This window comes from Hypanus sabinus, chromosome 2, assembly GCF_030144855.1.
Source record: "Hypanus sabinus isolate sHypSab1 chromosome 2, sHypSab1.hap1, whole genome shotgun sequence".
NCBI lineage: Eukaryota > Metazoa > Chordata > Chondrichthyes > Myliobatiformes > Dasyatidae > Hypanus > Hypanus sabinus.
Window position 1 is genome coordinate 92077637 of NC_082707.1, and position 72089 is coordinate 92149725.

The following is a 72089-nucleotide window of genomic DNA, read 5'->3' on the forward strand; positions in this document are numbered from 1 at the left end:
ATGTGAGTCACCGTTTACAGTCTTGTAATTGCTTTCCACTATTAGATACTTTACATATTAGCTGGTATGAAAGTGCATTGTAGAAGCAACAGCTCTGACTCAGTGCATACCCTTTCATTGCAAAGTCGTACTGTTAGCTGTGAGATGCAGTAACTCCCATGCAGTACGGAGTGAGTGCCCATAGCCACATCTGATAGAGTAACAGACCAAGCACACTTCTACAAGCCTCTAATTCTCAGCAGTAGGTTGTTTGCCCATGCATTCTGGTTGAAATTTACCCTCCTCATCCAATATCATGAATGGATTTTCATATTATTGTGCATGAACATTTGCACCAGGCTGCTCTCAAGATTTCTATTATCACATTTGTGATAATACTTCAAAAGTGTTTCATTGTTTGGACATTTGCTTTGGGAAGCTGTGAGATTATAAAAGTTGCCATAAGAATGCACCTTCTTTCTTCCTCCAAGTGGGAACAGTTCTGAAGCATGAAGGGGTAGTACAGAAATGGCTGTGGGTGTACATTGGAACATTTAAAGTATGTGGTTATTTGCCTTTTGAGCCTTAACCAGTGTTTATGACTACTGATACATTGGATTACTCTAGGCTTCAAAACATTTGGAGTCTATATTCTCGTCCTCACTTTGGCAATGGATCATTGTCAGAGCACAACCTCCATCTGCCTATGACCTTTGATCACATATGAAACTGGTATATCTACATATCTCAAGCAGATTCAAGTAGCACAGATGTGTTTGTTTGCACAGAGACAATGAAAATGTTTGTTCCGTTTAGCAAAACTGTGGTTCCAGAAGGCCATTGGTAAACATTTTGAAAATGGATCAGTTTTTAAGAGCAATAATCCAACTCTGTCCATGTAGAAGTTGTGCTATATCTAAACCAGCAAACCAATTTGCCCTCTCTGCAACGACCTTACACCTTCCAGGATGCAGACAGCAGTAAATGTGCAGGGTCTGAGGAAAGACTCATGTGAAGAAACAGAAGAGGCCACAGAGAGTGATGAGCACAACTAGTCCATCATGGCCACAGCTCTCCCCACCATTGACAGCATCTACATGAGTCACTGCTTCAAGAGCAATCCCCACCATCTGTCTCAGGTCCTCGTTTCACTGCTGCTATTGGGCACGAGGTACAGAAGACTGAAGTCCCACACCACCAGGTTCAGGAACAGCTACTTTCCTAGAACCAAAAAATTCTTAATCCAAACTGCATAAGCCTAATCTTATTGAAACAATGGAACATTAGGGATCACCACATACAGTACCATGGACTTGTCTCTGATTGTGTTTATTAAACTAACGTCTTGTCTTGCATTGTCTTCATTTCACGATCTTGCAAAATTTATGGAAAAGAGTTAACTGTCGACATTTCAGGCCAAGACACTGCTTCAGGCCTGGAAAGGAAGGGGAGAAGCTAGAATAAGAAGATGGGGGATGGGAGAAGTAAAGAGCTGAGAAGTTGATTGGTGAAAGAGATAAAGGGCAGGAGAAGGGGGAATTTGATAGGAGAGGAAAGAAGGCCATGGAAGAAAGGGAAGGGGGAGGAGCACCAGAGGGAGGTGATGGGAAGGTAAGCAGATGAACAGAGAGAGGGAAACAGGAGTAGGGAATGGTGAAAGAGAGGGAGGAGCAGAGAGAGATAATAGCAGGTAAGGAGATAAGCTAAGAGAGGAGGCTCTTCCCCCTTCCCTTTCTTCCATGGTCCCCTGTCCTCTTCTATCAGTTTCTCCTTTCTCCAACTCTTCATCTCTTTCATCAATCAACTTCCCAGCTTTTTACCTCAACCCCTCCCCATTTCCTGGTTTCACCTATAACCATATACCAATTACAGCACAGAAACAGGCCATCTCGGCCCTTCTAGTCCGTGCCGACTATCACCAGCCACCTTGCGCATCTTTTCCCCTTTCCCTACGTTTTACTCTGACTTCCTCCCTTCCTTCCCAGTCCTGAAGAAAGTTCTCAGCCCAAACCGCTGACCGTTTACTCTTTTCTATCAATGCTGCCTGGCCTGGTATACTGAGTTCCTCCATCATTTTATGTGTATTGAATTAGATTTCCAGCATCTGTAGATTTTCTTCTGTTTGCAAATTTTATGTTCAGCTTATATTCTGTGTGCTGTTCTTGGAATCTATGTCCTTGTGAAGCTGCTACAAGTAATTAGGCTCAACGACAAACTGCTCTAAAAAGCCATCTCGTAGGCATTCAGCAAACTCACTGTCTTCAGATCCATTACCAACCTGATTTTTACAACTGATCTGCATGTTAAAATCTCCCATGACTACCTTTTTGACTCACCTTTTCTATTTCCTGTTGTAACCTGTGGTCCACCTCCCAGTCACTGTTGGGAGGCCAGATTATAACTGCCATCAACGTCCTTTTACCGCTGCAGTTTCTTAACTCAACCCACAAAGATTCAATATCTACTGATCCTATGTCACATCTTTCTATTGATTTGATGTCACTCTTTACCAGTTGAGCCACAAGACTCCCTCTGCCTACCTTCCTATCCCTCTGATACAACATGTAACCTTGGACGTTCAGTTCCCAACTACAACCATCCTTCAGCCACAATTATTGATGACCACACCATCATATACATGGCCTAATATTAATATCATAATACAATATTCATAGCTCTTTACGGGATACCTCAAACACCCTTTGTCACTGGGCAACAAGGGGACCTTAGGGGAGATCAGCAATTTGCTTAAAGAGGTATGTTTGTATATGTCTTCAAAATAGAGAGATAGTGAGGTTAGTTAATCAGCTTTCAAAACTAAGGGCTTTACTAGCTCAGTTAACAGTAGAGTGACACACAAAAAATAGGAACAGTGGGTCGGGAAGCAGCCACGGAGGGACATGGGCAGCTGATGTTTCGATTCAAGCTTCTTCAATGGGACTGGATTGGTTGTTAGAGAGGCAGGAGTGATGAGGGAAGAGACAATTTGTGATTGATAATGACATATTAAAGGATATTACAGTGAGACTGTGCATGGAGCTGGTGTCTCACAGCTCTAGCAGTCTTGTTTTCAATCCTGACTTCAGGTGCTGTCTGTGTGGTTTTTGCATGTTCTCTCTGTGACCTTATGGATTTCCTCCAGGTATTCCAATTTCCTACCACCTCCTAAAGCTATGTGGGTTGGTCGGTTGTAAATTGCCCCTGGTGTATGCGTGAGGGGTAGAATCTGGGGAGAGTTGATGAGAACGTGGGGAGAGTAGGTTACAGAGAAAAAACGCTAAGAAAAGCTCTAAGCATAAGTCACAAAATTATAAGTATGTGAGTCTGAAGTCAATCATGGGCAAATTATCAAAAAGCATTCTAAAGCATAGTGTGTATAAGTATTTGAAAGGATGGGGCCTGATTATGGATAGCCAACATGAGTTTGTGTGTAACACACACAAAATGCTGGAGGAACTCAGCAGGCCCGGCAGCATCTATGGAAAAGAGTAAATAGTTGATGTTTTAGGCCAAGACCTTTTGGCAGGCCTGGAAAAAAAAGGCTGAGGAATACAGTTAAAAGGTGGGGGGAGGGGAAGGAGAAACACAAGGTGAAAGGTGAAACTGGGAAGGGGAGGGGTGCAGTAACGAGCTAGGAAGTTTATCGGTGAAAGAGATGCAAGGCTGGAGAAGGGGGAGTCTGATAGCAGAGGACAGAAGGCCATGGAAGAAAGAAAAGAGGGGAGGAGCACCAGCCCCTACCAGGGATAGGGTTCCTCTTGTCCTCACCTACCACCTCACCGGCCTCCATGTCCAGCACATAATTCTCCAAAACCTCCGCCATCTCCAATGGGATCCCTCTACCAATCATTCCCTCTCCTCTCCACAGGGATTGCTCCCTATACAACTTCCTTATCTATTCATCCCTCCTCATTGATCTCCCTCCTGGCACTTACCTTTGTAAGCAGAGTAAGTGCTACAGCTGCCCCTACACCTCCTCCTTCACTACCATTCAGGGTCCCAAACAGTCCTTCCAGGTGAGGCGACATTTTACCTGTGAGTCTGTGGGGGTCATATACTCTGTCCGCTGCTCCCGGTGTGGCCTGCTGTACATCGGTGAGACACGATGTAGATTTGGAGACTACTTCGCCAAGCACCTATGCTCTGTCCACCATAAAAAGTGGGATCTTCTAGTGGTCACCCATTTTAATTCAACTTCCCATTCTGATTCCAATTCCAATATGTCTGTCCAAGGCCTCCTCCACTGTCGTGATGAGGCCACACTTAGGCTGGAGGAACAACTCCTTATATTCTGTCTGGGTAGCCTCCAACCTGACAGCATGAACATCAATTTCTCTGGTACTGGCCCACCACCCCCTCTCCTTCAGCATTCCCCATCCCCTTTTCTCTATCTCACCTTATCTCCTTGCCCACCCATCGCCTCCCTCTTGTGCTCCTTGCCCCTTTTTCTTTCGTCCATGACCTTCTGTTCTCTCCTATCTGATTCCCCCCTTCTCCTGCCCTGCATCTCTTTTGCCAATCAACTTCCAGCTCTTTACTTCACCCCTCCCCCTCCTGGTGTTTCTCCCTCCCCTCCCCCCACCTCTTAACTGTACTCCTCATCTTTTTTCTCCAGTCTTGCCCGAAATGTTGAGCATTTTGTGGATGTTGCTTGCATTTCCAGCATCTGCAGATTTTCTCTTGTTTGTGATGAGCTTGTGCGGCACTTACTGAATTTTTCAAGGAGGTTAATGATGGAAAAGCAGTGGATATTGTCTCCCTGTAATTCATCAAGACCTTTGACAATGTCACACATAGTACGCTGGTCCAGAATGTTCAGTCACTTTGAATTAGGATGAAATAATCAATTGGCCTCTACATTGACTTAGTGAGAGAATCCAGAGAGCGACAGTAAATGGTTGTCTCTCTGATTGGAGCCCTGGAGACCAATGAGGTGCCACAGAGACCAGTGCCGTGTCCATCGTTGTTCATCATCTATATTGATGATGTAGATGATTGGCGAACTGAATCAGCAAATGTGCAGATGTCTCTGAGTGGACTGCAAGGATTGCTGTCAAGGCTTACAGCATGACGTGGACCATTTGGGAAAACAGACTGAAAAATGACAGATGGAATTTAATGCAGACACGGATGAGGTGTTGCACTTTGGGTGGACAAACCAGGTAGGACTACACAGTGAATGATAGGTCAGTAGAGTGTGCAGCAGAGCAAAAGGTTCTGGGAAAACCAATCCACAATTCTTTGAAAGTGACATCAAAGGTAGATAGGGTCATAAGAAAACTTTTGGCAAATTGTCCTTCATAAATCAGTGCTCTGAGTGCAGGAGTTGGGATATTATGTTGAAGTTGTATAAGACATTGGTAAGGCTGAATTTGGAGTATTGTACACAATTCTGGTCACCTAGCTACAGGAAAGATATTAACAAGCTTGAAAAAGTGCAGAGAAAATTGACAAAGATTTTGACAGAACTTGAGGTCTTGAGTTATAGGGAAACATTGAATAGATTAGGACGTCATTACCTGGAGTGCAGGAGAATCAGGAGAGATTTGATACAGGAAAACAAAATTATGAGGGGTATAGTTAGGGTTAAGGCTTACAGGCTTTTTCCCCTCGGATTGGGTGGGACAAAGACTCGAGGTCACTCGTTTAGGGTGAAAGATAAAATACTTCTTCACTCAGTGGGTGGTGTGAGTGTGGAACCGTGCCCACAATCAGCATGCTCATTGTAGTCCGTGTTGTATGCTGCAAGCGCTTTTGCCCTGAGCTTAGAGGTTCCAATTCACAGGATAGAGGAGAGATTACCCCTCTGCAGGGGGCTGGTGTTTCACACTAAGACCAACGTGCCTCAAGATTACAGCTTAACGGTAACTTTCCAAACTACACATCTGGAAATTGGCACAGCAGCTGGTGTGATTTGACCTCAATTTGATCCTGATCTCTGGGGTTGTCTGGATGGGTATTTAAACATTCTCTTGTGTCAGCTGAGGTTTTTCTTGGATTTTCCAGTTTCCTCTTACATCTCACGACATGTAGTAGGTTAATTGGTTGTTGTAAATTTCACTTTAATATGAGGCATCTGTCAGTCAGAGTTGACCATGGATGCGTCCTAGCTGTGTAGATATGCAAGCCAGGGCTGTATGATACGGAGAACAAGCTATCTTCCATGTCCATGCATCTGATGAACTCAGAAGAAACGGCAGAGGTCGATACAGTTTGGTACCAGTGCCTTCGCAGGAGTTGCAAGTCAACATTGAACTCAATGTAGGACTGCCTTAGGGACTCCAGCTCTGGATTTTTCCCTCGGGGTTTATTCCCAAAGCCTTCCCTGTGAGTAGGTATAGCCACAAGTCAATGAAGGTTTGTCAAAGTTTTCCTTCTCCTAGGTGGGCTGCCAACCGCGGCAGATGAGCCTAATCTGCCAAAGCGACTGGTTTTAAGGTGCCAGTTTTTCGCCTTTGCTCCTTCTCCTGTCAGTAGAAATGGTTCTGCCGGGCTTAGTAACTAAGCCACACATGAAGGCCAGGAGCTGGCCTTGGTTGTCAGAGGCTATTTGACGTGAATGCCATTGGGAACATTTAATAGATAGTGGGAGCTTGTCCACATTACCATCCCCGGCTAGAACAACCTTAAGGAATATAGGTAAGAGGTAAAAGAACCAAATGGGAATTGATTTGTGTGTGAGAAGGAAAGAGCTGTGGGGATAATAGGATATACTGTATAAGGAGAGAGAACGGGACCAATGAGACAGCTCTGCCAGGGAGGCCTGAAGGTCTCCTCAGTCATACATTATCTAAATAAACCAATGTCCATTAATAATTTTATTAAAATCTATGCTAAATTCCAGTAAGAACAAAACTCAAATTCTTTTGAAGCACATACTGAAATGTAATAATTGGTGACAGTTTTTTGTAAATCTTGTTAACAACTACCTAAAAGCAAGAAGAAAAAAAACAAATGCATACATAACAAAGAACAGCCTATACATTTCTGTGATTTCAACCACATAAACTCCAGAATAAAAGCATAAAAAAATGAATGGTAATCAGAGTGAACAGATTTAGAGTCTTACACACTTGCCTCTCAATCACCAGGACTCCCACAGTGAGTCCTGCACAGAGGTCAAAAGAATCCTAATTCTTTCCAATTTCTCCCCTCCCCCTGCTCTGGCCCATGCCGATTTAATTTTGAATGAGTATCGCTGAGTTTTACAAGGTCATTGACCTGTAACATTAACTAGATCCACTATACTGCCTGATCTGCTGAATACTTTCAGCATCAGCTCTTTGTGTATTGCTGAAGCTCCTTACCCCATTTAATTTCTTAAAATGGACTCTGCCTTTTATTGAGGCCTTGACATTATTCATAACATGTGGTGCTCAAGACAACCTCAACTCCAACAGGGTTCTGGAGACACGTCCCTCTACTGAGCTGTTTTATTTTGATGTTGGCTCTGAGACACTATTTGTAATTGCATTTTGGGCTGGATCACCTAAAGGCACCTCAGGCATTATCTTTTATTTGCCCAATAGCCTGCTATAATATAGTCTTATTTCCCACACAACCAAACCTGGCATCTGAACTCTTCATATTAGGAGATGCTTGCTGGCTTTAGACAAATGGCATAGTGTTTGCCACTCCTTTGCTCCCCTGATGATATAAAGTTTCATTGAAGACAATTGATAGCAGTAGTTTCTTTATAAATTGGAATACATGAAAATTATAACATTGCATTAAAGTCATTAGAGGTACATAAATAACAGAAAACCGAAAATGCAAGTCTTTTGGATGTCCATGGCACTCCACATTATAAAATAAAGTCAGGCCAAATACTCTTAGATCTTCACCTTGACTTTACTCTATAATTTTAGGGGTAATACTCCTGATATTGTCTTCAATATGTTGAAATTGATGCCCTTTTTCTGTCTCTAAGTATTGTTTCTGAGTGTCATTCCTGATTTTGAGGAGCTGAATTGAGTGGTCAGGCATTGCAAAGCCAGAGTTTTTTTTTTGTTTCCCGGTGAACTCCTCACAAATTGTGTGGCTGTGCCACAAATCCACACTGATCCAAGAGTCTGATTCTCAGGATGGAATTCCTAGGCTCTACTTCACTGAGATATGAAATATAGAGTCCAAGAAAAGTACAGTGCAGAAACAGGCCCTTTAGCTCATCTAGTCAGTGTTGAACCATTTAAACTGCCTGCTCCCATTGACCTGCACTGGGACTTATAGCCCTTCATATCCCTACCATCCATATACCTATCCAAACTTCCCTTAAGTGTTGGACCACTTTCACTGGCAGTTTGTTCCACATTTGCACGAGCGTCTGAATGAAGAAGATCCCCCTTATGTTCCCCTTAAACCTTTCACACTTAACACATGACCTCTGGTACTCCCATTCAACCTCGTTTCTTTTACCCTATCTATACCCCTCATAATTTTGTATAACTCTATCAAATCTCCTCTCAATCTTTTATGTTCCAATGAATAAAGTCCTAACCTATTCACACTTTCCTTATAATTCTCAGGTGCTCTAAACCCTTTCTCTGTTCACTTTCAGTCTCATTTCCATCTTTTCAGTAGGTAGGTGAGCAAGACTGCACACAATACTCCGAATTAGGTCTCAGCAATGTCCTGTACAACTTCAACACAACATCCCATGCCCTGTACTCAATCAAAGATGACAAAATGCAGTGGACACTTTTAAAGACTAAAAAGGATTCAATGTATAATTGTTTATCTGATAAATATCTTATTATTGAGTGAAGGGTTTGCCTTAATAATTTTTAATATTTCTTTCACTTTCTATTTCTATGACCTGTTGAACTATATGGATTATCCATTGCAAGAAATAAAGAAGGGTTAAATTTGCCAACTGTGGTGTAATTTCATAAAATTCTATATATGTGGAGCTATAAGACAGCTAGCCCTCTCTCCATGGGTTTATTAGTGGCAGTTATTAGTGTTACAGACAGTGGAAGGCTCGCAAAATTAATTGGTGTCACATTTACCTCTTTGCAAAAGAATAATTAGGAAAATTAGGGTTATAGTCCAGATTGGGTGTTGGTCATAAAGGAATAAGGTGAGAGTGATTTTTTCTTCTCAGAGATTTGTATAACTTAACTGTACTTATTGGTTAAATATTGACTCACTTAATAATCAATGATCGGTGAATTGTAGCCCCTTTCCCATAGGGTTGTGGCTGCTCAGTCTCTATGTATTTTCAACGCTACAATTGATTGATCATTGATTATTAAGTGAGTCAAGATTGGAATGGAAAGTACAGTTAAGTTATACGGTCAGCTGTGAAATTATGGTATAGAAGAACAGGTTCAAGAGGCTGCTCAACTTTTCCTTCTATTCTTTCTGTCCTGCTGAACTGAATCTGCATTGTTGAGTCTCTGTGACTCTTGTTAACAGATGATAGAGGTATGTTATACTGCGGTCATGCAATCAGTCTAAATGTATGAGGAGAACTGTTTAGTTCAGCCAGTCAAAACAAAGGCAGAAGCCACACTTCCTCCAGACTTGAAATAGATTATTGACAGACTTCAGCATATTATGTTCATTAGCTTTTGTGGGAGACAAGTCAAAGCTTTTAATATAATGTACTGCAATTGCTCATAGTGATGGAATCTAAATACTCTGCTTAAATGGAGCCAAGCCAATCTAAGACCTGCAAAGCCTCAGTAAGTTGGACCTTATACAGACTCCACTCATACAGTGGCCTGTGCAGAACTTAATCCTAGTGAGGCCTGTATAGAGCTGAAACTCAAAACACTCATGTTGATCTAAGCATGTCAATTCCAACCACAGAAAAGTCAAAAAAGCTCCTAACAATGGAAAAGCTCAGGTAAACCCTTAAAATAACAGAGTGCAGATGCTAGAATCTGGAGTAACAAACAATCTACTGGGAAAAATATCATCAGTTGAGCAGCATCCGTGGGGGGAACTGAAATGTTGTATTTTCAGGTCAAATCCTTGGGAAATGGCCAATAGAAAGAGAAGATTGGGGGTGGTGGGGCAGGGGCCAGAGGTGATCGGGAGACTGAGGTGGGTGGGTGAAGGATGAGGGGCAGATTAGGCCAGGTGGGGAGGAGGGGAAACTATAAAGCTGGAAAAAGAGGTAGTTGGCTATTAGATGGAAATAAGCAAGACAAGAGGAAGCAGGACTCATTTGGGGGGGGGGCAGTGAAGGTGGACACGGTTGCTGGAGGCTTCTTGCAGCAACTACCATTCCAATAGGCATTAGCTGCCTCTTTAAATCACAGGATAACCAAACATGGCGAGCTATTTGTGTTAAATATCCTTGCAAACTCTTCTCTCCCTTCCCTCACCTCAAGGGTGTTGATTCTTAGTCCACTGACTCCCATTAGACCCCAACCCACTAAAAATCACACTGAGGCAGCAGTATCACTCAGCACCCCCATGCTGGATGTGTTGGATTCATGCTCTCCAGGCAAACTGAAACAGAAAAACTCTGGCATTGTCACAAATAAACACTCAACACGGTCAGCAGTACAATGTAGAAATCTACCTGAAGCAACAAACAAACTGCTGGAGGAGCTCAGTGGGTCAAAATGAATTGTCAGCGTTTCTCACTGAGCCAGAACTCGAAACGTTGACAATTCCTTTCCCCCACAGATGCTGCTTCACCTGCTGATTCCCTTCAGCAAGTTATTTATTGTTCCTGATTCCAGCATCTGCAGTCCCTTGCGTTTGCAGCAATCTGTCTTAGTTATTTAGATGCTTCATGGAGTGCCATAATGATTGGACTGCAAACACATTTTTTTTCTTGAAAGACATTTGAAGACCTAAGTAACATAAAAATAAGGCATTTTTCCTTGTCAGTCTCTGGTTTAGACATAGGCTTTTGACTGAGCTGATTCTGTCTTTGTGTAGATTCTTTGCCCACCTTGAGCAGCAGAATACTTGTAGCCTCTGTGAAAGAAAACATATGGTCGTCAATAATTGTGCAGGGACCTATCCACTCACCTCTCAGTTGTTTCTACCACTCTAGAAGAGCTTTGCAAATGCTCTTGTCTCCTCTGTTTTCACACAATGAATATTTCATTTGTAACAATTCACCCTCCCATTCCTTTGAGAACAAAAGAGACAAGTGGCTCTTAAAGCAATACACAGAGAAGAAGCAGAACAGAATTGATCATAAAGGGTCTTTTAGTGTGCCGTGGCAAAACTTCCATCCCGAATAATGGACAAACATCTGCAGCAAGGGTTGCCCAGGGAGTTGGCCCATCTGCTTGTGTCTATCTTGGATAGCAATCAACAATTATGTTGTCAACAGATGTTCCTTACTAATGGAAGAGTAAAAGGTTGGTAGGGAGCCTAGTCATTAGCAACAAATGGACCTTAATCATAGTGAGGTCCATTTCCAGCCACACTGAGAGTGGCACACTAGCAAAGCCAGCAGAGTCATTGACACATAGCCCAGAAATCCAGGTCCAATTCTACCCTCTGCTGCTGATCTGTGTGCAATCTTCACATTCTTATTGTAACCTTGTGGATTACCCCCCCCCCCACCACCCCGTGTACCCTCTGGTTTCCTCCCTTGAGTCACAGACATGTGGGTTGGTCAGTTAGCTGAACTGGCCACAGAAAATTGCTGCCTATATGTAAGTATCTGGTAGAATCCGGGGGGGGGTTAATGTGAACATGTGGAGAATAACATGGGTTAATGTCGGATTAGCCTAAAGATGGCTCATTAACGGCCAGCACAGACTCAAGAGGTCAAAGAACTGTAGGACTCTCTAACTAAAATTCAACTTAAGGCTTAAAGTGGGTTCTGTGGGGATTTTACTCATTGTCGACATGTTGTAGCATATGTACATTTTAGAATGAGGTATGCAGCACGAAAAGTACAAATAGAATAAATATTCTATTTAACATGAATTCATCATGGATCCCATTTATACTGGGGCCTGCATCACCTCTTCTTACACTGAGGTCAGCCTGGGGACTAATCAAACTGAAACAAAATACCTCAATATCAGGTGATAGTGGATAGTTGATCGCTGACCATTCGCTTTATTTTGCTAAATTAACTTTCCGATTGTGGATCATGTCACTAAATTGATCATCACACACTGTAAACATCAGAACAGTGATGAAACTTAGACAAATGATCGACTGACTTTAGGTTGATACGGCAGTTGGCAACATGGCTTCAATAATTTGACCTTGTTTTATGCCTTTCTTGGTGTGAAAGATTAAAAATTCCATCCAACTAGACTGAACTTCAAACATGTCTGGTCAGTTAATTTTTTGGGCCAAAATATATAATGTATAATTTTTTTTCACTGGGGCAGGCCGGCAATGTAGTGGTTAGCACAACACTTCACAGTACAGGTGACCCAGGTTCAATTCCCACCGCTGCCTGTAAGGAATTTGTACGTTCTCCCCATGACCGTATGGGTTTGCTCTGGGTGCTCTGGTTTTCTCCCACAGTCCAAAGACATAGCATTTGATAGGTTAATTGGTCATTGAAAATTGTCCCAGGATTAGGCTCAGATTAACTCAGGGGGTTGCTGGGCCTATCCCATGCTGTATCTCAATAAATAATGTATATTTTAAGTGAGTTAAGCCACCAGATGACAGGTGCAAAAATATTCAATGAAAAATAAAACACTTACCCATCGTTTTTGGCTCTTTTGCAGGAACAACACAAGAAAGAACCTCCCAGGATAAGGAGAGCAGACCCAGCCCATCCAATGTAAAGGGCAGATCCCAACTCGTACCTGCAAACAAAGACATCATTTGTCTCACACATTTTCGAATGGAATTGTTTTCTGACTCATTATAATCAACTGCCCAGAATCTGATGATGTTCTAGCCACTGCATTTTAGGGTGGCTGGGGAGGCTGTGGAAGGGGTACAGAAGAGAGGGTTACCAGGATGCCACCTGGTTTAGAGGGCAGGTGCTACAAGTAGAAGTTGGACAAACTTGGGTTGATTACTCTGGAATGGCAGAACCTGAAGGGAAACCAGGTAGAAGTTTATAAGACGATGAGAATCCTCAGTAGAGTAGGCAGCCAGTATCTTTTTCCTAGAGTCAAAATACTTAATATTAGAGGACATGTATTTAAGGTGAGAGAGGAGGAGGAGATGAGTATGGAAGGTTTTTTATATAGAGGGTAGTGGGTGCCTGGATGGCATTGCTGGGTGCGATAGTGGAAGTGAATATGATAGATGTGTTTAGTGGCTCTTATATAGGCACATGAATGTGCAGAGACTGGAGGAATATAGACATTGTGAAGGCAAAATATAGTTTAGTTAGGCGTTTAATTAATTCGGCACAATATCGTGAGTCGAAGGGCCTGTGCTGTGCTGCATTGTCCTATGTTACTAACTTGGCTGGGCCATGACAGTCAAGGGTAAACTGTGAATCTCTGGATGATATCATTTGAGGTTCCACAGTTCATGATCCTCTGGACAATGTGAAAAGAATCAGAGATATCTAATCATTTTCAGTGCAGGGTTAAGGACACAATTAACTTCTATTTACACAATGCATTTGAGCAAGATATCTCAAAGTGCTTCTCAGGATGGTATCAGGTGGAAACTCCTCATAAGGGAGATTCAGAAGAGAGTTTGGACAAAGAGGCAGATTTTGAGTTGTACTCTGCAGATAGCCAGATTTCCGGGATTAGGATCCAGGTGTGGAAGCTGTGAGCATGGAAAAGGGAGTTTTAGATACAGTGCATTGAGAATGGATCTAGTGACTATGGCACCAACTGCCCAACTTCACATGTGACCCAAGTTTGCACTTGGTTCAAGTGATCATGTGTATGAGGTGGAAAGATAATGCATTCAAATATAAACTTTGAATTAAAAAAAAACAATCTTCTGAATTTTGCTGTTTGTATTCACTGTCAGAAATGTGTTAAAAATTCAAATCTAAGAAGGGACAATTTTTTAGATGGGTCTTTCCCAGGCAAGGCTACATTATGGGACAATAAATGGATGTAACACTACCAATTCTATGTGAATAGGATTAAAGCTGATAGTCACATGGATATCATTCCCAGATCAAGCTTCGAAGCAACACTGTTAGTAAAATAAGCTAGGCAGCTGCAGTAAGTGCACTTATTTTGACCTTTGGACTAGCTTTTAATCAGACACTTCAGAACCTTGCATTGACAACATTGTGTCTAGAAGCTTTGGATCAGCATTCCTCCCAAATTTCTCAGGCAGCAACTATTAGAGTGACTCTGGTATTCTCAATTACACCTCTTTGACCCTTTCCTTGGGTCCAGTCTCACCCACTTTCTTTCTTTCCATTTCATAAATTCTCTCATCTCGCCATCACCCATTATTTTCCTCATCCCTCACTTTTTCCTTCATCTGAATTTATTTGTAAACTGTTGAAACTATCATGTTTTCTGTTGTTGACATCAGTGGCCTGAAAGAGTAACTGAGATTCCCTTTTTTCAGTGCTAGCTAATCTGTGGGGTGTTTCAAGTCTATTTTGTTTCATTGAAGAATGACAAATCTAAGGTTTGCTGCTGTGAACAAAATTTACCAGTTCCCATTCCCAGTAGTCATTACTCCACAACTTACAAATAACATAAGAAAATATGAGCCTGAGTAGGCCATTTGGCCCCTCAAGTTTGCTCTGCCATTCAATACAAACATGGCCCAGCCTTCAACGCCTCATCTGTGCAAATTCCCATCCTCCCAATTCTAGGATCTTTCAAAAATCTAACAATCTCCTTTTTGAATATTCCCTAGCCTTCTCGGTGTTCCAGGACAGGGGATTCCAAAGATTATTCACACCCTATTCTTCCCCCCTCAGCTTAAAATGATCAACCCCTAAAATGTCTTCTTGTTTGAGATTCTTCCACCAGGGGAAATGCCTTGACACCTGCCCCGTCATGCGCCCCACCCCACCTAGGGTCTTATAAGTTCACTCCTTTAAACTCCAAATAACATATACCTAATTTACTTTGCGGCTTGCAATAGGTCAGCCCTGTCATCCATGGATTCACTCCTGAAGCAGAGCGCATCAATAGTAAATAATGTTCCCACATGGTGTCTAGGGCCAGAGCTCGTAGTTTAAGATAAGGAATATAAAGTTTATAGGGGATCAGTCATAGAGTTATAGAGTCATAGACCACTGTAGCTTAGAAACAGGCCCTTCTGCACACCCAGTCCATACCAACCATCAATCTGCCTTGTCCTATTGACACACACCTGGTCCATAGCCCTCAACTCCTCTCCACGTACTTATCCAAACTTCCCTTTAATGGTGCGTTCATACCCTCATCCACCACTTCTGCTGGCAGCTCACTGTCCTCTAAGTGAAAAAGTTCTCCCTCAGGTTCCCCTAAATATTTCACCTATGACCTCAAGTTCTAGCTTCAGCCAACCTCAGTGGAAAAAGCCTGCTTTCATTTACCTTATTTATACCCACATAATTCTGTATACCACTATTAACTCTTCTCTCATTCTCCTATGCCCCAGGGAAAAAGTCCAAACCTCCTTAACCTTTCCCTATAATTCAGGCTCCGAAGCCTCAGTAACATTAAAATGCATTTTCTCTGTACTCTTTCAATCTTATCTTTCCTGTAGGTAGGCGACCAGAACTATATGTAACCCTCCAAATTTGAGCTCAACTATGTCTTATAGAACCCAATCCTTATACCCAGTCCTCTGATTTATGAAAACCAATGCACCAAAAGCTCTCTTTACAAACCTATTTACCTGTGACTCAGCTTTCAAGGAACTGTGAAACCGTATTCCCAGATCCTTCTGTCCTACTACACTCAATGGCTCGCTGTTTACATGTAGGTCCTCCCAAAGTGCAACACTTACACACTTATCTACATTAAATTCCATCTGCCATTTATCAGCCCTTCTTTCCAGCTGGTCTAGATCCTGCATTGATCACTTTTCTCATTGTACAGTCTTTGAAAATTTGTTAATGCAGTTTACCACATGATCATTCAGATCATTAGCATGGATGAAAAACAACAACAGACCCACCACAGATCTCTGCAGCACACAGGCCTCTGTTCATACTACCACTACCACTGTCTGTCTTCTCATGTGAAGCCAATGTTGAATCTAATTTACAGTCTCAATCTGAAAGCCAAGTGACTGGACATTCTTGGCCATCCTCGCATACTGGACTTTGTCAAAGATTATGCTAAATTCCAAGTAGCCAATGGGCGCGGCATTTCCTTCATTAACTTTCCTGGTAACTTCCTCAAAAAATTCTATAAGATTGTGTTAGACATGACCTATAATGCACAAAGCAATGTTGATTATTTCTAATCCGGCCCTGTCTATCCAAATTCTTATATATCCTGTCCCTTAGAATGCCTTCTGATGACTTACTCTCTACTGAAGTGAGGCTCATGTGCCTACAATTTCCCAGCTATTTTAGAGCCTTTCTTAAACAACAGAGCACCATTAGCCATCCTCCAACCCTCCAGCACATCACCCATGCTAAGCATGTTTTCAATACCTCTGCCAGGTTACCCGCAAATCACCTCCCACAAGGTCTGAAGACATACATTGTCAGGCCTTGTCCATCCCAGGCAAGCCAGAATTCGTGCTGGGAAACACTCAAAACCCCCACAACTCTTCTGTGATATTTATGGTGATATTACTTTACTGGGTAAAAATTCTCCATACGTACTTAGTTCCACCGTAGATTGGGTTGTAGAACTCCATGGTGATGTTGTAGGCATACCACGAAACTGGTACTATTCCACATAGACCTGCCAACGAAGAATACTGAGTAATTACTGGACAGCAATATACCTCATGATGAATATAAGTTCTCCAAAGTGTGGGATGTGTTCTGAGAAGATTCAATAGAGTGGATACCGAGATCCTCCTATAGATGAGTCAGATGAGAGTAATGCTCACCCAGTCTACATATGCAACAAAGGCACAACAAGTGAATAAAATAACTTGCATTTACATACCACCTTTTCAAGCATTAGGATATTTCAAAGTGGTCTATGACCAATGAAGTACAGTTCTAGAAAAGGGTTAGTGTGGGAAGCATGGTTGTAGTTGTAAACAGGGCATGGGTTTCCCAAACATCAAAGTAATAGTGAGCATACTTTTACAATGTTATAGAATGTGGGCAGGTTTTAGATAGAAATACTGGGCAGAGCTCCCCTGGGTTACCTTGAAGCAGCAGCAGGCTTGGGGTGGGGTAAAGTGTACTGACAGGTCTTCTCCTACTTCTAATTCATGTCCATATGCCCACATAAGAAATAAAAGCAGGAGTAAGCCATTCATCTGCCTGAGCATGGGCAAGGCATTTAAAGCCTCATTCAGTGGCATCTCTGATTCTTAATGCTCCTTCAAGCTAGTCTGAAGGAATGCAGTCGCATCGAACTCTCACCCTGAAAGGTTTGTGGTTACTGGGACAAATAGGGTACTTATGAGGGTCAATCAAATCTTGTTAGGTAAATGCATCAATAGATATGGAACAATGATGAATGATTGACATTGAAACAATCACCTTTAATGCTCTATATATTTAGATTTGAACTTATTCAAGTTTGGAGTTGGGTCACTTTTGTTTATTGAAGCCAGTTCAATTAGAGACATTTTGTTATCATTAGCCATAATAAACTTCTTTCCAAGCTCAAACTCATTCTTTCCTGTAGCTGCAGATTCATACTAGGGTACTTGACCTTATGCTACCAGACTATACATCCATAATGGGCACCCTAGGCAAGTCTAATTCTTCCCTCATCTGGTACCTGCATATACTCCATAGAAGTCTTTGAATTCTGACCAGCACTGAGAATTCCAATTTTACCCTTCATGATCCAACACCCTTTATGTGTATTGTAGAGGCCCCATGCCCCCTGTTGTAGCACCATAACCAGATTAGTGACAGGACACAACCCTTTCTGGGATTTTTGAAGAATACTACCGATACACAAGAGGATGAAATGAAGTAGGTTGGCATGGATGGAAAATTGAGGTTAAAGTCAAATCTATCATGATCAAGTCTATTCCTATTACCTATTTAAATGTTCATTGGGTTTATAGGGAAAGAAAAGCAAGAAAAACAATTCAGCCATGTGCGCCTCCTTTGCCATTCCTTGATGATGTTTTACCTCAGTGAGACCTTCCTGTATAAATCTCATATCACCTGATTCTCTTACTACTTAAAATCGATCCATCTTTCCTGACTGATGTGCATCAATGTATAAACAGAAGCACACCACAAATATATCTTAAACAATACATTTGTAAACTTGTATACTTGGCTCAGCTTGGAATTCAACGTAACCAATGGCACTTGAGTATAAAAGTTTCACCTGAAAATGGGCCATTGAAAAGGAAGCAGTCAGCATTTCAGGTTGACGACTTTTGTTTTGATGGAGGGTCTCCATTTCTCTTTCACAGTTGCTGCCTGATCTGCTGAGTGTTCTTGCCAATGGTTTTTTTTATGATAGGTAGAGTAAAGTTTTGTATAATGAGGTAGGTTCACTCATCCTGAACTCTTCTGGATATGAGTGAAGCACACGTTTTGCTTGGCTGAACTTTGGTACTTCAGTTCCTCCTTACCTCACACTGTCACCTATAGTGGTTAGAGGGAAGGGGATCCAACTCCTGATGCGCTCATTGCTAACAAAAGGAACATAAAAACATGTTCTGGGCCTGCTTTCAACACATTGTAGAAATCTTAACTAAGGCTTTAACCAAGAAAAAAATTGAATTGCAGTTGATTATAATGAGGGTTGGATCTTTACAAGGTTTATATTTATATTTATTGCCTATTTATTATTATAATTTCTTTCTTTTTATATTTGCATAGTCTTATGTACACTGGCTGAATGACCAAGTCTTTAATTGATTCTGTTATTGTTATTATTCTATTATGGATTTATTGAGTGTGCCCACAAGAAAATAGTGACATATATGTACTTAGATAATAACTTTGAACTTTGAATTAACATCTACTGAAACACCCCATAGACTCAATATGCACTAACAATATTACTTAAGAGTATTAAGAACTGCTTTTGGTCAGAGCCTCAAAAGCCATTGTCACTCAAAGCAGAGGTGGTTAGATCTTTTGATTTGAAGGGATTGGAGGGATATCAGGCTAATGAAGGAAAGCAGCACTGATGTAGAAGGTCAACCATTGTTTTATTGAATGGCTGAGTAGGCAGGAAGAGAGGAATTGCCTATTCCTACTTCTGTTTCTTATCTCCTCATCTTCTTGGGCTGAGTGATTGATACTTGAAAATCAGCCATCCCAGGGAAGAGTAAGAAGTTGAGTTCTGTCTTTCTCTCATGCTTGGGACTTGGTTATCCTGATGATTAATAGGAACTCTTATTATCTGGAAAGAGCTACCTGAATGGACAGCCTTGGTATTACATTCAGAAAAAGAAGAAGATATGAAATTTAAAAGCAATTTATAGGGTAAGGGAGAAAAATGGCGGTCTTTAAGTTCCTCTACATATTATATTATAATTTGGATAGCCCTACAAATAAGGTAAGCAGTCATGATGAGCTAAATAGATGCATAGTTTTATGATTTTCTCACCTTTGGTGGCTAGTACTAAAAGCTGGCTGTACTTGCCTTCAATACATTCAACTCCATTAGTCAGTAGAGCCAACGAGGGAGACAAATTCTCAACAATACCAGAGACCAAAGAAAAAAATTCCCTCTTAGGTAGGTTTCAAGATTTTAAAAAAACTCAGTAAAGCTACCTGTGATATAATTCCCTTTATTACAATAATAACTATTTTGCACAGGACCTGATGTGACTTGAATATTTGATGGAGTTTGCTGGTAGTTTTAACCAGGAACTGCCAATCATAAATTTAGCCTTATACTTTGAAGTAAATCGGTTTCCTGGACCATTAACCTGAGCACAAAACTTATCAGGTACCACTGCAGGATTGAAGGATTACTGCAATGTCATATGAGGTTGCTTCAAATAAATTTACTCTCTTTGTTAGACAATTCAAGGCATTATTTCAAGGAGGTGAAAGGTAGTGCATCAAACCCCAGCCAATAATATCTCCCAAATCAATGTGAACTATTTTGCATGGGCAAACATTGGCAATGCATGCTGTGGATTTACAGCCAATAATTTTCACATCTCTTTGTCTGTTCCTCCATTACTTGAGAAATATTGCTGGCCATAGGCACTTGCTTGCTATGTTGGTTGTCGATTGACTTACTAACCTGCAAGGATGTAGATAATTCCACCTGTCACTGCAATCTTCGCTTTGACTGTCTCATCCATGTTTCCAATGCTGGTGCATTTCAGGCCAAACAGTGTCAGCATTGAGGAAATAACTCCTAGAATGATGGCAATAATCATCAAAGCACGGCATGCTTGGACATACGCTGCAAAAGGAAAAGAAGGACGTTTTAGTTTCAGCATTCAACTTAGACCATTCAGCTAATGATGGGGAAGCCATTACTCCAACGAGCATGTGACAATCTGGATGATGGACTACATCTGCACTATATTGCTAACTCTAGTCTTTATGCCACTGCATGAGAATCATCTGAAGAGTTTGGATAGTAAATCAAAACAGCAGTAGATCATTTATTCCTTTAAGCATATTCATACCACTCAATACAACCATAGCTGTTCAGCTATTTTAATAACTTAATCACACTCTTAATCCCACATGGTTTTCACATTTGGAAATCCACTTGTCTCCTTCTTAAGTGTTTTCAGTAGTTTGACCTCCAGCAGCCTTGTCTATTGGGAAATTCCACATCTTCTCCTGCCTCTGATTGAAGATGTTTCTCCTAATCTCAGTTCTAAATCTTCCCTCGATAATCTGACACTGTAACCACAAGTTCCAGACACTATAGCTAAGGGAAATATTTCAAGCTCAAGAGAATTTGCAGATGCTGGAAATCTTAAGCAACACAGACAAAATGCTGGAGGAACTCATCAGGTCAGGCAGCAACTATGGAGAGGAATGGACAGTCGACATTTTGGGCTGAGCCCCTCCATCAGGACTAATAAACAGTTGATGTTTCAGGGTGAGACAGTCTTGGTGAAGGGTCTCAGCCTGAAATCTCCATTGTTTATTCCCCTCCGTAGATGTTGACTGACTTTCTGACTTCCTCTAGCATTTTGTGTTTGTTGCACAGAGCACATATTTCCCCTGCATGCAATATTGAAATGCACATTTAGAATCATTTTCTGATCTGACCTTTAAGTAGCTCGAGGGCTAGTGGCCAAATCCTCAAGTTCATGGCATGGTGTGGCAGCAAGAATGATCGATGAAAGGACTGATGTTCTTGTGGTGGGAAAAGACGTGTTATGCTGAGTGGAATAGAACCTGTGCTTTGTGCATGTTGTATCTGGCTCACACTTACACGGCCTTGTTCCACCTCCTGATTAGCAGTTGTAAAAACTGGTGACAGTCTGACTGATGAGCTATATTTTCTCTCAAAGGTAATGTGGTCCAGTGGTAGAATTGAGCCCAAGAACCAAAGATGGGAATGTCTTCCTTTCTTAAGCATGGTGGCAGCACAGTAGTGTAACAGGTAGAGCTGCTACTTCATAGCACCAAGGTCCTGGGTTCAATCCTGACCTCAGACGCTATCTGTGTGGAACTTATGCCTATTTCCCAGTTCCCTTACACATCCGAATGGCATGTGGGTTGTTTGGTTGATTGGTCTCTGTAAACTTACTTATTGATTGATTGAGTGACATCACAGAATAGGCCCTTCCGGCAATTCAAGCTGCACCACCCAGCAACCCTCCGATTTAATCACAGGATAATTTATAATGACCAGTCAACCTACCAACCGGCATGTCTTCAGACTGCAGGAGGAAACTGGAGCACCCGGAGGGAACTCATGCACTCACGGGGAGAACTTTCAAACTCCTTACAGAGAGAGTTGAACCCGCGTCCCCTATACTGTGCTACTGTGGTGCCCTAGAATGCAGGTTAGTGGTTAAAACCTGGGGAGGGTTGATGGGAATGTGGAGAGAATAAAACTGGGCCTTTATTGTAGGATGAGTACATATGTGTGCTTGATGGTCAATGCAGACTCAATGGGCCAAAGGGGCTGTTTCCGTTATGTGTCTTTCTACAACCGTAATTACCAGATCTGGCAGATTGAGAGCAGGGTGAGATGAAGATTTCCCTTGGTAGAATCTCCTGCTTACTATAAACTCCACACATATCCTGGCATATTTCCCCTGGATACAGAATCCAGCTAAATGTTCTGATACCAAACAAAGCAGAAAAGCTGTTCTGGCTGTTGCTTTACCTACATTTTGTCTAAACTTGATATCATTTCCAGCACAGAATACATAGTTGCAAGAACAGCTAGTTATGCCTTTCTTTAATGGACCGTACCAATACTCACTAGCCTTCAAAGTGATTACTACCCTAAAGTCATACTCCAAGTTGAGCCTTGTTCAAAGGGAGCACAAGTCTAAGGATTAGTGTTAGCTAGCCCCAGCTTCTATCAATGCAGACAATGAAAGTTTACTGAATTAAATTGACTATTGCTTTACAAAGTCCACAACCTATCCTGTTACAATAGAAAGAACATCTCCATTAATACATCTGGACTTTTGAGGAGGATTCAGATACACATTTTGAAAAAAGCAAAAAGAAATACAGCAATCTTGGGAAAGAGTGGTTTTGGGAATGAGAATCATCCATTCATCCTTGAAAATGCTGGAACATGTGCAATAGGTCAATTTCTTTTCCCTTACTGTAAGAGTTACAGGACATTGTTCAACTAAGAGTTTCCCCATTTACAGAGCCTATAATCTGCTGAGATGCTACGTCATTTCACAAAGAGATGTCAGTAATGTGATACAGCCAAATGTTCTCCAAAAGAATTATTAAATTTTGGATTGATTACTAGAAATAGTTAATAAAGTTGAATATCTATTGAAAATGTTATTAGGTAACAAAAGTGTTCATATCTGACACTCCATTTCTGTAGCACCATTGTTTATATGCTATGTTTATATCAATAAGACCTCCTCACATTCTTCTAAACTGGTTACTATATTCCTTCTATAGCAAGTATGTTCCTTTCTTTGGTATGGCTATTAAACTTTCACTCAAAACTGCTGGTATTGTGTGCTGTGCCATTTCTATCAATGCCAATACGGTTTTCTTGAAATATAGCAAACATTTTTACATGACTTTGAAGGATGCCGGTCGGGGATTTTAAGCTCAGGATATAGAGGTGAAACTGCTACTGAAGTTAGCTGCCATTGTAGAAAATATCTTTGCTATGGTTTTCTCTGAAGATTAAAATTGGCCAGTAGTTGGGAATACATTGGGTTAGGAGGAGATATTTCTGTAACACAAATGATCTAGGATGGTACTAAGGAAAAATGTTATTAATTTTCATCTACCCTTGGAATGTTTGTCCTCAAAGTTGAGATCTGCTTACAGAAGTTTATTAACTGCTTTGTTGTTCTTGTGGTTCATACTAAGAACTCCTTATTGCAATTGTAGAATTTCTTGGCTCTCTCATTGTCAGTTTCTCTTCCCTCTTGTAATCTAAAACTTTATCTGATCATTATGTTGAAAGCATAATGTCCATGGCTTCTCTTTAAACCAATTTTAATTGGACAACTTAAGTCTATCCCAAATTGATTGATCACATTCCAGTTAAATGTTGTATGCCATTTACAAAGGAAACTAGTGAATTAAATAACTAATTCTTCTAATTTGGCCATTTGAATGGTTCATCAAATTCTATGGCATTTTTAATTCATAGTCACAAGGAAACATATTTCTTAAATGTTATCCAGATGCAAATTATTATAGATACAGGAATTCTGAAACAAAAAAAAAAGAAAGCTGAATACAGCAGGTCAGGCAGCAGCTATGAGGAGAGAAGAAATGTCAACACTCTCTTTCTCTCTATAGACAGTGTTTGATTTGTTAAACACTCCCAGAATTTTCTGCCTTTATTCATTCATAACTAACTCTAGTTTAATTTGTGTTATCTTATTTTCCAAGTGAACTTGCTGGAAGAATTTATTATTAATCTATTCACTGAAATATCTCATCATAAATGTAAAACATTTAGGGTACTGAGGTCCTTTGGAGTATGCAGGCCTCTCCTTCACATGATCTGCCAGTCTATTGCCTCTAGTATAATCTTCTATACGGTGGTGTGCTGGGCACTGGCATCAACATGGGTGATGCCAACAGGCTCAATAAACTGATTGGAGAGGCTGGCTCTGTTATAGGAGTTAAACTGGACACACTGGAGGCTGTGGTAGAACAAAGGACCCTATGAAAAATCCTGGCAATTTTGGACAATGTTTCTCACCCTCTGCATGCCACCTTGGCTGAACTGAGGAGCACTTTCAGTAACAGACTAAGACAACTGTGCTGTTCCAAAGAGTGCTATATGAGGTCATTCTTACCCTTGGCCTTTAGGCTCTATAATAAGTCAACCTATAGCCAGAGAAGTGATGACCCCCTCCTGTTAGACTGTTTGTGGTAACTTACTTGTTTATTCTTTCCGGTTCTCTGCTAATATTTATATCTGTGCGCTTGTAATGCTGCTTTGACACTGTAATTTTCTTTGGGATTATTAAAGTATCCACCTAACTATCTATTTGAAATATAGAATGCATATCTATGCATTATATGTATTTCAAGATATGTATGTGTCATTGTGAATGTGTTCGTGTGTGTATGTGTACATTGGGATAAAAATTAACCAAGATAAATTGCCATTGTATTATAAGTGAGTAACAAAGTTCAACTGTAAATATATATTGAGGAAAGCTGAAACAATAGGATTATTGATGAAGAGTTATCTGCAGATTTAAAACGTGCCAGTCTATTTACAATCAATATCACACTGTGGTTACATTGAAAAGTACTTTATTGACATGAATTATTTTGATATTTCCTAGTGTCAGTGAAGCTACTTTATAAATATCCTCACTCTCAACAATTTTTCCTTCACTTCCTTCCACTTTCTCCGGACTCAAGAAATAGCCATAGGCACTCCTATGGACCCTGAGCTATGCCTCTTCACTGGCTGCATAGAACAGTCTTCTCCAGTAATCCTCCACAACTCTTCCAATGCTGCTTCATGCACCCACACATTTCATCAACTTCCACCTTGCCTTCAGATTCACTTGGTCCATTCTGACACCTCCCTCCCCTTTCTCAATCTCTCTGTCTTCATCTCTGGAGACAAACTGTCGACTTTCAAGATTCCCATGGTTATCTTGACAATACCTCTTACTAACCTGTCTGCTGTAAAAATGTTATTCCCTTTTCTCAGTTCCTTCATCTCTGCCTGTTCCCAGGATGCAGTTTTCCTTTCCAGAATGTCAGAGACGACTTCCTTCTTGAAAGAACAGGTTTACTTTCCTCCATCATTGATGACGTCTTCACCCGCATCTGCTCCATTTCCTGAACATCCGTGCTCACTCCATCTTCCCGCTGCCCTAACAGTGATAGAATTCCTCTTGCCCTTCCTACTACCCCTTGGGACTTCACATCCAACACATCATCCACTGCAACCTCCGCCATCTCCGAAGAAATCCTACCACTAAACATATATTTACCTTCCCCCTCTGGTTTCCAAAGGGATTGCTCCCATCACGATTTCCTTGTCCATTCGTCCCTCCCCGCTAATCTCCCTCCTGGCACTTAACCTTGCAAGCAGTCAAAGTGCTATACCCGCCCATTCACTTCCTTCCTCAACCTCCATTCAGGGCCCCAAACAGTCCTTCCAGGTGAGGCCACACCTCACCTGTGAATCTGCTGGCACTGTCCATTGTGGTCAGTGCCCCTGATGCAGCCTCCTCTACATTGGTGAGACCCATTGTAATCCGGGGAAGTGCTTCGTTGAGCACTTCCTCTCTATCCACCAAAAGCAGAACTTCTTGGTGGCCAAGTATTTTAATTCCAAATTCCATTCACATTCTGACATGTTGATCAATGGCCTCCTCTCGTGCCAAGGACAGGCCACCATCAGGGTGGAGGAGCACCACCTTATATTTCGTCTTGCTAGCCTCCAACCTGATGGCATGAACATTGATTTCTCCTTCCAGTAAAAAGAAAATTCCCTCTGCCTCCTCTTTTCACCTGTTCCCCACTCTGGCCTCTTATCTCTTCATACCTGCCTATCATCCTGGGTTTCCTCCACATTCCCTTTCTCCTATGGTCCACTCTTCTCTCCTATCATATTTCTTCCTCTCCAGCTCTTTACCTTTCCCACCCACATGGCTTCATCAATCACCTTCTCACTATCCTCCTTCCCCACCCCCCACATTTTTATTCTGTCGTCTTCCCTCTTCCTTTCCAGTCCTGAAGGAGGATCTTGCCCCAAAACGTTGACTGTTTATTCATCTCCATCGATGCTGCCTGACCTGCTGAGTTCCTCCAGCATTTAGTGTGCGTTGCTTTGGATTTCCAGCAACTGCAGACTTCCTCATGTTTATAAACATTATTTCTACCCTCCTTCTTATTTGCTTTTTTTCCTTCTTTCCTTGTGAATGCAGGATCACAGAAGGTATTTAAAGAATTGCATAAACGTTTGAACAGTCAGAATTGTGGAACTGTCACAGAAGAGGAGTTGAGGCCAGGGTTGATCAATCTGACCATATGGAGTAGCAGGGTGGGCTTGAGGGGCTGAATGGCCTACTTCAGTTCTTTGCCTTTGTTTTTCTTCTTCCTCCATCTTTTTTCTTTCTTTTTCTCTCCCTATCTACCTTTCCTTCCTTTCTTTCCCTCCTCTCTTCCTTCCTCCCTTTCTTTTTTCTTCCCCACTCTTCCTTTCATTCCTTTCTTCATTTCCCTTTCCTTTTCCTGCTTTCCTTTCTGTCATTTTTACCTTTCGCTCTCAATCACCTGACCTAATATTTGCAGAGCACTCTGAACCTGCTGCACCTCGTCGATGCTTACTGTTGAAGGGATGGGAGCCACAACTGGCTAAAATAGAATCAATGTGTAACAATCGGATCATTAGTTTTCAGGTGACTCTGGGAGGAAAGGAAAACTGATGAAGTCAACGGGCTCCAAGTTGCAACGTCATTTTACTGTAAATACTTCTTATAGTATTTCTAGTTTCAAAACATCTCTGATGATCAGGGTATGTCAGGAAACAGTGGAAAGGAGTGATTAGTGAGAGGACAGTAGACGTCCGGTTTCAGTTTATTGTAACGACCAGCGGATGAGTCACTGCTCAAGGCTCACTCCATTCTGTCAAAAGGTTACAGCAGTGAGAACTCGGAGTCATAGAGTCATGCAGCACTTCAGCCCATTCAATCCATGCTGACCATCAAGCACCATATTAATGTACTTTAAACCATTTTTCCCTCCATATCGCCATCAACCACTCAGCTACACATTAGGAAATAATCATTTAATTAAAGTAGGAATCATGTTTAATATCACTGGCATTTGTGATGAAATTTGTTGTTTTTGTGGCTCAGTACATTTTAATACATAATAAAAACTATCAATTACTGTAAGTATATATAGAAAAAGAAAATTAAATTAAATAGGGTATGCAAAAGAGAGCGAAACAAAACACTGAGGTAGTGCTCATGGGTTCATTGTCCATTCAGAAATCTGATGGCGGAGGGGAAGAAGCTGTTCCTGAAGTTTTGAAGTCTTTAGGCTCCTGGGTAGCAGTGAGAACTGAGTATATCCCGGGTGATGAGGGCCGTTAATAATGGATACCACCTCATAACAATGAACAGCATAGGAAAGGCCCATTACAACCCACCCATCCGCGCAGACCATGATGCATACTGTAGCTACTCAAATCCTACTTGTCTGCACTAGATCCCTATCCCTCTCCTCCTTTCATATCGAAGTACCTGTGAAAACATCTGTTAAACATTTAATTGTATCTGCTTCTGTTACCTCCTCTGACAGCATGTCCCAAATATTCACTACTCTCTTTGTGAAAAACTTGCCCCTCAAATCTCCCTTGCGCCATAACACTGCACTCTTTAGTTTCAGATTTATCTGCCTATGCTAATTCTATTGATATCTCTCGTAACTTTGTGAACCTCTACAAGGTCACCCATTGGAATCCCATGTTCCAGGGAAAATAAACCCAGCCTATCCAATCACCCCCATATAACTACACTCCACCATTCCAAACAATCTTCTGCTGACAACACAAACAGAATGCTGGTGGAACACAGCAGGTCAGGCAGCATCTATAGAGAGAAGCACTGTCGACGTTTTGGGCTGAGACCCTTTGTCAGGACTAACTGAACTCTCCTTTCAGTTAGTCCTGACAAAGGGTCTCAGCCCGAAACGTTGACAGCGCTTCTCTCTATTGATGCTGCCTGGACTGCTGTGTTCCACCAGCATTTTGTGTGTTGTTTGAATTTCCAGCATCTGCAGATTTCCTCGTGTTTAACCTTCTGCTGAATCTCTTCTGCTTCTCAGGATATTTTATAGTAACCACTTGGCCTACTGACCAAGAGCAAACTCACACGGACTCTACAGGAGATTACACAAACTCTACACAGACAGCATCTGTGCTCAAGACTGAACCCAGATCTTTGAAGTTCTCTAGTGAAGTTGCTCTAGTAGTGATGGCTCTGTGTTATCCCATGTGACCAGGGAAGGACTATATGAACCTTACAACCTACCTCACAATGCCTGTCTACACTTAGCTCATTTGCCAATATTAGGCTTGTATCTCTCTCTACGCTTTTCCTATCCAAGTATCTAAACACCTTTTAACCATGATTGTTGTATCTGTCACCACTACTTCTTCACTTTGAGAACGACCAGGGACAAGAACAGGTCAAACAGATGAAAGACACAAAGTGATCATGAATTTAAACAAAGTCCACATGAACACTGTCCCATCACTAACCACATGCCTATTATTGGGCAAGTAAGCAGACTTATTGATAAGGAACACTCGGAATGTATGTAATATATTTCATTTGGTATTTTCTGCACTTTGCTGAAGTTCCTTTGTTTGATTTGCAGGGATGATGTTAGAACAAATAGATACAGGCAGAAGCTTTCTCAAATCACATTATTTAGAAAGAACAGAGGAAGAGGTGACACAATCCCATGCTTCCACTTTGGGAGGGAGTGATCTTCAACATAGTCATGGGAGCTACATATGAGCTATACTCATGATCAGTCCAGTTCATTCCTGCTTTATGCAAAGCTTCCCACAGGGAGCACCAGAGTGCAGAGTAATCTCCTGCTTGACCAGCTCAGGTGGTGAGATTTTGAAGAGAGGTTTGAGAACCAAACTTAGGCTATTTTCAATGACCAATTTATGGTGCTCAGCTATCAGATATTTGGTTCTGGAGATTCTGTCACATTATCTCTCACCTGTATTTATCAAGCTTCATTCTTATACATGAAACTTTAATATCTCACGACCAATCTGAACATGATTTCTAGTTTTGGAACATTATTTTGGCTTTCATAGAATCCCAGCAAACTACAGATTAGCTGAATTTACAAGGACCAATTAACCCATCAGCCGCATGTCTTTGGGAACTTGGGAAGCCAGAGCATCCAAGCGACCAATGTGCACGGAATGTGCAGGTTTCACAAACAAAGCACCAGGGATTAGAATTGAACCTGGTTTCTGGTAATGATGCAGCAGCAATGCCCACTGGACCACTGAGCTACTAAACAGGTGAAGCTGCTTCGGGCAAAATGATGTTTTCAATGAGGCTGGGCAGTCTCAACTCAGAACAAGATCTGGCAGATTACAACCACCATATCCAATAAGGAATTCCAAGTGCCAACGTTCCCAAATGTCTAAAATTGCAAGAGTTTTCAACTGATCTCCTTTAATTATATTTGCATTAACATGATGATTTTATCTTTTCAGTACCATTTAATATCCCACATAATTTCACAAAGCCCCTTGATTACCTGCTCTTTCAATGTTCAACCTCACAATTTCCTTTACCTTACTTATATATTCTTGTTCCATTGAGGCACATGTAGATCATAACACAGGACTCTGATCTGAGGTAATGGTGGATTGTTGGTTAAAATCCCTAAAGACCTGTCCAATCCAACATTCTCAAATTCTAATGCCTATTTATTTGGATTCATCTTTTTGTTTCAATATGATATTTGTTTCAAGGTGGGGTGCTGTGAGGGACTAACCTGTCCACCAGTACTGTCTATGGGAGGACTATTGGTAAATGGTCACACTCCCCCTGTCATTGACCTTGGAACACCAGAACTAACCAGTACACCAACATGCATTCAGTGTTAATGAAAATAATGTCATAAGAAACTCAAACGGTCACAAGAAAATAACAGCAGTAATAGGTCTCTTGACCCCACAAACCTTCCCCATAATTCTACATGACTGTGACAGATCTACAATAGTCTCATTCCTCTTCTGCGCTAATTCCCCTCAGCCAATAAATCCCCAAACCTGGGGAAAAAAAATTCTGCCTCCACAGTAACTTCTTCTAATGTTCCCACTTTAAGTTTCAGGTGAGAATTACAGAAAGTCTTAAAGTGGTGTTATGTTTAATCCACACTGATTCGTACAAAGAAAATTAAATAGAGTGCTCTATTTAAATCTGTAACTCTTGCTCACCTATAGTATGTCATAGTACTTGGGGATTCAGGCTTACAAGCTCATTGTTGTAACTAATGGACTGTATTAGTGTTCAATCAATAGGATATTTGAGAAGTTTTGATATATGAACTTGTGTCATTCACCAGACGGAATAAGTTTAAGGCAATCAGCACAGCGATAATGAGACAAGTTTTTTTTTAATGTGGCGATCATGAATTATCTGGATGTTTGTTTCCAAGTGCACAAGCAAATTCATTCGTAATTTTCAAGAAGAGGAGGACATACAGAGAAAAAGAATGGGTATAGGAAGAATAAATAATTCTTCCTTCAGTATTGGATAAGAGGACTCAGTGGATTATTCCTGTGCATGAAAATCATATACGGTAACACAGCTGTATGTGTATTTAATGTTTTTATGGGAATTTAGCCAATTTTAAGTTATTACTTTAGTGTAGCAAAAATGGAAATCTGCTTAGAGATACTTGGTGAAATTCATTTGTGTTTCAGAACAGGTTTGATCACAGTGCATAAGTCAGCTAAGCTGCAGGGTCCTAACATGAGAAATCAGATGATACTTGAAGGTTATTTAAATGAAAATTAAATCTGAATAAGAGATGTCTAAGAAGGAATTAATCAGAGGTCAATGAATATGTACCAAACTAATTTTAAAGATTTGAGCAAAGATTAAGAATGTGTTAAAATACATAAGTCTCCTTTAGAAACCTGAGGCTTCTAATCTGGGAACTATTTTTAGGCTAGCTTCAATATTTATTTAACTTCTTCCGTAAGATTTGTATTCACATCTACAATACTGGTCGGGCCTTCTTTGGCTACCATTTTGATCATGAGGTTTCAGGACTCTGCTGCAACCTATGATCAAAATGGAGGTTTAGAGCTATCAAGTGCGATTTTGTCCATTTTATAAATAACCTGAATGGTGGGTTAAATAATTCTCCCTTCCACAAATAATATTGCTATCAATAAGTTTGTTCCTTCAAAGCTTACAAGTGATTTCTGTCAAAAATTGGTTATAATAGTTGAGACCAAAGTTACTTTGTGATAACACATGCCAACATTGGCATTGACCTGCATTTTAGAACATTTTTACACGAGATAATTTGTCCTAAATGACAAATAAAAGACTGTTCACTTAACTGAAGCAAAAGACCAATATTATTGGTAGGAATTAATCCAATAAAAATAAGCATTTTCTTTTTCACGTTAACTGTTTGTCTCATCCTAATCTATAACAAGGTTTTCATTTGATGTATAAATCAAGTCTCTTTCTTGGTTGAGTTACTCAACATACATTAAAACAGTTGATGGAGAAGTCAAAGAAAACTTACACACCATACTTATAGATTGGATTTTAAGAGACTTGAAAACTTCTAAACTATTTCTAAGATTAGCAATAACAATAACTACAATAAAACAGAAATTGCAATCTCTTTCTAAATCTAGATTTGTAAACTATTTTTGGTGAAAAATATGGGGGAAGATTTCAGGAGAGCAAGAAGAGTTAAAACTTTCATTTCATTTCAACCGTCCTCCCAATGCCTTATGTTTCTTAATATCTTTCTTTAACTGTTAAAATTTGGATAACATGCTTTAACTTAACGTTCATCAAAAAGTAACATAATTTCTTGGAGCGAAGAATATTACCTCTCAGTGAAAAATGCAGAAGGCAATAACAGCAGAATTGTAAAGGAAGGTTCTTGACATTTCACCATTAACTTGAAAGGAAGTCTATCAATGTAAAGAATGTTCCTGTACAGTTACTATTACTTTTAACATTCTTGGTAATTTTGGCTGGCTTTTTGGCCACTGACATTCTTCACTTAAATTTGCTAGTCAAATTGGACTAACATTGGAATTAAATTACTGCCCCAGATAAATCACATTTTATGAAATTACAAAGCTGGTATTTGCAGGCTGCCATTTTTTCTCCCCTGTTTAACCATAGTAAGTGAAACTGGTACATAATGGTGTTTCAACTCAAGCATCAAAAAGGTACAATTCTAGTATAAGTATTAAGAATGAATAACCTGGAAGACCGAGCATTGTCTCAAACATTCGACAGTTGAAGACGCCAGTACTGTCCTGGGCACAGCTTTTCCATAGATTTTCATACAATCGTGAGCTTGTGATTACGCTCCCGTAAACAGTAGAAATCTTCCAGTAATTGTTTGCCAATGTTGATCCAGTAAGCATCCACCCTGCTAGCCCCATCAAGAAACCGGTAATCTCAAAAGCCGCTGACATAGTCAGTTTGGATAATAAGGTATTCTCCCACAGAGGAATTCACAGGGAAATAAAGATCTTCTGTTGCCGCAAGTTGGAGCACTGGGAACCTCTCACACCAAGTGCAGATACTGTCTCCCTCTCCCCTCCTCTGTGTGCTTCATAAAGGCAACCCAACCTTTGGCCTCTTGCTCAAAGGCCATAAAACGATAAAACGGCACGAAAATGGCAGTAACTGGGTGTGAACTTGGGTGGATCTGGTAATTACTACGAGATAGTTTCTTGGTTTGGATAGTATCGATCTTTCTAAGGTGCTAAAAAATATCGGTAAAAACATGACGTATTTCTTAGCAATACGATTGATTTTGTATGTTGTGTGGATAGTTATTGGTTTCACTGTGGTGCAGTGAACTCTTTGAAGAATAACACTGCTAGTCTTGTCATTCAGGTGAAACATAAGAACTACGAGCTTTGCTTAGATTTTTACATAAAATGCTGTTTTTCTCTGTTAGTGGTGCCCAAAGTACAAAAATGAAAAACAATGATCTGCTCACAGTTTCATCAACTGGAGAGAATCTCTATCTCCATTAGTTTCAGTACGTTGGAACCCTTGAGTCAGACAGTTAAGTTCAGTTAATGTTTGACAAGTTATTGATCAGCAGTATCAGTATCACATGCGACTTTCAGTGAAACTCTCATCATGAATTATACTACAGGGTGAGGAAATGAATCATTTTGGGAATGTACCAATTATGAACCTAATTCAATTTTAAAATGATCCACAAATAATGGATTCCTTTATAAATAGCACAGGAAACCAAATCAATGAAGGACTAAACTTGAATTACTGAAGAATGCTTGACAATTATGGCAGGGCTTGAATGCTATCATCTCTTACAAAGTGAAATCAAGACACATAGGCGACAATAGGGTTTCACTTCCATGTAAGCTTAATGCCCACCATACTCTGACTGTTAAACCATGGAGGAACCATCTCAAACATCCACATCCCCTGAGGACCCTATGACTTCAGTCTCTGAGGCCAACATGAGAGCATCCTTTAGTAGGGTGAACCCCCAGAAAGCTTTTGGCCCAGATGGGGTACCTGGTCAAGTACTAAAGAGCTGTGCTGATCAACTGGCTGTAGCTTTCACTGAGATTTTAACCTCTCACTTCAGCAGTCTGAAGTGTCCACCTACTTCAAGCAGAATTCAGTTTTAATGGTGCCTAAGAAGAACGCGGTAACCTGACTCAATAATCTCGATGACTATCGTCCAGTAGCTCTTACATCTATGGTTATGAAGTATTTTGAGAAGTTTGTGACGAAACACATCAGAAACACATCAGTAGCCTACTTAAGAGGCTACTTAGATCTGCTCCAATTTGCCTACTTGCACAACAGACCCACAGCATATTCCATTTCATTGGCTCTTCACTCAACCCTGGAACACTTGGACAGTAAAGGTGCATTAATCAGGATGCTCTTTTTAGGCTACGTCCATACTAGACTGGACAATTTTGAAAACGCCGGTTTTGCGTAAAAACGATAGGCATCCACACCAAGCGTATTTGAAAATACCTCCATCCACATTAAAATTGATATTTGGGCAAATCTCCTTCTACTGGGCATGTGCAGGACACATCTACAGAAAACAAGCGAGGTGTTTGGTGTCAAATCTTGCTGTGGAAGTGCTCATTTGTGCAGTTACAGACTAGAAAAACTTAAAAGGGAATTACCAAATGACAGATAGCTGTTGACTCTTGCACAGGAGGACTTAAAACTAAAAAAACAAATACTGGAGAGTACAGGGAGTTCACAGACAGCATGGCCTAGCTGACGATGAACATTGAAAAACTGACCAATGCTGTTGCATTAATAAAGCACCTTGTTAAAGCATAAAACGTGTCTGCATCAGTGCAATCTTGTATTTCCATACAATGTTACATTAGGCTGTTACACATCTATTGTCAGAGAAGTACTTGCATAAATAGGTAAACCACTTTCATACGAGCAAGGACAGAAAACAGGGCAAAGTGAGTATACTTATTTATTCAGTAAGTTATGGGTCAAAGTATTTGCTGAGTACATTTCTAACTCTTCTGACTTCAGTCTCGTTGCTGTCTGTTCTGAAATTGTTAGGTTGTTTTGACACGTCATGAGAGCGTTTCTAGAAATCTTCAGTACTGTGTTCACACTGCACCGGCCAATCAGAGTTTTCAATTTTACACACTCTGGAGGGCGTTTTAGAAAAGTTCCATTTTCGGGAGAGGAAAACGCTGCTTCAATGTGGATGGAGGGTCAAAACGAAAAGAAAAAGCTTCGATTATGGATTTATCCGGTCCAGTGTGGATGTAGCCATAGACTACAGCTCGGCATTCAATACCAACATCCTACGAAAACTAATTTTGGTCTCAATACCTCGTTGTGCATTTGGATCCTCAATTTCCTCACTAGTAGACTCCAGCCAATTTGGATCGGCAACAGCATCTGCTCCACAATCTCCATCAGTACAGGCGCACCACAAGGCTGCGTGATTAGTCTTCTGCTCCATTTGCTTAAGAAATGTATGACTGTCTGGCCAAGTATAGCTCCAATGCCATATTTTGATGACAACACTGCTGTTATTGGCCAAATCAAAGGTGGTGACTGATCAGCATATAGGAGGGAAATTGAAAGTCGGATCAGTGTTGCGACAACAACAAACTCTTACTCAATGTCAACAAGACCAAGGAGCTGATATTGACTTCATGGGGAAGAAATCATAGGTCTATGAGCCAGACCTCATCAGGGGATCAGCGACTTTAAATGCCTTGGTGTTATTATTTCAGAGGACCTGTCCTGGGCCCAGCATGCAGGTACAATTACAAAGAAAGCCTGGCAACACCTCTGCCTCCTTAGAAATCTGTGAGGATTCAGCATGACATCTAACACTTTGACAAACCTCTATAGATGTGTAGTGCAGAGTATATTGACTGGTTGCAGCAAGACATGGTATGGAAACACCAGTGGCCTTGAATGGAAAATCCTACAATAAGTAGTGGACACAGCCCAGTCCATCATGGGTAAAGCCCTCCTTGACCCTAGGCACATCTACATAGAGCGTTGTTGCAGAAAGCAACATCCATCATCAGGAACCTGTACTATCCAGGTCATGCTCTCTTCTCATTACTGCCATCAGGGAAAAGGAGCTTCAGGACTCTCACCACCAGGTTCAGAAACAGTTATTAACCCTCAGCCATCAGGCTCTTGCACCAGAAGGGATAACTTCACTGAACTGTTCCCATCACTTTCAATGACTCTTCATTTCATGCTCTCGATACATTATTTACTTATTATTATTATTATTTAGTTTTGTACTACACAATATGTTGTATTTTGCATACTGGCTGTTAGTCCCTGTTGTGTGCAGTTTTTCATTAATCCTCTCATAGTTACTGGATTTATCAAGTCTACCTGCAAGAAAAAGAATCTTGGGGTTGTATATGGACACATGCATGTACTTTGACAATAAATTTACTTTGACCCTCGAAATTTGAGAAAAAGAAAGGAGAAACTATCTCAAAAGTTTAATGAATTATATAGAAAGAGAACCGAGTTGTGGATTCAAAAGCTAGAAATACACAGCCAGCTGCATCTGCGAAGTGTGAAACAGAATTACCATTTCAATTCTGACAAATGATCTTTGGCCTGAAATGCTAAAGCTGTTTTCACTCTCTCTGGATGTTATCTGATCTCTTGTGTATTTTCAGCATTTATCTTTTTTATTTTCAAACATCTAACATCTGCTGACTTCTTTTAAAAAATTGATAGATTTTATTGCAAACTAGTTCATGAAAGGATGTGTGAAATACCTTGTTCTAAAACTAGTTGGCAACATCTCCATGTTAAAGGGAAGTTTTCACACATTTGCAGTGGTTCTGTTACCGTGGAGTAATGTAACAAATGTTGAAACTTAGATAAACCCAAAATTGTAGGCTTCATTTTTATTAAACCTGGAAGTGCTTGAGCCTAATACAGGGTGGCAAATTAGAAGAAAAAATAAAAACCAAGCTGCACCATGGTAGAGCTGCTGTCCCTCAGCTCCAGCGATTCTAGGTGCTGCCTCTGTGGAGCCTTCCCGTGAACATGTGCCTTTCCTCTGGGTGTTCCATTTTCCCCCTACATCTCAAAGGCATGCAAGTTTGTGGATGGATTCTCTGCCAGTGTAGAGGAGTGGCAAAATCTGGGGGAAGTTGAAGGTGAATTTATAGAACTGTATAAGATAAGAGGCATAGATAGAGTGGACAGCCAGAGACCTATCCCTTGGGAAGCAATGGCTAATACAAGAGGACGTCTTTTTTTAAAGTGAGTGGAGGAAAGTTTAAGAGAGTTGTCAGAGTACGTTTTTACACAGAGTGGTAAGTGATTGGAAGACAATGCCAGGGTTGGTTGTAGAAGCAGATATATTAAGGACAGTTAAAAGATAAGTACATGTTAGAAAGAAAAAAGTGGTGGAGGGCTATGTGGGAGGAAAGGTTAGATTGGCCATGGAGTACGTTCTGTGGAATGAGCTTCTAGTAGAAGTGGTAGAGGCAGGTTTGATTTTGTCATTTGAAAGAAAATGGATAGGTATATGCACAGGAAAAGAATGGAGGGTTATGGGCTGAGTGCAGGCCAGTGGGACTAGGTGAGAGTAAGCATTTGGCATGGGCTAGAAGGGCCGAGATGGCCTGTTTCCATGCTGTAATTGTTATATGTTAAAAGGTTGGTAAACATTGTGGGCTGAAGAGCCTGTACTGATTTATGTTCTCTATAATTTTGGAAGAATAAGATGGATTGGTGTGTGTTAGTGGATATGTGGTAACTGAAAGGTGCACTTCTATGCAATACTATGAGTCTTATTAATCTTCTGGTTGAATAAAATTGCAGTACTTTCCTCAACTAATAAATAAATATAAAGGACAGAGATCTCCCAGTAGGAAGAAATTGAGTACTATGAAAATGCAGAAGAATCAATATTCAACCACAAGTCTTTGTTATGTGTGATGAAGCTATCAATGCAGTTGCGTGGGCATCACACGTATCGCAGCATCAAAGAACTTGATCACTGACCAACGACTGCTTCAGGAATACGTGGGTATAAGGAGGTAGCAGCTTGGACTATCTTGGACAGATAGTCTGCTGTCCCACATTGCCTTGGCTCTCTGAGGTTGGCTGATGACCACTGGAGCACTGAGACTTTCTCAAAGAAAACTGGAATAATAACTTTGAGCTAACTTCATCTTCAGACCAGTGTGCTGCTAAACAGAAGGGTACTTACTAGGGAATGCCAGAACTCGACCAGATTTTTCCCTTGCATGTGAAGTATCCAAGACTACTGTTAGAATGCCTGAACTAGTCTGATTTATTCATGTCGCTCTGCACTGTCGGGGTGTAATTGGTCCTCCAAGAAAGCTGCTGATACAACCCTTCATTGAAAAGTCCCACAGACTATTTCCTTCTGTCTTAATGTCAACTTGCTTAAACTGCTCCCTTATTTGAAGTTAGCTCTTTATTAATGATCGATGTGTTGTCTACGTATTTGGCTACTTTTGACTGGCAGATCATTCTGCAGCAGGTGTAGTCAAAGAAGCTGTGAGTTCCATATCCGGATCACTTGTCACATACAGTTTATCCCTTCAGCATTCCAATCTCTGGGGATAAACATAGGAATTCATGCTGGTAAATATAAGGGGTAACCTCTTCGAGTTTAGTGGATTAGGGAAGTAACAAGTAACATATCACAGCATAGCCTATTTTAGTGATGAGCAAATGAGCACACAGGAAATGGAGTCTGTCTCACCCTTGGGAGATAGCAAAGGTAGTGTGATTTAGCTGGATATGTTCTGAAATTCAGAGATTTCGTAAGTTCATGGTTTTAAAGTAACAAGTGATGGAATGCCTATCATTCCGTCCATAGACTGCACTTCATGCGATCTGACCAGTTACCTACATACAGGCAGAGGCTGAAGAGCAGGGCACCAGATGTAAAGACAATGATGAGTGGTCAGTGGAGGCAGGAGAGCATTTATGGGATCGCTTCAAGTTGGTGGACTGGGCTATGTACAAGGACTCGTCAGAGGATCTGAATGAGTAAGCCATGGTTGTCATGGATTTTATAAACATATTCATGGCCAAGCGTGCCCCCACAAAATCATACAGAGTCTTCTCCAACCCAAAGCCCTGGATGTACCAAGATATCAGCAATCTGTTGAGGGCTAGATCAGTGATGTTCAGGTCTGGTGATCAAGAAGTCCAGGAAAGCCATCTCATATGAGAAGTAACAATTCTGGATCAAACGTGACTCACAGAAGGAGGTTCAACAGTGATGGCAGGACTAGAATGCTCTCACGTCCTATAAAGTGAAACAAAGCAACCTATGTGACGAAAAGGTTTCCTTTCCAGATGAGATCAATGCCTTTTATGCTTGCTTTGACTGACAAACATGGAGGAAACCTCATGAACTCCCACAACACCCAGTGACCCTGTGATTTCATTCTCTGAAGCCAATGAAGTGCTTACTGATATCATTAACCTCTTGCCTCGGGAGTCTGAGATACCCTTCTGCTTCAATTATACCGGTGCCTGCTCAATGACTATCATCCAGTACCTCTTACATCCATTCTGAGGAAGTTCTTTCAGAGGTTGATAATGAAGCGTATCAGCTCCTGCCTGGGGAGTGACTGGATCCAGTCCAACTTGTCTACCTTTACAACTGGTCAACAGCAGATGCCGTTTCACAGGCTCTTCATTCAACCCTGGAACATCTAGACAGTGAAGGTGTTGCTGCCAATCTGAACTGACGGGGGTCTGTAAGTGAGGAAACTGAGGATCCAATTGCACAAGGAGGTATTGAGGCCAAGGTCTTGAAGCTTATTGATTAGTTTTAAAGCGATGATGGCATTGAATGTTGAGCTGTAGTTGTTAAAGTTACGCCAATATAAGAGGAAAGAGTTGTGCAGAAACTCAATGCTTCTGTACAGTGCGCTGAGCATATCCAGCTATTGGATCTGAGGAACCAGTCAGGATTAAAACTTAGCTAAAGTGAATGAAGAATTGGTGATAAAATCTTACAATGCATGACCGTACTGAAGGTGTTACAACAGGCATCAATCCACACCAGCTTCCGAGGTTTAGATGTTATAACTGTCATAAAGGGGCTCTGGGTGCGGATTGCACGGCAGGGCTTCAGAGGGACCGAAGGGAACAATCCAGCCTCAGGGTAACGGCAATGATGGCCTGACTTATCCCACAGAGGCAAGGACAGGATACTGACAAGACAGACCCCACAGAGACAAGGACAGGATACCAACAAGAAAAACCAGCAACCACCCTCGATCCCAGGGCCACTTATATTCCAGGCCCCAAGATGAGAATCAGGTGCCTATGATTAAGCCCAAGTGAGACAAGGGACAGCCAGAAGACCCAGAGTCTGGAGTCCACAGACCGGACCGTGAGTCGGAACGCGGACCACACGGACCAGATCATGACAGTAACTCTCAGGAGTATGGATAGCCAGTGCAGCCCCTTTAAAGATTCAGGACAGTCCTGCTGATTGGCAATCATGTTTTGGGTGCCCTGGATTGAGCATTTAAAGAGCAGCAGAACTGAGGTTCAATCCTCAGTCTTAGGCCCTGCTCATGATTTTGTTTGGTGTTTGTTTTGTGCTCAGATTCTCAATCCAGTTTGAAACCGTGTCTCAGTCCTAGCCTTGGATATTCCAGCATGTGGGTCCAAGCCATCCTCATCAAGGGCTCTCATCACAGTATGAATGAGCCAACGTGGACCCAGCGGGTACTAGAGTCTTTTGTCAGCTGTGGCCAGCCCCAGCGAGGACATGTCAAGACAAAGTCTAGTGCAGGAGGGAAGCCAAGGTTGCTCAGCAAGGCTGTCAGCCACTCTGCCGAGCCAGTCCATTTTCCGATCCTGGAGAGACTCTATGGTGACCCGAGTTCTTGCCCCAGTTTTCCCATCCAATGTTCAATAGTGTTTGAACTCCAGTTATCTTCGGAGCATGGAAAGGTGGCCTTCATTATCTCTCTTCTGACTGCAAGAGCCCTGGCCTGCGCCACCGTGCATTGGGAATGCAGGCTGAAGATTTACTTGAATTCGGTGGTATTGGTGGCTGCCATGAGGAAGTTGTCCATCACTCCACCAGAGTCAGCCAAGCCTCAGACGGCCTGATGTGGATTCGACTGGGTGTAAGGTTAGCAGCTGACTACACGATTGAAGTTTGGACCTTGGCCCAAGGGAAAGGCTTGAAAGGAAGGCCTTGACTGTACTATACTGTCACAGACTCCAAGATGAACTGGAAGATGCCCTTGCCTGGGGAAAGCAAGCCAAGGTACTGATCAACCAAACCATTTATCTCAATAATCATCTGGCAGAGCAGAAGTGGAACTACATCAAGAGGTCAAAGAGGGCTAGGCTGAGCCAGGACCCAAACCATCAAAGCTCCCCCACCCCAATCTCGGACCATGATTAATCGCTCCTGCTCAGGATCCTGTCAAGAACATGCAAATCGGTCACATTAGAAGCTCTGCTGATGAGAGGTTTCAGCATTGGAGTCAAGGTTGCTGCCATTACTGTGGGGAAGCAGGTCACCAGTGCGTCAATCCTCCAGTGAATAGACACTATCACCTTGGCTTGGGGCAAAATGGTGGCAGGCTGCTTTTCTCATTCGGGTTCATTGAACTGATGGGACAAGGAACCTGGCTTCTGGTCAGGATGAAATTAAAATAGTTAAAAAAAGAGACCACCTGGCCTCCCTGGAATTCAGTTTCATGGCCTTCTGAATATAAGCCAGGATTTTGTGATAAAAAGGTTCTTGGCCCCCTTGAGCCAGTGGTGCCTTTCCTCCAGGGCCAACTTGACTGCAAGCATCTCCCTATCCCCCTTGAGCCAGTGGTGCCTTTCCTCCAGGGCCAACTTGACTGCAAGTAGCTCCCTATTCCCCTTGAGCCAGTGGTGCCTTTCCTCCAGGGCCAACTTGACTGCAAGTAGCTCCCTATTCCCCTTGAGCCAGTGGTGCCTTTCCTCCAGGGCCAACTTGACTGCAAGTAGCTCCCTATTCCCCTTGAGCCAGTGGTGCCTTTCCTCCAGGGCCAACTTGACTGCAAGTAGCTCCCTATTCCCCTTGAGCCAGTGGTGCCTTTCCTCCAGGGCCAACTTGACTGCAAGTAGCTCCCTATTCCCCTTGAGCCAGTGGTGCCTTTCCTCCAGGGCCAACTTGACTGCAAGCATCTCCCTATTCCCCTTGAGCCAGTGGTGCCTTTCCTCCAGGGCCAACTTGACTGCAAGCATCTCCCTATTCCCCTTGAGCCAGTGGTGCCTTTCCTCCAGGGCCAACTTGACTGCAAGCATCTCCCTATTCCCCTTGAGCCAGTGGTGCCTTTCCTCCAGGGCCAACTTGACTGCAAGCATCTCCCTATTCCCCTTGAGCCAGTGGTGCCTTTCCTCCAGGGCCAACTTGACTGCAAGCATCTCCCTATTCCCCTTGAGCCAGTGGTGCCTTTCCTCCAGGGCCAACTTGACTGCAAGTAGCTCCCTATTCCCAACTCTGCTGGGGATGGTCGCCTGGAAAAGAAAGCAGACGGGTGCAGTTTATTATCCAAAAGTGTCCATTGAGGCAACAGTGCACCCATTCTCATGTCTAAGATGTCCACTTTCATGATGAAGGGAAGGTCGGGGTTGGGAGCAACCAAAATGGGAGCTGTCATGAACTGCTGTTTGAGCTCTGCAAAAGCAGCTTCCGCCTCAGTAGTCCAAACAAAAGGGCCCGTGCACCTCTTAGTTAGTGCCCTCTGCGGAGCTGCTGCTGAGTTGAAGGCCAGAAAGTTTAAGTGCAAGTTATAAACCTAAACGACCTCTGTTATTTGTTGTGAGGTTGTGAGTTATGCCATTAAACGATCTTACATATTTGATATGTTTCAAAGTAAATATCTCCATTGAAGCTGTAAGCTGGAAGGTTATGTGCATTTTCAGTCAACTGTATCTTCAAGTCACTACAGAAACTGCTAAAATGAAATATCTGCAGCATAACAGTAGAAATCCTAACCAGGGAATTGCATTTGTAATTGGCTGGGCTTGACCATCCAATTGAACCACACCTTTTGCATTTTTTCTGCACGCCCCATGATTTGGAGATGAAATTTCACCATTGGTACCTCTTGAATTGCAATCATGCCAACGTTCAATGTTGAGTTACTCTCATAGATTACCATCTATGATTCACCCCAAAATACACAGGTTTTAACTACTTTAAAATAAATTTTAATTCTTTGTTAGGCTTCTCTGAACTATTTTGTCCAATTTATTGTTCTGGGATGAAAGATGGAGCTTTTCACTCAGAATACAGTAATTTGGTAAGAATGAAGTAATCTCTCAGAGTGAAAATCTGATGGATAAACAGTAAAATTATTCAGCAAATCTGTGGAAAGTTGTCTTCTAAAGGTTTAGAACACAAGGCTTGGCTGAATACATTCAAATTCAAATTCAAGTTTTTGTCATCTGACTGTACATGTATACAACCAAATGAAAAAATGTCCCTCTCAACCATGGTGCACCCACAGCACAAATATCACTCACAGCACATAAAACAAATTATTACCACAAATAGGTTAATAAAATATAATTCAAAATGCATGTGAATCTGTAGCACAGGTAAACAGTAAACATCTCACTGTCCAAGTGACGAGACCTCGGTGGTGGCAGGGTATTCATTAGTCTCACAGTCTGAGGGGAAGAAGCTATTATCCAGTCTGGCAGTACTAGTTCTGAAGCTCCTGGTGGTAGTTGGTCACAGAGATTGTAGGATGGGTGTAGGGATCCTCAATAATGCTTCATATTATACAATGCTCCCCACAAATGGAACAAAGGAGACCCCAATAAACCTTTTAGTAGTTTTACTGTCCTCTGTAACATCATGTGGTCTGATACCTTGTAGCTTACATTCCACATAATAATGCAGTCAGATGGACACTCTCCTATAGAGAGCCTTGCACGCCTCAGTCTTCTCGACTAGTGAGGAGCTGTTGTGAGGCCAGATTAGATCATCTATTTTGTGCAAACCGAGGAACCTTGTGTTCTTCACTTTCTGCATGGCAGAGCCATTGATGTGCAATGGAGATTGGGTGATGTGAAGTCCCATAGACTTTCAGATCGGTGTGTTCATTGGTTGCTGTACATGCGCCTAGTGCATAGATAGGTGGTAGCATCTAATAGGAAGTTGATGGGAATGTGGAGTGTTTGGAATGGGATGGGACAAGATTAGTGCAAAAAACAGGTCTTAATGATTAGTACAGGCATGATGGGCTGAAGGTGCTGCTCTAGGATCTCAGGAAAAGTATGTTTTGGTATTGACAGGAATAACATCCAATTGATTGAAAAATCAGTAAGTTCACTACCGCTAAAGTTTCAAAGTTTATCTCATAGATCGTTTACTTGATGCCTGCACTTTATTGCTTGCCTGCAGTGCACTGTTTTGGTGGCTTTTGCACTTCATTTTGCAATTATTATTGTTTATTATTGCAGCAGCAGCCGAGTTCATGGCACCATGGGTGGCTCTGCAGCACAGGAGGGAAGGAAAAGGAGTGGGAGAGCTATAGTGATAGGGGATTCAATTGTAATAGATAGGCTTTTCTGTGGCCGCAAACGAGAATCCAGAATGGTACATTGCCTCCCTTGTGCAAGGGTCAAGGATGTCTCTGAGCGGCTGCAGGACGTTCTGGAGTGGGACAGTGAACAGCCAGTGGTCGTGGTGAGCATAGGTACCAACGATACAGGTAAAAAACAGGATGAGGTCCTACAGGGTGAATTTAGGGAGTTAAGAGATAAACTAAAATGTAGGACCACAAAGGTAATAATCTCTGGATTACTACCAGTGCCATGTGCTAGTCAGAGTAGAAATAGGAGGATATTTCAAATGAATACATGGCTTGAAAAATGGTGCAAGGAGGAGGGATTCAAATTTCTGGGGCATTGGAACCAGTTCTGGGGGAGGTGGTACTGGTATAAACAGGACAGTCTGCACCTGGGCTGGACTGGAACCGATGTCCTGGGGGAACGTTTGCTACTGCTGTTCAGGAGGATTTAAACTAATGTGGCAGGAGGATGGGAACAGGTGCAGAGAGACAGAGGGGTGTAAAATGAGGGTAGAAGCAAAAAGTAGTAAGGTGAAAAGTAAAAGTGGCAGTCAGGCAAATCCCGGGCAAAAAACAAAAAGGGCCACTTTTCAACATAATTGTATAAGGTCTAAGAGTGTTGTAAAAACAAGCCTGAAGGCTTTGCGTGTCAATACGAGGAGCACTCGTAACAAGGTGGATGAATTGAATGTGCAGATAGTTATTAATGAATATGATATAGTTGGGATCACAGAGACATGGCTCCAGGGTGACCAAGGATAGGATCTCAACATCCAGGGATATTCAATATTCAGGAGGGATAGACAGGAAAGAAAAGGAGGTAAGGTAGCATTGCTGGTTAGAGAGGAGATTAACTCAATAGAAAGGAAGGACCTTAACCTGGAGGATGTGGAATCGATATGGGTAGAGCTGCATAACACTAAGGGGCAGAAAACGCTGGTGGGAGTTGTGTACAGGCCACCTAACAGTAGTAGTGAGGTTGGGGATGGCATTAAACAGGAAATTAGAAACGTGTGCAATAAAGGAACGGTAGTTATAATGGGTGACTTCAATCTACATATAGATTGGGTGAACCAAATTGGTAAGGGTGCTGAGGAAGAGGATTTCTTGGAATGTATGCGGGATGGTTTTCTGAACCAACATGTCGAGGAACCAACTAGAGAGCAGGCCATTCTAGATTGGGTATTGAGCAATGAGGAAGGGTTAGTTAGCAATCTTGTCGTGTGAGGCCCCTTGGGTAAGAGTGACCATAATATGGTGGAATTCTTCATTAAGATGGAGAGTGACATAGTTAATTCAGAAACAAAGGTTCTGAACTTAGAGAAGGGTAACTTTGAAGGTATGGGACGTGAATTAGCTAAGATAGACTGGCAAATGATACTTAAAGGGTGACGGTGGATATGCAATGGCAAGCATTTAAAGATCGCATGGATGAACTACAACAAGCGTTCATCCCAGTTTGTCAAAAGAATAAACCAGGGAAGGTAGTGCACCCGTGGCTGACAAAGGAAATTAGGGATAGTATCAAGTCCAAAGAAGAAACATATAAATTAGCCAGAAAAAGTGGCACATGTGAGGACTGGGAGAAATTCAGAGTCCAGCAGAGGAGGACAAAGGACTAAATTAGGAAAGGGAAAAAAGATTATGAGAGAAAGCTGGCAGGGAACATAAAAACTGACTGTGAAAAGAAAAAGATTGGTTAAGACAAATGTAGGTCCCTTACAATCAGAAACAGGTAAATTGGTCATAGGGAACAAGGACATGGTAGACCAATTGAATAACTACTTTGGTTCTGTCTTCACTAAGGAGGACATAAATAATCTTCTGGAAATAGTAGGGGACCGAGGGTCTAGTGTGATGGAGGAACTGAGGGAAATACATGTTAGTAGGGAAGTGGTGTTAGGTAAATTGAAGGGATTAAAGGCAGATAAATCCCCAGGGCCAGATAGTCTGCATCCCAGAGTGCTTAAGGAAGTAGCCCAAGAAATAGTGGATGCATTAGTGATAATTTTTCAAAACTCCTTAGATTCTGGATTAGTTCCTGAGGATTGGAGGGTGGCTAATGTAACCCCACTTTTTAAAAAGGAGAGAGAGAGAAACCGGGGAATTATAGACTGGTTAGTCTGACATTGGTGGTGGGGAAAATGCTAGAGTTGGTTATCAAAGATGTGATAACAGCACATTTGGAAAGAGGTGAAATCATCGGACAGAGTCAGCATGGATTTGTGAAAGGAAAATCATGTCTGACGAATCTTATAGAATTTTTTGAAGATGTAACTAGTAGAGTGGATAAGGGAGAGCCAATGGATGTGGTATATTTAGATTTTCAAAAGGCTTTTGACAAGGTCCCACACAAGCGATTAGTGTGCAAACTTAAAGCAAACGGTATTGGGGGTATGGTATTGATGTGGATAGAGAATTGGTTGGCAGAGAGGAAGCAAAGAGCTGGAGTAAACGGGACCTTTTCAGAATGGCAGGCAGTGATTAGTGGGGTACCGCAAGGCTCAGTGCTGGGACCCAGTTGTTTACAATATATATTAATGAATTAGACGAGGGAATTAAATGCAACATCTCCAAGCTTGGGGATGACATGAATCTGGGTGGCAGTGTTAGGTGTGAGGAGGATGCTAAGAGGATGCAGGATGACTTGGATAGGTTAAGTGAGTGGGCAAATTCATGGCAGATGCAATTTAATGTGGATAAATGTGAGGTTATCCACTTTGGTTGCAAGAACAGGAAAACAGATTATTATCTGAACGGTGGCCAATTAGGAAAAGGGGAGGTGCAATGAGACCTGGGTGTCATTGTACACCAGTCATTGAAGGTGGGCATGCAGGTACAGCAGGCGGTGAAAAAGGCAAATGGTATGTTGGCATTCATAGCAAAAGGATTTGAGTACAGGGGCAGGGAGGTTCTACTGCAGTTGTACAAGGCCTTGGTGAGACCGCACCTAGAGTATTGTGTGCAGTTTTGGTCCCCTAATCTGAGCAAAGACATTCTTGCCAAAGAGGGAGTACTAAGAAGGTTCACCAGGTTGATTCCAGGGATGGCAGGACTTTCATATGAAGAAAGACTGGATCGACTGGGCTTATACTCACTGGAATTTAGAAGATTGAGGGGGGATCTTATTGAAACGTATAAAATTCTAAAGGGATTGGACAGGCTAGATGCAGGAAGATGTTTCCGATGTTGGAGGAGTCCAGAACAAGGGGTCACAGTTTAAGGATAAAGGGGAAGCCTTTTAGGACCGAGATGAGGAAAAACTTCTTCACACAGAGTGTGGTGAATCTGTGGAATTCTCTGCCACAGGAAACAGTTGAGGCCAGTTCATTGGCTATATTTAAGAGGAAGTTAGATATGGCCCTTGGGCTATAGGGATCAGGAGGTATGGAGAGAAAGCAGGTACAGGGGTCTGAGTTGGATGATCAGCCATGATCATACTGAATGGCGGTGCAGGCTCGAAGGGCCGACTGGCCTACTCCTGCACCTATTTTCTATGTTTCTATGTTTACATTATTCTATTTGAATCAGATTTGAAGATCTTGTGAGCAGCTTTAGGCTGGGCAGCAAAGTCTGGTCACCGAGCAAATTGTTGGCCGGTATGGTCTAGGCTCCGAGCCCTTCTCAGTAGCCAGGTCCAGTAGTCAGGTATGATCTGCTGTTTAGACACTGGTGCAGATTGCAGAAAAGAGCCGATTTCACTCGCTCTCCGTGATATTCACTCCTCTCTTCAGAGCATTAGAACATTTTTCTGTTCCGTTGTTTGATCAGTTTATACGTGGGCCCAGACAGGAAGCTGGATAAGAGAGACGAGAGCTGAATTGCACATTCTCCACAATGGTCACTCCTCTCTCCATGTCACTGAGGCTATGGAGACTGCCCCGGCTGCTGTGCTGTGTGCCTACTAATATGAGGAATTGATAAGCGAGGCTTTGGGCTGCTCTGCGATTCAGATCTGAGGACTCAATTTGGCTTGGAATGTTGTTGTTCGCTTCTATTGTTTGCAGGAGTTTTTTTTTCCCTTTCTCTTGTGCACTGGGTGTTGTTCTTTTTATTTTTTTAATTAGGTCCTTTTGTGTTTCTTGTTTTGTGGCTACCTGTAAGCAAGTAAATCTCAAGGTTGTAAAATTTATACATTTTGAATCTTTGAATCCTCAAGCTTGATGAACTGTGTAATGATTTGATCCGTATGAACAATGTGCAAGGCAAGCTTTTCACTATATCTTGGTACAGGAGACAATGAGAAACCTACAAATATTAATACTAATATTCTAGGAGGTATAATCACCCTTACTGTTGAATAGAAGTGGGCATAACATTACTGAGCCCATTTTCTGCTAGTTGCTACGTCCACATGAGAATAATCCTCTCAGTTCCTTCTTGGCATTCAGATATGGATTGGTTAGAAAATGAATGATAACAATTCTCCTCGTTTTTTTTAACAACAGTTCAGTGGAAGCTGACACCTGACGCCTCACAAAATAACAATTCTCCTCATTTTTTTTAACGGCAGTTCAGTGGAAGGGTAAGGAGAGCATAAACTGATAGTAAACAGATTTGCTGTTGTTAAAACATTGACAGTGTAAATTCCCCAGACATCGTTATTGAATCGTCAAGCAATAATCAATGTATGAAAGGCATCCACTAATTAGAATTCATGGAAACTGAGTCTAGAATTGGCCGCAATGCTGATCCAAACCAAAGAATATCACTTGGATACCTGGTTACCACTGAGTGGGCAGTATTGACGAAAGAGCCTAAAGTTTCTTATCTGCAGAGAAACAAACAGAATTTGAAAAGATTATCTGTTTCAATTAAAGTTTTGGCTACTGTGTTTTCGAGATTCATTGAAAGCCGATTGGAAGTAGCATTTATTTAACCAAGAGGCTGCGAAGTTGCAAGGTGTGTGAAGATGGAATTTGAGGTAAAAACTGAGAATATATTTATATGATTATGTAGCTTCTCCAGAGAACAGAGATAGGTGTGACTTGTGTTTACATAGTAACTGTGGAAACGGGATTACTTCAGCATTCTGTGTAATTGAATACATTACTTAGTAATATTTTTACTTGGTGCAAAATACCTCTCCTGCCTTCAGAATCAAGAATTTTTCATAAAAAGTGCACTTTAGCTTTTCCCTCTCAGATCAACAAAAATGTTACCTGCTGAGCAATCCTTCCTCATTTCCTTCCAACATCTTTCCCAGTTTCCTTTCTGTTTCAACAATTTCATTGCTACTGTCTCTCTAGATTTACTTCTAAACATACTATTTCATAAGTACTTCTCTCTTTATGTCCCCATTAATTTTCATCTAATTCCAGTCTCATGACTGCTGAACTAAGGAACATTTTTCATCTTAGCATTCTTCTGTAAGTCTCAGGAGCACCTGAGCTTATAACAAGTTAACCATTAGTTCTTGACTTGTCTCATTCACTCTCTTATTCAAAAAGTTGAGCTTCTATAAAATAATGGTTCAACTACAACTTGTGTTTTGTCATAGAAATGCAGAGTGTTGCATACTGGCCACCAAGTAAGGATGCAGAAGCTCAAGCAATGATTTAGTGAGATGCTCCTGACGAGACCAAATTCAGTTACCTGAAACTTGGATTATTGTTCTTACTCCAAGGAATGCTGAGAGGTGAAATGAGAGTTTTTTTTAAATTTCACAGGGTCTAGACAGAGGGTGTAAAGAGAAACTATTTCATTGGGCAGAAAAGTCAAGAACCAGCGACAATAGATTTTGAGAGATTGAATCTCTGCAGCATCTGGTGACACTGTAATTGTTGTCTCAGTGGCCAACGTCAGAACATCTTTCAAGAGGGTGAACCCTCACAAGGTGTCAGGCACTGATGGTGTATCTGGTAGGTCAATGAAGACCTGTAGCAACCAACTGGCTGGAGTGTTCAAGGACATCTTCAGTCTCTCACTGCTGCAGTCGGAGGTTCCCACCTGCTTCAAAAGGGCGATAATCATGTGACAACCTGCATAATTTAATACCTACATCAGGCTGCTTTTTTTATTGCAACTCAGCATTCAACACAATTATACCCTCAGTTCAAATCAACAAGCTCTCCTTGGCCTCTGTACCTTCCTCTGCAACTGGATCCTTAATTTCCTCACTGAAATTCTCTGTGAAGATTGGAACTGGATCCTTAATTTCCTCACTGAAATTCTCTGTGAAGATTGGAAATAACATCTCCTCCTTGCTGGCAATCAACACTGGCACACCTCAAGGATGCGTGCTTAACCCGCTGCTGTACTCTCTCTACACCCAGTATCATGTAGCTAGGCACTGCTCGAATGCCATCTATAAATTTGTCGATGACACAATTATTGTTGGTAGTGCCTTAGATGGTGAAAACGAGGCATACAGGAATGGGATAGATCAGCTGGTTGAATGGTATCACAGCAACTTTGCACTCAATAGCAGTAAGGCCAAGGAATTGATTGTGGGCTCCAGGAAATCAAGGAAACACACACTAGTCCTCACCGAGAAGTCAGCAGTGGAAAGGGTGAGCGGCTTCAATTACCTTGGTGTCTACATCTCTGAAGATCTATCCTGTGTCCAACATATTGATGCAATCACAAGGAAGGTAGCGGGCTATATTTTGTTAGAAGTTTGAGGAGACTTGGTATGTTACCAAAGACCCTTGCAATTTTTTACAGATGTACTGTGGAGAGCATTCTAACTGGTTACATCGCTGTCTAGTATGGAGGGACCAGTTCACAGAATCAGAAAAAACGGCAGATAATTGCAAACTTAGCCATCTCCATCATGGGCACTCGCTTTCTCAGCATCAAGGACATCTTCAAAGGTAATGATTCAAAAAGGCATCGTCCATCATTAAGGTTCCCCAACACCCAGGACGTGCTCTCTTCTTATTGCTACCATCAAGGAAGAGGTGCAGGAGTCTGAAGAGACACACTCAACATTTCATAAGAAGTTTCTTCCTCTCCTTCATCAGATTTCTGAATGAACAATGAATTCAATAAAACACTACCTCATTATTTTTTCCCTTCTGTGTGCACTACTTATTTAAGTCAATTTTTTAAAATACCTGTCTCTTAATGTAATTTAATTTTTTTATTGTTATGCATTGAAAAGTAACACATTTCACAATATATATGCCAGTGATATTAAACATGATTCTGATTCTGATTCATAGAAGGGCCAGAGTGACAGGAGATATTACTTATCCATGTGTAGTCACGATCTCATTTTCACTGTGTGAAAGGGTGGTGGAAGCAAGTTGTGTTGCTTCCAAGAAACAATAAGACAAATGATGATCAGTGAATCTTGAAATCTTGACATTGAAGATGAACTCTTCCATTGTTCTCTCAGGAACCCGGAGGCAGATGGTAATCTGATGCAAGGGATTGGTTAGTTTGAGGGAACAAAGTATTTCAGGGAACACAAAGTACACTGCAGATACTGTGGTCAAATCAACACGTACACACAAGCTGGAGGAACTCAGCAGGTCAGGCAGCATCTGTGGAAATGAACTGTCAATGTTTCAGGCTAAGTCCTGACGAAGGGTCTCGGCCTGAAATGTTGACTATTCGTTTCCACGGATGCTGCCTGACCTGCTGAATTCCTCCAGCTTGTTTGTACGTGTTAAAAGTATTTCAGGATCAAGGAGAAAGATCTGTAGTTTGGAACTGAGTGTTTTCTGCTTCCAGAGAGCTGGGCCAGATGACCTATAATACGTGTGAAGTGCTGTAATATTGTATAATGCAGTCACAGGCCATCAGCCCCCTCACTCACAACAGATGATCAAGCATCCATCTATATTAATTCCATTTTAATCTTCCAAATATTCATCAGCTGCCTCCACTCGTCTAAATGTCAGGGAGCATTTACAATGGTTAATTAGCTGATCAATCTGTTTGTCTTTGGGACAGGAGAGGAAACCAGGGCACACAGAGGAAACCCTTGCGATTACAGGCAGAACCTGCAGACTCCACACAGAGAGCATCTAAGGTTAAGATTGAACCCTGGTGTGTATAGCAGCAGATTTATGAGCAGTACCACTGCGCTGCTCTGCATCTTAGGATTTTTGCTTTGATTTCCTTTCTAAAATGATAAGGGCAAGCTAGAGGGTGATAGGTGAAGCCAGGTGGGTAGGAAAGGTAGAGGCTGGAGAAGAAAGAATCTAACAGGAAAGGAGAGTGGACCATGGGAGAATGGAAGTATTAGGGTCACCAGGGATCCTGAATGGTAGTGAGGGAGGAGGGGCTTGCAAGTGTAAGTATCAAGAAGGAGATGAGCAGGGAGGGACAAGTGGATAAGGGTGTTGCAGAGGGAGTGATCCCCATGGAAAATGGAAAGTGGAAAGTAGGGGGAGGAAAAGATGTACTTGGTGATGGAATTCCATTGGAGATGGCGGCAGTCATGGAGAATTATGCACTGGATGCAGAGGCTGGTGGGGTGGTAGATGAGGACAAGAGGAACCTTATCCCTAGTAGGGTGGCGGGTGGATGGGGTGAAGGCAGACATGTGCAAAATGGAAAAAATGTGAGAGAGCATAGCACTGATGGTGGAGGAAGAGAAGCCCCTTCTTTGAAAAAGAACAGTTCATTGGTACTAGAAGGAAAAGCCTCATCTTAAGAGCAGAAATGGTGGAAATGGAGGAAATGAGAAAAGGAGTTGGCATTTTTACAAGTGACAGGGTGGGAAGCGACATAGTCCAAGTAGCTGTGAGAATCGGTGGGTTTATAAAAGACATCAGTAGATATACTGTCTCCAGAGATGGAGGCAGAGAGATTAAGAAAGGGGAGGTACATGTCAGAGATGGACCAAGTAAATTTGAGGGTAAGGTAGAAGTCAGAGGCAACATTGATGAAGTCAATGAGTTCAGCATGGATTGTTCCACATAGCCAACAAATAGGCAGACATAGCTGGGACCTATGAGAGTGCCATGGCTACACTTCTGGCTTGGAGGGAATGGGAGGAGCCAAAGGGGAAATTATCAAGAGCGAGAACAGTTCCATCAGATGGTGGAGAGTGGTGATGGAGGGGAACAGGTTGGGTCTATTGTCCAGAAAAAAGCAAAGAGCATTAAGGCCCTCCTAATGGGGGATAGAGGTGTATAGGACTGGATATTCATGATGAAAATGAGATGATCACAGCCAGGGAACTTGAAGTCATTGAAAAGATCAAGAACATGTGAATCATTCTATAAATGATTTAGATAATGGAATAGATAGCTTTATTGTCAAGTTTGGTGGTGGAGAAGTAGTTAGTATTGAGGAAACAGGTAGGATGCAGAAGGACTTAGATTAGGAGAATGGGCAAGAAAGTGGCATGTAAAATACAATGTTGGAAAATGCATGGTCATGCAATTTGGTGGTAGAAATAAATGTGCAGACTATTTTCTTAATTGGGAGAAAATCCAGGAATCTGAGATTCAGGTGGACTTGAGAGTCCTTGTGCAGAACACCCTGAAGGTTAACTTGCAGGTCGAGTCAGTGGTGAGGAAGGCAAATGCCATGTTAGCATTCATTTCAAGAGGTCTAGAATGCAAGAGCAGGGATGTGATGCTCAGGCTTTATAAGGCACTGGTATTTTGAACAGGTTAGGGCCCCTCATCTTAGAAAAGATGTGCTGGCATTAGAGGAGGTTCACAGGATGATTCCAGGAAAGAAAGGATTATCATAAGGGGAACATTTGATGGCTCTGGGACTGTACTCCCTGGAATTCAAAAGGATGAGGGGGGGATCTCATTGAAACCTTTCAAATGTTGAAAGGCCTAGACAGAGTAGATGTGGGAAGGATGTTTCCCATGGTGAGAGAGTCCAGGACAAAAAGACACAGCCTTAGGATAGAGGGGCGCCCTTTCAAAACAGAGATGCAGAGAAATTTCTTTAGCCAAAGGGTGGTGAATTCGTGGAATTTGTTGCCACATGCAACTGCAGAGACCAGGTCATTGGGTGTATTTGAGGCAGAGTTTGATAGGTTCTTGATTAGTCATGGTACCAAAAGTTACAGGGAGAAGGCCAGGAACTGGGGTTGAGGAAGAGAAAGTAAAAAGGATCAGCCATGATTGAATGGTGGCGCAGACTCAATGGGCCAGATGGCCTGATTCTGCTCCTATGTCCTGTGGTCTTATGGTCAAAGTGTTGCAGATATAGGTAGGGACTGAACCCAGAGGGGTAAAGCAGTGTTGAGGTATGCAGATATGGGGCAGCAACAGGCAGAAACCTACCTGGACAGGTAGGTTTATGGATCTTGTGTAGGAAGTAGAAACAGGAGGTGCAGGGTGAGGGAACTATGAGATTGATGGCAGTGGATAGGAGATCCCAGAGTTGATAAAGTCAGTGATCGTGCCGGAGACAATGGCCTGGTGCTCCTTAGCAGGGTCCTTCTCAAGAAATAAATAAGAGGAAGAGTCTGAGAGTTGTTGTCTGGCCTCAGCAAGGTAGAGCTCAGTCCACAAGACTACTACAGCAGCCCCCTTAAATAAGGTGTTGCTCCTCCACCCTGAAGGTGGCCTTATCTTGGTAAGAGAGGAGGCCATGGGTGCCATGTCAGAATGGGAATGGGAATCAGAATTCAAAGGTTTGGCCACTGGGAAGTTCTGTTTTTGGAGGGTGGAGTGGAGGTGCTTAACAAAGCAGTTCTTCAATTTACGAAACCTCTCACTGATCGAGGCTGTAGCGGGAGCATTGGACACAACAGATGACCCCAGCAGATTTACGGGTGAAGAGTTGCCTCACCTGGAAGGTTTGTTTGTGGTCCTGAATGGAGGTGAGGGAGGCGGTGAGTGGGCAGGTGTAGCACTTGCAGGGATAAGTGCCAGGAGAGAGATTAAAAAGGTGTTTCTGTTACCATTATGTAAACCGCAAACATTTTTTAATGAGAATAACTTAGATTCGCCCTCAGTTTGTTTGCTTTCTAAATGTATCTGGAGATGCATCTTTAATAGAATGCCCTTTTTCTCTGCAAGCATGCATACCAAGTCTTTCTCCTTGCAAACGACATACCAGGTAAATTATCTCTTCACAATGCATTAGATTTCTTGAGCGAACTTGGATAGACAGATGAAAAATAAATGAGACAAAGTGAACTCTGAAAAGTTCATAAAGTTCCATGCTCAGGAAACAGAACCTCCTGTTGTTCTTCAGTCTCTGACTATGGTAACAGAATGTGCTGCATTATAATTTGAAAAATGATGCATTATCCTGTATTATGCTCTCACTGATCACAGATGGCTCAGGCCAAAATTAATCCATCTAGAAGTAGATGCATCTTGCCTTTGCTGTCTTGTAATAATGAACCGTCAGGGAGCTGTCAGGGGACACGAGAGACTGCAGATACTGGAATCTGGCGCAACAAACAATCTGCTGCAGGAACTCAGCAGGTCAAGCAGCATCTGTGAAAGGGGAGGAATTGTTGATGCTTTGGGTCAAAATCCTGCATCAAGATTGGTTGTAGGTATACTGATGAGGAGTTTCAGCCCAGAACTGTTATGGTCCGGTCCGTGGATTCCTCATTCCAGTTATTTCCTTTGCACCATGTTCCATTGGGTGCCTTGATTAAGGCACCTGATCTTCATTTCGTATTGGCAACATGAAAGGCTTCAGGTTACAGCAGTTATTGCTGGACCGTCATCAGAAATTCGTCACCGGTAACCAGTCACAGGAAGCCAGTCATCTCCCCATAGCTACTGCGGCTATGCTCATCCCGGGATTGCTGGGAATGGTGGACTCTAGTTGTTTCAGTGCCTGTGGCTGCTTAGCGAGTTCAGTTATTTTCGTGTCCAGCTGAGTTGCCGGCTGTTTTTGCCGCTGCTCCAAGTAAGGTATGAATTTTGTCATTTTTGTGGCAGGCTGAGACGGGGTCAAGTCGGGAGCCTGTCGTCCGCGGTTGCAGGATCAAGTCGAATTCCGAGCCCGAGTCAAGTCAAGTTCCTAGGGTCGAGTTGAGAGCCTGCTGTCCAGCTGAGTGTTGCAGGCCGTTTTGCTGCCATTCTGAGTCTAGAAACAAATGGACTGTCGTTGTGTGGCTTTGTCTCTTCGTTGTCCAAGTCCTTCCAGCAGAGTAAGTCTGGCCGTTTGCCGCTACACCGAGTTGGGTATTCTGTCTACTCATTGCCCAAGTCATAGTCAAAGTCCAGGCTCGTAGTCCTAGTCCAAGTCCAGGTTTGTGGTCCTCGTCCAAGTCCAGGCTCGTGGTCCTAGTCGAAGTCCAGGCTCGTGGTCCTAGTCCAATTCCAGCCTCCAAGCTGCGTTCCAGTTCCAGGCTCCAAGCCAAGATCCAAGTTCCGAGTCCAAGTCGAGGTCCAAGGTCCAATTCCAAGTCAAGTAGATTCCGAGTCAAGTCTGATTCCGAGTCAAGTCCGAGTCCTAGACCTAGTCCAGGTTTTACCAGTTTGTTATCCAATGTTTACATCCATGTTGACATTTTGTCCTCGCTCCCTGGCCTTCCTAATAACTCACAATAAGCACTGTTCTGTTTATACTACCCCTGTGTCTGTGTCCTGCACTTGGATCCACTCCCATCGCCCCCTTGTAACAGAAGCATGGACCGTTACTCTCCTCCCACGGATGCACTGAGTTTCTCTAGCAGATGGCTTGTTGCTTCAGGGATCTGACAGTTTAGACAAAGGAATGAGGTAGGAGATTTGACATGGTTCTTCTTTTCTTAATGAGTGAAATGAGAAACTACATGAAGTACGTGCACTGGGTGGGTAGTTGCATGGGTTACTAACTTTGTTCTCAGCCTTCTGGGAGTCCTTCTGCAGAACACCCTGAAGATTAGCTTGCAGGTTGAGTCGGTGGTGAGGAAGGCAAATGCCATGTTAGCATTCGTTTCAAGAGGTCTAGAATACAAGAGCAAGGATGAGATGCTGAGGATTTATAAGGCACTGGTGAGGCCTTACATTGAGTATTGTGAACAATTTTGGGCCCCTCATCTTAGAAAAGATGTGCTGGCATTGGAGAGGGTCCAGAGGAGGTTCACAAGGATGATTCCAGGAATGAAAGGGTTATTATACGAGGAATGTTTGATGGCTCTCTGTCTGTACTGGAATTCAGAAGGATGAGGAATCTCATTGAAGCCTTTCAAATGTTGAAAGGCCTAGATAGAATAGATGTGGAAAGGATGTTTCCCATGGTGGGAGAGTCTAAGACAAGAGGACACAGCCTCAATATAGAGGGGCGCCCTTTCAAAATAGAGATGCGGAGAAATTTCTCTAGCCAAAGGGTAGTGAATTTGTTGCCACATGCAGCTGTAGAGGCCAGAGATTGATAGGTTCTCGATTGGACATGGTAGCAAAGGTTATGGGGAGAAGGCTGGGAACTGGGGTTGAGGAGGAGGTGAAAAATAGGATCAGCCATGATTGAATGGCAGAGCATACTCGGTGGGCCAGATGGCCTAATTCTGCTATGTCTTATGGTCTTATGGATTTAATGCTGTGATGCATAGTGACATCAAACAGCATTGATCATATGAGGGATGACCTATCAACAATGATTCCCCTGCCTTCTGATATTAATGTTTATCTCCTACTTTTATACAACATGGGAAGAGGCCATTCCATGCATTAAGTCTATACTAGCTGTAGGAACAAGCCCATCAGTCTCAGTCTGCCAATTACTTCCCAGTGACCTATTCTCTCTTGTACCCTCTCTGTTACCTAATTACACCACGGTTAACTTACAGTGGCCAATTAACCCAGCACCCCATATGTCCTCTGGCAGGAAACCCAGGAAGAATGTGCAGACTCAGTTTGTTGTTTTAGAGCCACCACTGTATCCTTTTCCAGTCCTATTTTGTCTCCTCCATATTGTCAGAAGGAAGGAATAAAACTAATACTGTGGCTTTCACACCCTGGAGACGAGTTCACAGAGCTCAGTGTGCGAATGTGTTTGCAGTGGAGTTGGTGGCAGCCCTACAGAGAGTGCCCAGGAGCCTGTTGCCTGGAACGGAAGACTGTGCTTGTAAAGGGAGACTAGACAGCCTGTGTTGAAGTCACTGGAATATATAATGTTAACGGGTGATCTCAGAGTCTTGTAAAATTATGAGAGGTATAGCTGGAATGGATAGGCCAGACAAACCCAGAATTAGAAGGCACAGATTTAAGGTGAGAATGCAGAAATTTAAAGAAAAGTCCAAAGGTTAAATTTTTGCACTGAGGGTGAGAGTTATTTGGAAAAAGCTGCCAGAGGTAGTAGTGATAACTAATACAGTACACTAACAACAATTAAAAGGCATTTGGACGGGTGCTTGGTCAGGAAAGGGCAGCAGCGCAGTTGTGTAGCAGTTAGCGCAGTCCTTTACAGTTCAATTCAGCCATTGTTTGTATGCAGTTTGTACACTCTTCCCATGACCCCGTGGATTTTTCTCCAGGGGCTCCAGTTTCCTCTCACAGTCCGAAGCTGTAAGGGTTGGATTAGTGAGTTTTGGCCATGCCGTGTTAGCATCGGAAGTATGGTGACACTTGCAGGCTGCCCCCAGCACATCCTCCGACTGTGGCGGTTGTTGAGACAAGTGACTCATTTTATTGCATATTTTAGCATTCTGATGTACATGTGACAATTAAAGTCAATCTTTTACCTCTTTAAGAAGGGTAGGAGGGTAGGGGTCTACTGCAGGAAAATGAGAAGGCTTCATAAACACAAAAGATTCTGCAGATGATGGAACTCCAGAGCGACACACACAAAATGCTGGGGGATCTATGGAAGTGAATAGACAGTCAGCATTTCTGGCAGAATTGCTTAATTTTGCAAGATCCTGAGCCTGTGAGTATAATAGTCAATTATTAAACAAATCATTAGCTATAATAAGTATTTCACAAAATGTAATCCATTCCTATGAGTATGATTAATGGGGCGAAGAATATGATCAATGATCCTTGGTATTCGGCATTGTATAGGAATTGCCATACAATAGTATTTGTTCAGATCTGAATGTCTAGGAATCAGATAAAACAGGCAATTTGCACATGTACTATCTTGCTGAGGAAGTTTCCCTTATTCACGTTATAAGCTGTTTAATAAATTGGCAGTGTTAGTGGACTAGAGCAGATAGCATGATAAAATTTCTGACCACTTTGTTTATAGCATCCAGTAGGAACACTATGATAAGACTTTCAGCTTCTGTAATGGCAATGTGTAATTTGCGATTGCTGCTCATATCCAGAAAATCAATACCCCATGGAGCTCTGAGGTTAACTATAAAGATGATCTGTACTTGGGAATTCGAACTTTGCTAATTTTGGCAATGCTCCGAACACATTGCATGCAGAAGCAATCTTCCTCCCTGGAGTTGGACGGTGCAGTTAAGTGTACATTTTGACCCCTTACCTTCCTGGGCTGGTGAGAAGCAAAATCCTCACTGGTTAACTTGGGTAAATGCTGCACAACTAAATTTGCAAAGCCTTGTGTGGGACTTGGAAAGAACACAATGTGTTGGGATAGCCAGATGGCTGTAATTAGCTGGTGTCAAATGCCACTTACTGTGTAATTCTCACTTGTAGAAACATTGCTTTTATAGATTAGTATCCATTGAGATCGTCTGTCAATTTGATCTTCAAGGTCAATATGAACTGCAGAAATGTGTTAGCTAATGCTTTAGTGTTTATTCAGACCTGACCATAGAACTGTTTATCTGAATTACCTCTGGGCAATGCACACAACTCACAAACAGGCTAATCATATCTTCACTTATTAATGGTTGGACTCCAAACTACCAGAACTTTATTGCAATAATTGCCAACACGGTGAGCACAACATGGTTTACAATGAACATGGAACTATGGATCAACGAGTTAAGCAGACTATTGCTTCTCCAACGCTAAAATGGAAAGGGATCACAGAGAAAGAAGATAGTGATTCCAGATCTGACCTGAGCTGTGGGCCAAGGTACTGTAATTGAGCTTAGGCAGTGGGAGAGGCAGAAGTCAGAGGAAGAACTGTGCAGTGTTTATATTCTTGATTGCTATCCAGTGGGCCAAGATTGTAAGGAACGTGCATATGAGTGTCACAAGGTGACTGGATGGGAACATAATCAAATATTCTGCTGACACCAAAAGGCTACATTTTTAACTGGTTTTTGTTTTATATACAGTGTGGAATAGGCCCTTGCTTCCCTTCGCACCACCCAAGAATTGAAAATACACGTGGACTAAGATGTTGACTGTCCTGTGCTATCATCAGTTGATCTGCCACCTGTCCTCAGGAGTTTCAGCCCATTTATGATCAAGACTCCCTCGAGGCGGTGGGCCAGCACCACCTCCCACTGACGAGCTTAACAACTTTGCATCGGCCTCTATCAGAGTTGTTGGTCACTTCCATCCAACAGATAGTCTACTCTTCAGGTGTCTATGTAACTACTGAAGAGTTTAGAGAAGATGGATACACTGTCCGACTATCTGCCCCTCTGGACGTACTTGGTCCACACCCATGATGATCCTGCCTCTTCTGCCTCAGCTACAGCTCTGCTGGTTGACTTGATCTCTCTTCTAGTGAAGCCAAGGTCACGCAGCCACTTCTGGAAAGTGAACACAATAAAAAGCCACGGCACCCTACTTCGAATGGATAGCATGAGACCTTCCACCCTCTGTCTCTGCACTCTGATCTTAACTCTGCATACTTGGTTAACTTGTGCTCATGGGCTTCATTGATGTGTCTTCCCAGGGGACTGTGAGTTCACCAATAACCACTTCGCTACTGGTGTCAGACCAGACGATTATATCTGGACGCAATGTGGTGAAAACTATTTGCTTCGGGAAACTGCCTTTCCCATCCAGGTCGGCCTTGACACATCAATCATTGGCTGAAGAAAGTATGCTTGATCGTGGGCCTGTGCTGTACACCCTTGACTTAGAGCCTTCTTTCACAAAGAAAGAAATACTAATTTTATTAAATTAATACCAAATTATACCAAACGAATACCAAAGAAAGAAAAATCCAATATAATCCTAACCTAATCAAGGGATAATTTACAATGATCGATTAACCTACCAACCGGTATGTCTTTGGACCGTGGGAGGAAACTGGAGCTTCTGAAGGAAACTCACATGGTCACGGGGAGAATGTAAAACTCATTACAGGCAATGGGGGAAAATGAACCCATTGCTATAAAGCGTTGTGCTAACGACTACGCTACAATGCCGCTGCAAATTCAGAACTTTACTCCACAGGTTGTATACCATTTATCGATTGTTCAGACTGCGGTCATTGCTGGGAAGATCAGCATTATTGCTTATATCTAATTGCCTTTGAGAGGGTGGTGGTGAGCCTTCTTGAACTACCGCAGTCTTGTGGCAAAGGTGCCTCGGTAATGCTGCTGCAGCTGGATTTCCAGGATTTAGATCCAAAGAGGCCATGACCCAGTGCAGAACATCAACCTGATCTTGGATTCACCATGATCCCCAATCTTAGTTCACCCATGTTCTTAACAAAAACTTACACTTCCGAGTCTAATCATAGGACAAATTGTGTTCCTATCTGCTCATTGCCCTTATCCACAGGCTTAGGTGGTACTGTGTATGTAGTCTCAGCTGGTAATGCAGAATGTTTTGTAGAGGGTACACCCAGCAGCTTAGCAGAGTGTGTTTAGTGTGATGGGTGGTGTTATGGTAAAGACTCCTTTGCTCTTGCGAGTGTTAAATATGGTTGGTGCAGCACTCAAACCAGGCAAACAGAGACTAGCCCTGAATTGTGCTTTATGGTTGGTGGAGTGGCTGTGGCTGTGGAGAGCCAGGAAGTGAGTCACTCACAGCAGGATATTCAGCCTCTGACATTCTATTTGAAGTGACGAGTTTCAGTAGGAGCCAGCAGAGGCAGGAAGTGTTGCAGAAGGGTAATGTTAACAACATACTCTATTTGCTTCCATCACCTCAGGTGGAATAAATGTGAGGATAACAACATGGCAAGGCTTTCAAGTGAGTATTCATGAGCTTGGTAAATAGCAGCTGCAATAAATTACACTCCCTCCTCAGTTTATCTCCATTAATGAGGAGTTGGATTTACTTAGAGTCCGGCTGGCTCAACAATGCATGAAATATTTAGTTGGTACTGAAGTATAAAGAGCAAACCTAATGTATCAAGAGTGTTACCATCTTCTGCTAACATGGTGGTGCGCTCGGATGCAGTGGCCATTCCAGGTCCAATAAAGGATGCTTTTGTGTCTCTTGTATGTCTTTTTAGGTTCACAAGTCACTGCTGGATACTAAGAACATCAAGTACTGCAGGACTATCCCACCAGTGAGTTGCTTGATAGTAATCAAACTGGACTTACTAGAGTTATAGAGAATTACAGCACAGACACAGGTTCTTCGGCCCATCTAATCCATGCCGAAACCATTTAAACTGTCTACTCCCATTGACCTCCACCAGTGCAATAACACCCCCCACCCCATACCCCTGCTATCCATGTATCCAAACCTCTCGTAAATATTAAAATCGAGTTCACCCAGATCACTTGTGCCGGCAGCTCATTCTGCACTCCAGTGGCCTTCTGAGTGAAGAAGTTTCCCCTCATGTTCCCCTTAAATTTCTTACCTTTCACTCTTTACCCATGACCTGTGCTTGTAACAGTGTAAAAAGCCTGCTTGATTTACCCTCTCTATACCCCTCATAATTTTGTATAGCTCCATCAAATCTCCTCTCAGTCTTCCACGTTCTAAAGAATAGTCTGAGTCTATTCAATCCTTCCTTATAACTCAGGACCTCTAGACCCAGCAATACCCTTGTTAATATTTTCTGCTTGCTTTCAACCTTGTTTACATCTTCCCTGTAGGAAGGTGAACAAAACTGTACACAATACTCCAAATTAGGCCTCACCGATGTCTTATACAACTCAAATGTAGCATCCTATTTCCTGTACTCAGTACAGTGACTTATGAAGACCAATGTGCTAAAAGCTTTCTTTACAACCCTAACTACCTTTGATGTCACTTTCAATGAATTGTGGACCTGTATTCCCAGATCCCCTTTTTCTACCACACTCCTCAGTGCCCTACCATTCACTATGTAAGACCTACCTTGGTTGGTCCTACCGAAGTTCAAAACCTCTCACTTATCTACATGAAATTCCATCTGCTATTTTCCAATCCGTTTTTCCAGCTGATGCAGATCCATCTACAAGCTTTGATAGTCTTCCTTGCTGTCCACTAATCACCCAATATTGGTGTCATCAGCAAATTTGCTGAACCAGTTAACCATATTATCATCCAAATCATTGATACAGATGACACAGAACTGATCCCTGTGGTACACCACTAGAGTCAGGCCTCCAGTCAGAGAGGCAACCCTCTACTACCACTCTCTGGCTTCTCCGACAAAACCAATATCTAATCCAATTTACTACCTCATCCTGAATGCTGAGAGACTGAACCTTCTTGACCAGTCTCCTAGGTGGGACCTTGTCAAATACCTTACTAAGGCCCAAGTAGACAATAAACACTGTCTTGCTTTTATCCACTTTCCTGGTAATTTCCTCAAAAAACTCTATAAGATTGGTAAGACATGATCTACCACACACAAAGCCATGCTGGCTATTGCGTTCTGTTGTCATGTTGTTGCTTGGACTTGTGTACCGTTGGACGGTGGGCAGTGTAAGCAATTGTCTCGGACGTTTTTATCATGATTGAAAGAATCTGTTGGACTTTAGTAACATAGAATGCTGCAAGTCAAGTTCACAGGTTCATAGGCATAGGCATAGGCATAGGTGGGGGAGCTGTGTTACCTCAGTTGTAGCAAGGAGTAGGCTGAGGTTGAAGGTCGCCTGTTGCAGCCAACCAGGAGAGGAGACGCTGAGAAGTGGGAGAGCCACTTGAACCTCTTTCACAGCTGCCAACTCAAAATGAATGGAACCTTCTTCCTATAGGAAATTACCAAAAGGCATTAAATCCACGGAAAAGGGCATTAAGGTGACTATCTCGTATGATAAACCTGGTGCAATTGTGCAAGTTATGCAGATCAAGAAGGTGTGGGTATACATGTAGCAAGGCAGTTACGCTTATTCTGTCCAAAGTGGGCAGAATAAATCTAACAGACTTATCATATGCATACTTTATATGTCACTGAGGAAGCACTTTAGGAACAGTTACTGTGACCCTATTAACTTCAGGAGATTTATGGAAGAACATAGAACTAGTCCTCAAGGTAAAGTCTTAATTTGAGGGAAGTCTAATTTTGATTGCATCAGACAGGCTAAATTCGATTGCTCCAAATCAACCATTGGATAGGAGAGGCCTTTTGCAGTTAAAGAGATGTCAGCCAAGTGGGGATATGTTAAAAGTGAGATAGAAAGAGTTCAAAGCCAGTATGTTCCTGTCAGAGTGAAGAGCAAGGCTGCAAGATTAGGGAATTTTGATTAATAAGAGATATTGAGGGTCTGGTCATTGAAATAAAGGAGGCATGTGTCAGGTATAGGCAGCTATGGAAAGCATGAATAGGATAAATAGCTATTGTGCATTTTCCATAGAGGAGGTGAGAGAGTGAAAGCTTGAAGGGGTTCTGAATGGTAAATATTTCACACAAAGAGTTGTTGGTATCTGGAACATGCTGCCAAAGGAGGAGGTGAAGGCGAGGACAGCAAACAGCGTGATTTACTTAATGAGCTTTTATGGACTTGTCTCATCTCACCATTTGTTAAGTGCTATCCTGAGCAAATGATTGTTCATTCTAACTAATGTTATTGAGAAAGACTGTCATTTTTCCCTCTGCTTCTACTCTCCCTCCATCCTCCGCTCTTCCCGTCCTCTCTTTCTTTGCTGTATCCTTTGGTAGTTCAGCAATTGCCTCTGTACCCTGAGGTTGAATAATAAAATCTGTGCGAGGGGAGAAAGAAAGGACAAGGTCCGTGAATAAACTACAGACAGGGAGTGGTTCAGGGTGAGCTGTGGAAAACAAGGCTGGAGGGAGAAACCAAGACAGAGACATAGAGTATCCTTCAGCCCATTAAATTCATGTCAGCCATCATGCAATCATTTATTACAATCTATATTAATCCCATTCTCCCCACATTTCCATATCCTCCCAGGTTCTACCCCCTACTTAGGGGCAATTTACAGTCATCAATTAACCTGCCAATTGACATGTCTTTGTACAGAACAATTGTCACCAGGAGAACGAGATTATATTTTAAATTATAGTGAATCCCTTTTAACTTAGTTACAGTCTACTTGCAGTTAAATAACTGTTCCTATCTTTAGTATTGTCAATACTTTGAACATTTTTAATTTATCCTCTTCAGTAAATGTTTTGGTGAAGTGCGCCGACTCCTACTGGACAGTGTTACGTCCAAACTGAAAAGGAGATGCTGGTTCTCGTGTGGGCAACTGAACATTTCAGATGCTATCTGATAGGCACTGAATTCCTACTTGAAAAAGACCATAAGCCACTTGTCAGCCTCTTCACCTTGAAACACTTGGATGACTTCCCTCCACGTCTGCAAAGATTCAGAATGAGGCTTATGTGATACTGTCATGACCTCGAACATATCTCCGGCAAATCTTTCACAACCACTGACGCACTGTCGAGGATGCTATGCAAAAGCGAGTGGATGGAAGCTGACTCCACCCTCATGAAAGAAACCTTTTTTCTACTTTGATCATTTCCATTATTTTATTATATTGAAAAATTCCTGCATTGGCAATCTTGTTGCTGAGGGTGCTCCAGCTGGGACCAACATTAAAGGAATAGAGGTACTATAGGTGTTGTGTTCAGCTCTGTCCAGTCTGTAATGTGTTGGCCACTTTGCAAGTGAGAGTCAAATGCCTGCATATAACAAAAATCATCTGAAATAAAAACAGAAAAATGTCAGCAACACTTGGCAGAGTGACAATCTGTGGGAAGAGACACAGTTAATATTCTAGGCCAAGAATGATTCTTCAGAAAAGCTGGATGAACTCAGCAGGTCAGGCAGCATCCATTGAAAGGAGCAGTCAACGTCTCGGCCCGAAACGTGGACTGCTCCTTTCAATGGATGCTGTCTGACCTGCTGAGTTCATCCAGATTTTTTTGTACATTTTGATTTGACCACAGCATCTGCAGTGTACTTTGTGTTTATGATTCTTCAGTGTTGGGAGAGAGAAAACAAGTTAGCACAGGAGATGGGGAGAACAAAGTGAATATCTTTAATATGGTGTGTTTAATGGGTTAATGGTTCTCTCCACAAGGTCTAATGTTGTGGAGCCGGCGTTCACATATTGATTGATTTAGGAAAAATGTTTTCATTTGAATAGTCGAATCAGAAGGGAATATTCCAGTATTGTGAAACAATAATTTACAAAATAACTCCAACCTCTGCCAGATGCTAGTTCCACCCTCTATTAAATGTTGATTGGACTATTCAAATAATGCCCTATAACCTGACAATAAGGAAACTAGGATAGATTTAAAATAAATAAGAGATAGATGTCATTGGCAATGTTGAGAGAGAGAAAAGAAATGCCTAAGAGAGGGATTGATATTGCATTACATTGCTTTAAGAATTATCATTCAATTTAATGTCATTATTTAAAATCTATCAAACTGTTATTAAATTTTGACATATGTCATTATAAATATGACTAAAATGGAACTGGTTAATTATAGTTAAAATAAAATTGTTCCTTGTGAAATAGCCCTGAGAGGCATTGGGGATTGTTAATCTGACCTCGCTGGTGAAAGGTTGTGTACCTCTACTCTAAGTTCTCACTTCCAGCTCCCACTGTGTTCCATTCAATCTCCCACCCTTTTTTACAATGGATATAATGCAAATTTCATGTTTCCTTCATTGCAATAGTGACCACACCATTCACTGTGATGAAATGATGATTTTGCAACCTTCCATTCACTGCAAAATTATCTGACCAATTTCATATTGTTTTTATAATGAGGCCTTTCAACCCACTGAGAGTCTGCCAGCTCTCAGAGCAATCCCAACAATCCTATTCCCCCATTTGTTCCCATAGAACCCATTCTTCTTAGCACCCTATTCAAATCCCTCCAAATCTCTGACCCCCCACTTATACTGGGGGCAATTTATGGTGGTCCAATAACCTATCAATCTACACATCTTTGAGAAATGGGAGGAAATCAGAGTACCCGGGAGAAACCCTTATGGTCTCAACAAGAACTTTCAAACTCCACATAGAGGAAAAAAGCAATATTAAGTATAACAATGAACACACAGAACTATTGAAATAAAGTGCATCTATGCTCTGTAGTGAGTACTGTTGTGAGAAAAATGAAGCCCAGTTAGATCTCTGAAGGAAACTTGGGAATATGTACACGTCCATTTAATTGCTGTGCTCCTCAAGCTGCATGTGGCAGAGGAGGTACTGTTTATATCCAGATAGCCTTCTTCATCTGGTCTATATTTACACTATAGAAGACTTCTAATAACAGCTTACGCCACCAGAATCTCCCCTAGATATAGCAACAGTAAGACAAATGTTTATTGTGTAGGTTTCCTGTAGCTCGGAGGGGAAGGTGAACTCCACCCTTTTACTGGCCTCACAATTTTCATGGCTGATATAAAATGCTCATTCAATTCAATACTCTTGGGGTAATTTGAAATTCCAGGTCATAAGATTGATTTCAGTGAACAAGTTCCTGCAGAGCTCCTGAAATGCAAGACGACATTTCAAAGCACCTTGATTAAAGGAAAATTGGAGGGTCACGCTTATCTGTTAGGAATGGGAAAGGATCAGAAAGGATAGAGTTCTATTGAACTAACTGAAGTTTCTGTCCACAAAATTCCCCAGAAGTGGAAAATATATTGTCATCTCTGATGGTTTCCCATTAGCCTTCTTATGGCAATAAAATGGAGATTGTTGAGTTGGAAGAGGATGCAATGTAGTTAATATTTAACAGTAAGAAGGTCTGCTTCCCTCTTTTTGATCAAAGTCTGAAGATGAATGATAATTACCCAGTACAGTACATAATTCTGCTTATCAGTACCAAGAACCAACTCAGTGGCATCAGTAACCTAAGGCTGGATTAATATTTACCCCCTGCTACAAGCCTTGCTTCACATTTCACTTGGTTCTTGGGAGCTGTTAATGTTGGAACAGGCTATTTCGGCGAAGGAATTGATTAGTTTCTGGCTCCCATTCAGGTACAAGGTAGTTGCAGAGCAAACATTGTGCAGAATTTGATTACGTCAGAAATTTTTACAACATATTTCTTTGAAAACACCTAAAGCAGGAGTTAGAATGCTGGAATCTGTTAGTGAGGGGGTTAATGTCCATGGAAGGATCATAGTTCCTCTGCAACGGGCTTGGGAACAGTGGAAAAATAGACAAACTGTTTCTCCTTGTCCTACTCCAGAGAGTCAAGGAGGTACAGTGTTAGACTGCATAAAAAATCCTTCCACTCAACTTGTCTTCCCCCACCAAAATCACACCCCGACGACATCCCATTTACCTCTATCAGTCCTATATCCCTCAAAACCTTTCTACTTATGTACCTATTTCAGGCTGAGGCCCTTCATCAGGACTGAAGCTTTGACTGTTCCTTTCTCTCCACAGATGCTGTCTGGCCTGCCAAATCTCATGTGTGTGTGTGTGTGTGGTGTGTGTGTGTGTGTGGTGTGTGTGTGTGTGTGTGTGTGTGTGTGTGTGTGTGTGTGTGTGTGTGTGTGTGTGTGTGTGTGTGTGTGTGTGTGTGTGTGTGTGTGTGTGTGTGTGTGTGTGTGTGTGTGAGAGAGAGAGAGTGTGTGTGTGTGTGTTGTTCCATGTGCTGTACTTGTCTAAAGGTTTTTGAACAGATAGCTAAATTCCATCTGGTCAAGATGGCACTGGGCTGCAGTCTCCATTGAGGTCAAGTTTCAGACTGAGTTGCTTCTTAGGTTCATGGGGATGGTTTTGGCGACAGAGAGAGGTTAGGTTAGGGTTTACAGACAGGGATATAGATGAATTAGAGGTCTGACCAGAGACTAGGCCTCTCCTGCTCCTCAATTTGCATTCTTAAAACAGCGATGTAGTTGTATGACAAAGTCCATCCATGGATGGATGTCAGGTCAACGTATTGTGGATGAAGATCAACAACAACGATAGCTGCTGGCCTACCCGGTCGCAAGCCTGGGATTTGAATTCCTCACGGGCAGGAAGCATGAAAGCTGGTGACCCCTGGGTACACGAATCCACAACTCCAGAGATTGCGGTCTGGAGTTCAGGGTCCTGTCATCGGTGATTCTGGAATAAGAAGCCTGGAGTTTGGAGTCCCGTCATCAATGAGTCCTGAGATCGATCCCATAGATCATTCGGAAGTCTGGAAATTGAGGCTCAATGGCTGAAGCCCTCAGTCTGTGAGTGTGAGAGTCCAGTGAGAGAGATGGAGATCCAACGTCTGCGAGTGTGTGAGTTCACTGGAGGATGGAGGTCCAGAGGTGACCTTTACTGGGGTTGGAAGACTATTGCATGTGTGAATGGGTGGGTGGGAACTTGTTTTGCTGTTGTTGTTTAGTTGCTGTTTTGTTATTATTGCTGTTCTTGTATTCTGCTGAATGTTGTGGGCATGCTATGTTGGCACAGAAATGTGTGGTGACACTTGCACATCTTCAGGTTGTGTTGGTTGTTAACACCAATGATGCATTTCACTGTACGTATGTATGTTTCAATGTAGATGTGATAAATAAGTGAATCTGAAATGTTGCAGTTTCTCCCACCACTACCACTTCCTCTGGCAGCTCACTGCACAGCCCAGCATCGTCTGTATGAAGTGGTTACCCCACAAGTCCCCTTTAAACTTTTACCCTCTCAAATTAAACCAATGCCCTCTTGTTCTAGACTCTCATACCCTGGGAAAAAAAAGACTGTCAGTATTCGCCTTATCTATACCCGTCAAGATTTTATAAACCTTTGTAGGGTCACCTTTTGGCTTCCTACACACCAAGGAAAGCAGCCCTGCCTGATCCACCATATTGAACACCTCTCCTTTGCAATCAACGTTGCTTTACAGATAAAGGGGCAATCTTTCCACAGTCTTCTTTCCAATAGAATAGCAGATAACTGATCTGATTGAAGGCTTCACTGGATCACCAGGATGGCTCATGCATTGAGTAGTACTATAGATTTTCACCCAGCGTATCACTTCCTCATTATGGATAACTTTATGACTTCTGACCTTTTCACCATTATTAACCACAGGACTTTACATACGACAACTCACAAATCATAGAAAAGTACAACACAGAAACAGGCCCTTCGTTCATACCCCTACCCTCCATGTACCTATCCAAACTTCGCCTAAATGTTGAAATTGAGCTCACATGTACCACTTCCATTGGCAGCTCATTCCACACTCTCATGACCCTCTGAGCATAGAAAGTTCCCTTTAAACTTTTCACCTTTAACCGATTACCTCTAGTTGTAGTCCCACCCAACCTCACAGGAAAAAGTCTGCTTGTATTTACCCTATCTGTACTCCTCATAATTTTGTATACTTTCATAATTTACTTATTACTATGTTATTTTTTTTTGTGTATATATGAAAATCAATAAAAAGATTGAAAAAGAAAGAAGAATTTTGTATACCTTTAACAATTCTCCTCTTAATCTTCTACGTTCTGATGAATAAAGTTGGAACCTGTTCAATATTTCCTTATAACCCAGGTCCTCCTGTCTCAGCAACATGGTTGTAAATTTCTCTTTACTCTTTCAACCTTATTTCCAAGTTACAGCATCAGGTCCTCTGGTTTTCTCCCATATCCCAAAAAACATGCAGTTTGGTAGATTAATTGTCAACTACCTGTAGTGTGTGTGAGTATTGGAATGTGGGGAGGTGTTGATGGGAATTTGGGAGAGTAAAATGGGATGAGTGCAAATGGGTGGTGGCGGAAGGCATGGCTTGGTTCCTGCTTCCTTGGCCATAGATTCTCACCGTAACAGAGATCATAGTGCAGGGAAACAGGCTCTTTGAGTCACCCTAATCATTCACACACATCCCACTGTACTCTCCCTCGATTCTGATCACCTCTGCCCACATTGCTCCACTCACCCTCACATGGTGAGACTTTGAAAGATGGGAAGAGACTGGATCAGCCCAGAGAAGCCCACACGGTCAAAAGAGAGAATGGGCAAACTGCACACAAACAGCACAAGGTTGGGATTGAAGCTGGTTGAACCCGTACTCACTGCATCAACCTGCTGTCCTCTATAGATGAGCCTCTAAAAATTAGAACAAACACTTCAATTGCTGGGTTCAAGGAAAGTAATAAATCCGACAACACAGTTCTGCTTGATTACCACTCCTATTTCAAAACATTGTAAAGACTCTCCTAACAGTGACTTACATCATGCTCTCATCTAACAAAAGTTTTTTGATGTTAGTATCAAATTATGTAGCCTTGGGGAGAGGGTTTCGGTTACCGTGGCTTTGGGGAGAGAGTTTTGTATAAAGCAGCAAATAAGCATGAGAGGCTACCTTACTGAAAGACTGAGACAGGAAATGGCGAATAAGCAGCCGAGTGAAAGGGAGAGAGTTGAACAGAAAATTAGAGAGAATAACAGCTCAAGAAATAGCATGGGAAAGGTATAGGCAGAGAAGGAGGGTAATAATTTGCCTGTACCAAAAATAAGTTATATTGTAACACAAACAGGAGAAAATCTGCAGATGCTGGAAATCCAAGCAACACACAAAATGCTGGAGGAACTCAGCAGGTCGGGAAGAATCCGTGAAAACGAGTGCAGTCGATGTTTTGGGCGGAGACCCTTCATCAGGACTGGTGAGAAAAAGATG

The 72089-nt window shown here is 42.1% G+C and overlaps 1 protein-coding gene across 1 annotated transcript; it reads right to left on the reverse strand.

Annotated features, from left to right (window-relative positions):
• Nucleotides 1-6784: 6784 nt before the first annotated feature.
• cldn15la (claudin 15-like a) lies at nt 6785-32911 on the reverse strand. The gene is made up of 5 exons (XM_059950484.1): nt 32555-32911; nt 20172-20336; nt 16637-16718; nt 12627-12731; nt 6785-10917 (listed from the first exon to the last, which is right to left on the reverse strand). Exons 1-5 carry the CDS (start codon nt 32769-32771, stop codon nt 10836-10838), a joined length of 651 nt encoding a protein of 216 aa, XP_059806467.1. The 5' UTR covers nt 32772-32911; the 3' UTR covers nt 6785-10835.
• Between the last annotated feature and the right edge of the window lie 39178 nt (nt 32912-72089).

What these genes read in the sequence shown, in the direction of transcription:
- cldn15la (XM_059950484.1), bottom strand. Translation starts at nt 32,771, where the DNA reads ATGTCAGCGGCTTTTGAGATTACCGGTTTCTTGATGGGGCTAGCAGGG. An exon ending in GACAATGCTCGGTCTTCCAG is followed by an intron (nt 20,337 to 32,554) that starts GTTATTCATTCT and finishes TTCCTTTTGCAG; the next exon opens with CGTATGTCCAAGCATGCCGT. An exon ending in CCAATCTACGGTGGAACTAA is followed by an intron (nt 12,732 to 16,636) that starts GTACGTATGGAG and finishes CTTTGTTTGCAG; the next exon opens with GTACGAGTTGGGATCTGCCC.